At 42.9% G+C, this 56,901-nt stretch overlaps 1 protein-coding gene across 5 annotated transcripts; it reads left to right on the forward strand.

The window, feature by feature from the left end:
• The first annotated feature begins 881 nt into the window (after positions 1–881).
• On the forward strand, positions 882–56,263 carry LOC119964328 (afadin- and alpha-actinin-binding protein-like). 5 transcript variants are annotated; one of them, XM_038793640.1, is made up of 14 exons: positions 882–1,425; positions 32,646–32,733; positions 35,235–35,386; positions 38,226–38,426; positions 42,871–42,981; positions 45,239–45,374; positions 46,832–46,907; positions 47,023–47,200; positions 48,861–49,011; positions 49,894–50,030; positions 51,944–52,117; positions 52,763–52,880; positions 54,211–54,382; positions 55,437–56,263. In XM_038793640.1, the coding sequence occupies exons 2-14, from the start codon at positions 32,685–32,687 to the stop codon at positions 55,648–55,650; spliced, it is 1,869 nt and encodes a 622-aa protein (XP_038649568.1). In that variant the 5' UTR covers positions 882–1,425; positions 32,646–32,684; the 3' UTR covers positions 55,651–56,263. The 5 variants fall into 5 exon arrangements, with proteins under 5 accessions (XP_038649568.1, XP_038649569.1, XP_038649566.1 ...); XM_038793641.1 differs by lacking the exon at positions 882–1,425 and adding an exon at positions 1,623–1,641; XM_038793638.1 differs by lacking the exon at positions 882–1,425 and adding an exon at positions 28,982–29,144.
• Positions 56,264–56,901: the final 638 nt, after the last annotated feature.

Genomic DNA, 56,901 nt, shown 5'->3' on the forward strand with positions numbered 1-56,901 from the left:
CTCGTTCGAGGCGTGGCGACCCTCGCCCGAGGTGTGGTGACCCTCGCTTGAGGCGTGGTGACCCTCGCCCGAGGTGTGGTGACCCTCGCCCGAGGCGTGGCAACCCTGGGCCCGAGGCCATGGCGACCCTCGCCCGAGGCGTGGTGACCCTCGCCCGAGGCGTGGCGACCCTCGCCCGAGGCGTGGTGACCCTCGCTCGAGGCGTGGTGACCCTCGCCCGAGGCGTGGTGACCCTCGCCCGAGGCGTGGCGACCCTCGGCCCGAGGCCATGGCGACCCTCGCCCGAGGCGTGGCGACCCTCGCCCGAGGCGTGGCGACCCTCAGGTTAAACTTCAAAGGGGAAAGCAGCCGATGGTCATTTGTTTTTTACTTTGTATTTGATGGCAATGTCCCGGATTGAAGCCACTGCTTGATCAAATGCAAATGAAGGGGCGGGGCCATTAGCGAGGGGGCGCGGCCATTAGGGAGGGCACTTTAGGGACGGGGCGGGTCCATCGTGGAAGAGGTTGGGCCATTAGAGAGGGGGCGGGGCTATTAGGGAGGGGGCGGGGCAATTGAGGACAGGTGCGGGGGCACTTGGATTGAGGGCGGGGCAATCGGGAAGAGGGGCGGGGCTATCGGGAAGAGGGGCGCTGTTGTGGAGAGGGAGGCGGAGTCAATAGGCACATGGGCGTGGCCGCAGAGACCGTAGGCGTGGCCGCAGAGACCGTGGGCGTGGCCGCAGTGGCCGGGGGGTGTGGCTGCCGCAGTCGGGGGTGTGGCCGCAGTGGCCGTGGGCGTGGCCGCAGTGACGGTGGGGGTGTGGCCGCAGTGATCAGGGATGTGGCCAATCGGGTGGACCAATCGGCCGCCGCTTTGCAATTGAGGCGCCGGCATCAACAGCTTCAAATATAAGCAGCCTTCAGCAGGCGGCGGGCCGCTTGCAGTCATGTTTATACCATGGTGGAGGCTAATCAGAGGAATGGTATAAATTGTGGGGTGCAATTGAACGTGGAGGAACGCCGGTGGTGCGAGATGTGGGGGCGATGTGAGAGTGTTAACTGACGGGTTGTCAGTTTGGCTGTCAGGCTCGGCGGGCTGAGGTAGGCCCGGTTGCCATGGTGTCTGATTGAGCGGCGCGCGCAGCCTGTGGCGGCCTCACAGTGCGCATGCGCGTTGCCGGATCGGCTGGCAGCCACTCGGATGTTACTTTAACCAAGTTACATGGTCTTCACCGAGTAGCACTTTATTCTAAGCTGCACCGAGACACGTCTCCCTCTTTTATCTGGTTGCTTTAATCGCTTGACAACCTACAAGTTTTTAAGCCTGGCTGCGGAACCTGTTGCCCTCTTATGATTTGAAGCCGTCTTATGTGGGTTTTTTTAAAACCCCCACCTTTCCGCTAGTGATTTCTTTTTAAATAAACGACTGATTTCTGCGAAAAGGGTAAGGAACTTTTTGTTTTATTCTATGTCTGTTCTGATATTTTACTGATCTGATTCTGTGGAGGCGTGGTTCTCAATACAACAAGTGCAGCTTTCCTACCTAGTTAGTGCACTTGGTGAATATGATGCCATCGTCACGAATATATGCAACAGGGAATGCAGGAGAAATCTCTTTAGCTAGAGAGTGGTGTGTGTCTGGAACTCGCTACGATATCCGGTAATTCTGGTGAATAGCAGGTGCATCCAAAGGCAAGCACAATGCGTGCAAGAAAGAAAATAATACTGTATCCTTATTTAAGGATATACCGATAGGGTGGTAAAATAGGACGGGAGGAGGTTTGAGTGACGCTTAAAACATTGGCATAGACCAATATTACTAAAAAACCGTATACTGTATCTGTGTGGCAGACGTAATGTTTATTTAAAATATTTCTGATGTTGGTGTCACTATATTAGATACGGATCTAGTTGTTGACATGTCACTGGATTTGATTTATTGTCACATGTATTCTGCGTACAGTCCATGCAGATTGTTCCATACATGAAAAACATACGGCATACATAAATACACAATGTAAATACATAGGATAGGCATCGGGTAAGTCATACTGAGTGTATGACTCAGTAGAGACGATGTGTAAAGAGATCCGATCAGTCCATAAGAGGTTCATTCAGGAGTTTGGTAACAGTAGGGAAGAAGCTGTTTTTTTTAACCCATTAGTAATTCGTGTTCTCAGACTTTTCTATCTCTTGCCTGATGAAAGAGGTTGGAAGAGAGATGAGTCAGCGAGGTAATGAATTTATAATTAAAGGTGCTCTGGTTTGAGTTTTATATCAAAACTGTTCTGTGGGCAGCATTTATAAACTTCAAGAAATGGAATGCATGAATTAATGTAGTAAGTTGCCAACAATATGGGTTCAGTTCCTGTACCGGCTGAGTTCCTCATGAATAACGTTCTCAACCTCGTCCCTCGCCTGAGGTATGGTGATCCAACGGTTAAATCACCACCAGCTCTCGTCCTGAAAGGGGAAAGCAGCCTGTGATCATAGAATCATAGAATTTACAGTGCAGAAGGAGGCTATTCGGCCCATTGAGTCTGCACCAGCCTTTGGAAAGAGCACGGCACATAAGCCCACACCTCCACCTTATCCCAGTAACCCAACCTAACCTTTTTGGACACTAAGGGCAATTTAGCATCGCCAATCCACCCAACATGCACATCTTGGGACTGTGGGAGGAAACTGGAGCACCTGGAGGAAACCCATGCAGAACGGGGAGGACGTGCAGACTCCGCACAGACAGTGACCCAAGCTGGGAATCAAACCTGGGAACCTGGAGCTGTGAAGCAACGGTGCTAACCACTGCTACTGGCTGCTCTGTTCATCTGGGACTCTGGTGACTGTACTTTGGGGTGGCACGGTAGCACAGTGGTTAGCACTGTTGCTTCATAGCGCCCAGGTTCGATTCCTGGCTTGGGTCACTGTGCGGAGTCTGCACGTTTTCCCTGTGTCTGCATGAGTTTACTCCGGGCACTCCAGTTTCCTCGCACAAGTCCCAAAAGGTGTGCTTGTTAGGTGAATTTGATGTTTTGAATTCTCCTTCTAGTGTACCAAACAGGCACCATAGTGTGGTGACTAGGGGATATTCACCGTAACTTCATTGCAGTGTTAATGTAAGCCTACTTGTGACACTAATAAAGATTTTTATTATTACTTTGGGTGGTACAGAAAATTTCTAAAATGTTAATTTACTCCCAAATTTTGTTGCCAGCCTTCTAACTCACACCAAACCCTGTTCATCTCTGTGCCCATGGATTGGTAAATCTTCAATTTTAATACCCACTTACTCCTTCCCATCTCTCATCCTGCCCTTTTTCTGTACTCTCTTCTGAGATTGCTGCACTAATACAAATCTGGCCACTTCCCTCATTCCTTTAAGCTGCCTAGACCCCAAGTACTCGAATTACCTCCCTAAACCTTTCTATTTCTTTACCTTTTTAAAAAAAAATACGCTTAAATCTACTCTATGGCTAAAACCTTTGTCCATCAGTCATTGGTAAAGTTTTGTTAATGATCCTTGGAGTTGTATTATTACTAAATGGATGGGTTGTTTTATATCATTCGCATTGCTCCATGTTTTGGTCTGGTCAATGGTTTGGCTTTACATTAGAGTTAAAAACATAGTTTTTCACTAAATGATTTTGGTTTCTTGAACGTTTATGGAATGTGGGCAATGGTTGCTTATCCCTTGTGTCCTTCAAATTAGTAGACCTTGGGGGAATTGCATTCGCCATGTTGGAAATTGAAATTGGAATCCCTGGGTTGTTATAATGAGTATAAGTTTATATTTCAAACAGCTGGTACAATGGGCAGGCATAGATGGAATTTAAGACATAGGAGTGGAAGTAAGGCCATTCGGCCCATCGAGTCCACTCCACTATTAATTTAATGCAACATTTAGTGGTAATACGTTTTACAAGGAATAATGGGAGATGCATTATAGAACAGAGTATAATTCTAAAAGGGGTGCATCGAGCAGAGGAACCTGTAGGGAGTATATGTGCATATGTTAAAGGTGGCAGTGCAGGTTGAGAAAATGGTTAACAAGACACATGGGATCCTGAATGTTATAAATAGAGTCATAGAGATTTTTTTTTAAAAAGGGTGTCACATGATTTGAGCGCAGGATCGGCTGCATTTTTGTGAGCTCTGACTCCACTCGTCTTTGCACTCTTTATTTTATCCTACTGCATATTCCATAATTTTTTTGGGGGGATATATGTCTTGCGCCATATCACTGGATGATCGTGGTCAGTGTTTGATGATGAAGTGCAGAGTTGAATCAGAGCGAATCCGATGGAGGTGGCAGGGATGGGGCCCAGTTTGCAGTGGCGGTTTTGCTGGTGTGCGGGCACGTGCTTTAGCGGTGCTGTGTCAGGATGACGACTGTCTTTGTGAATGATGGTTTGGATGATGATCTCAGCTCAGTGATGCATGTTTTTGGTGTTCGCTTTGATGAACTGCAAAGTATCCTTGAGAGAAAGTTTGCTGGTGTACACTGTATCTGATCTTTGAGGCTGGGGTTGGAAGGAGGCCCCGAGCAATGGTCTTGTGCTGTTCTGTCTGCAGTACTCATTGTGAGGGTATTGAGATGGCTGATCATGCTGAGTCATCTCCCCCCCCCCCCCCCCCCCCCCCCGGCGCGCGTTTCTGGCCATCAGAGTGGTGGCGTAGCGTAAGTGAAGACGCTTTGTTCAGTGGAGCTTCTGAGAGATCCTGAGTGTTGTTTGACGATCCTGTCAAGGCCTTGGCCTTTGCAGGCAACAGAAAGTAAGGATAATGGATGGTAGGCACTCAAATTGTTCCGATGTTACTAGTGGTGTCCCATAGGGATCTGTGTTAGGGCCTCAATTGTTCACATTATTTATTAATGACTTGGACAATGGCATAGCCATTTATCCAAATTTTTTGACGACACAAAGTTAGGTGGCATTGTAGACAGTAGACTAGGTGAATAGTCAAAACTGTGGCAGATGAATTTCAATGTAACCATTTTGGACCAAAAGAATATATAGATCCGGGTACTTTCTGGATGGTATGAAGCTAAATTCACTGGCCGCCCAAAGAGATCCGGGTTTCAGGTGCATCAATCTTTAAAATGAGGCTACGGTGGGGCCTGACCCGACAAAGACTGCTTTCAGTAGGTCTTAAGAGTCATAGAGGTTTACAGCATGAAAACAGGCTGTTCTGCCCAACTTGCTGATGCAGACTCAATGCCTGAACATGGTGGGAGAATGGTCATCAGTGCTGAACCTATTCTATGATTGATTTCTGTTTTGAAGAAGTGCAAGGTAACAAAGAATCCCTATAGTGCTGAAGGAGGCCATTCAGTCCAAAGTGTCTGCACCAACCCTCTGAGCACCCCACCCAGGCCTATATCCTTAAACTATCCCCGTAAGCCAGTAACGCCACCTAACCTTTTGGACACTTAAGGTGCAATTTATCATGGCTAATCCACCTAACCTGCACGTTTTTGGACTGTGGGAGGAAACCGGAGCACCCAGAGGAAACCCACACAGACACTGGGCAACGTGCAGACTCTGCACAGACAGTGACCCAAGCCAGGAATCGAACCTGGGACCCTGGAGATGTGAAGCAATTGTGCTAACCACTATGCTATCGTGCTGCCCCAATAATAACCTTTTATTGTCACAAGTATGAAGTTACTGTGAAAAGTCCCTACTGTCCACACAGCCACCCAAGGCTGGAATTGAACCCAGGTCCCTGGTGATGTGAAGCAGCCGTGCTAACCACTGCCACTGTGGGTTGGCTCAGACGCGATGTGCACTGTAGGGATTCTGCACTGTAGGGATTCTATGATTTTAAAATAGGAATGAGGCTAATATTGTTTTCCTGAGGTTCATGAGTCTTTGGAACTCTCTTCTTCAGAAGATGGAGGGATCAGAGCCTGAATATTTTTAAGGCAGAGGCAAAAGGATTCTTCTTTAACTAGGGGGGGTGAAAGTTTACAAGTTGAGGTTCTTGGATCAGCCATGATCTTATTAAATGGCAGAGCAGACTAGAGGGGCTGAATGGCCTACTCCTACTCTCCTTGTTTGTATCTTTGTCATGTTTTCCTGTAGACTACATGAGAATGTCATACCAAAAAATATTTTTACCAAAATATTATTCAGCTGGAATACTGTGCAATAACTATTTATTTTAATTGTGAAGAGGACTTAGAATTCTCACTGCCAAAGAGTTGGTGGATATCTTGTGAGAAATGGCAAAAGCACCATAAAATATTTTCTGAATAAAGAAACATTGCTATCGAAGCTTGATGCTCAGTTATCAGGACACAAACAACTGGTTTGTTGGTCCATTCTCCATGGCAACACATCAATGAACCAGAGTCCACTTGCCAACCAATCAGCTTCTCTCATGCAGTATAAATTTGTTGTTTCTTTTAAAATGTGGTACTCCAGGAAGCAAATGACATTTAGAACCATAGAATTGCAAGTGTGGAAGGAGGCAATTCAGCCCACAGTCCAAGGATGTGCAGGTTAGGTGGATTGGCTGTGCTAAATTTACGGGGATGGGGTGGGAGGTTGGGCCTAGGTAGAGTGCTCTTTTAGAGGGTTGGTGTAGATTCAGTGGCCGAATGGATTCTATTCTATGATTCAACGGTGTATCGTATTTCCCACTAATATTCTAGTTCTGTACTACCAAGCTACTATTCATAAAATAGTTGTATCCAATTCAGTGAATACTGTAACTACTTTTTCTAAACAGTTAGTATATTTAATAAAACTGAAGGTTGGCATGCAGATACCACAGGTGGCGAGGAAAGCTAATGGCATACTGGCCTTCTTAGCGAGGGGATTTGAGTATAGGAGTAGGGATGTTTTTCTGCAGTTATACAGGGCCTTGGTGAGGCCACACCTTGAGTATTGCGTGCAGTTTAGGTCAGCTAGTTTGAGGAAGAACATTCTTGCTATGAGGGTGTCCAGCGAAGGTTCACCAGACTAATACCCGGGATGGCAGGACTGACATGAAGAAAGACTGGATCGACTGGGCTTGTACTCACTGGAATGAGAGGGGACCTCATAGAAACATATAAAATCCTGATGGGACTGGACAGGCTAGATGCGGGAAGGATGTTCCCGATGTTGGTGACGTCCAGAACTAGGGATCACAGCCTAAGGATAAGGGGTAAGCCATTCAGAACTGAGCTGAGCAAGAACTTCTCAGAGTTGTGAACTTGTGGAATTCTCTACCACAGAAAGTTGTTGGGGCCAGTTCGTTGGATATATTCAAGAGGGAGCTGGACGTGGCCCTTGCGGCTAAAGGGACCAAGAGGTATGGAAAGAAAGTGAGAGTGGGATACTGAATTTGCATGACCAGCCATGATCATATTGAATGTCGGTGCAGGCTCAAAGGGCCAAATGGCCTACTCCTGCACCTATTTTCTATGTTTTTTAACAAGCCCTCACCCACCATCTTAATCATTCATCGCCTCCACTACCAAAACACTGACAGCTGTGTGCACCATCTATAAAATGTACTGCAGCAAACTCATCAAGGCTGCTTCAACAGCACTTTCCAAACCCACACTGAATCTGCCGAGAAGGATAAGGGCTGCAGACACATGGGAACACCACCTGGAGGTTCACTTCTGTGTCACACGCCGTTCTCATTTGGGTCATAATCGGCATTCCTTCTCTGTTGATGGGTCAGATACTTGGAACTCTCTCTTCCTAACAGTGGGTGGTGTCCTGGAACACTCTTCCTAACAGTGGGTGGTGTATCCTTACCCTACAGATTGCCGTGGCTCACCGTCTCCTTCTCAAGGGCATTAGGCAATACATGCTAGCCTTGTCAACAACTCCTCATTCCATGAATGAATAGAAACAAGTTTCTGAAAAGTTTTAAAGCTAGGTTGACAACCCAGCTGACTGATCTTCTGAAATACTAGGTATTCTTGCCTCCTATGATGGGAAGGTCAACCACTTCTAATTATTTCAAACAATTGGTTTGATTTTTTTTTGTTGAAAGCCTCATCTTAATTTTTCAAATTATTTCAGAACATTTTTCAAAATACTGCATGGAGTCCACAGTTCAGCAGATTTGTTAGTCTGCCCAATAGGCACAAGGTCTGATACCGGTACTGTTTTTAAAAAATAAAAAAAATGGTCAAAGCAGAGACAAAGTTTAGAATTTGTATTTTCATTTTCCTCCGCTTGTCGACTTGTCTTGATCAATTATATGTACATAACTGATGCTGTCGCTTAGAAGTTAGAACAAAGGGACTTTGGTAATGTTAATATTAAGTGGATCCATCAAAGGAAAAAATGAAATTTTTATGTTAAATATAACTTTTCATGTTTAACTACAATGTCAGCAATTTTATTGAACGGAGCAGCTGCAGCAACCAAGACCGATGACAGTGTTTTGGAACTGTCGAAGCACTGGGATTTGTTGTTGAGTCAGTTAAAGAATAAATCAAAGTGAAGACTTTGGCCAGCTTTTGCCATTACTGCAATGCATAAGTATTGACGTTGGAAGGCACTTACTAGATTATTACATTAGCAATGCTGTCACTGTTAAAATGGCATTTCAATTTAAAATTGTCATTGGCATTTCTGAAGTTAGCTACTTTGACAGCAGTCTCGAGCAGTTGTTTGGTATGGCATATTGTGCAAAGTTGCTCTTGACAAAGAAACTCATTGTTTTTTTCCTATCAATAGATAAGTAGTATATAGCCAGTGCAACAAAGTGATTGCTGTCAGTGACACATTTTTCTTGCAAGGTAGAAAGAAACACTTGGCATGTTTTCCCATGATGGCATTTTTTCTCCTAGAATTCTGGTTATTGTTTTAACTTGAGAGGCCTTGGGTATTTTTCTCACTCCTTCACCTAGGTAATGGCATGGTGGCAGAATGGTTTGCACTGCTGTCTCACAGCGCCAGGGACCCGGGTTCAATTCTGACCTTTAGGTAACTGTGTGGAGTTTGGCACTTTCTCCCTGTGTCTGCGTGGGTTTCGTCCCACAGTCCAAAGATATGCAGGTTGGCTGGATTGGCCATGATAACATTGTTCCTTAGTGTCCAGGGATGTGCAGGTTAGTTATGGTTACGGGGGTAGGGCGGGGGAGTGGGCCAAGGTAGGGTGCAGATTTGATGGCTTCCTTCTGCACTGCAGAGATTCTATGGTAATATTACTATAAACTTTACTAGAAACGTAAAGCCCTTTTCTATCTTCCCAAGGTTATCAGACCCAGTGCGCTACTTCCTTGAATCTGGCCTATGAGAGTGATGCCAAGCATGGACTGATGCAGCTTTCCTTATCTCTGGTATGAAAATATTTCTCGGTACTGTGGGAGAATGAAGTAACCCTGCAGTAAACCTGTGCAAGATGGAAACAGGAGTAGGCTACTCACCTCTTTGAGCCTGTTTCATATTCAATTGGATAATGCCTCTACTCCTTTTGATCCCTATCCCATGATGCCTTTGCCTCTCCAAATTTTACTGAATATTTTAACTGACCTAGCATTTAGTCTTTTTGCAGGAGGAATTCCAATTTGTATGAAAAACAGCTCATTTGCAATTCTAAATGACTGAGCTCTAATTTTAACGTTTGTACCGTTAATTCCCTCCGAGGATTCTAGATTCCCCCCCCCCCCCCCCCCCCATTCGAGGGAATAGTTTCTCCTTATCTATCCTATAGATATTATTTTAACCTTGATTGTTAAATCCTCCTTCAGCCTCTTCTATGCCAGTTAATACAAATCAAGATTATGCACTTTAATCCTTTAAGGCCTAATGTCATTCTGATGAATCTGCAGTGTGCATATTCCAAGACCAGTGCATCATTCCTGAGTTTTTGTCTTTATTATTTCATGTTCTGGCATCACGGGCAAGGTCACCATTTGATTCCCATCCCTAATTGCCCTTGGACTGAGCTAGGCCACGTCAGAGGGCAGTTTAAAAAAAAACCCAATTCTTTTGTTTTTCCAATTAAGGGGCAATTTAGCGTGGCCAATCTACCTACCTCCACATCTTGGGTTGTGGGGACGAGACCCACGCAAACACGAGGAGAATGTGCAAACTCCACACAGACAGTGACCTAGGCCTGGGATTCGAACCCGGGTCCTCCATGCCATGAGGCAGTAGTGCTAACCACTGCGCCACCATGCCGCCCACAACCACATCACTCTGCATCTCGAATCAAATAGTTCAGACCAGGTAAGTATGGTAGATATCCTTCCTTTTCACAATTGATAGTTTAATGGTCACCATTACAGAGACTAGCTTTCAATTTCAGGTTTTGGTAATTGAATTTAATTTCACTAGCTGCTGTAGTAAGATTTGAACTAGTGAGTTGCACTCCAATAATATTACCATTACACCACCATCTTCCCAGGAGAGGCCCAAAGCTTAATAGAACGTGGGTTGCTGAAGACTCCGTACAGCTGGAAACATCACTTGCCGACTTGGGAATTGCAACTGCCTTTAGTTAAAAAACAACTTTTTGTACCTTGCACTAGATTCTGGTGATTTGTGCACAGAACCCCAAATCACTTTGTCCACCATTCCTAATCTCTCACCATTGAGAAAATATTCTTAGTTTTGTTTTCAGATCCAAAGTGGATGACTTTACATTCTCTGTTTTGACTCCATCCATCCATCTGTGTTACCGGTCACTTTGTTTGTGTGTTCCTTCCAGCTCCCATCTGCACAATTTATTATGCCTACTAACAGCCCTATACCTTCGCCCAAGTTATTAATATATATGGTTGAAAACTGAAGCGAACCCTAATAACATAACTTGTAACACCCTGTCTGTTGGAGAATATGGTAAATGTTCTTGATTCATTACATTTTAAAAAGCTGCCTTGACCTCTACGTTTGTTTCACCTTATTATTGTAGTTCTGTTTGAGGCCACATGAAAGCTCAAACACCTGTTAGACATCTTCCTACACAGGCACATGAATCACCAAACAAAACTTGTGCATGTACATTGCTGTCGAGGCCTTCTGGATCATTGTAATTTCATCACGCTCTTCATTCTTACAGCATTTGCTTCTATATTTACATATATCGAATTATGCCAAGTCTTTCTAATCTATAGCAATGATTTTACTGCTGTATTTGCTTCTATATTTACATATATCAAATTATGCCAAGTCTTTCTAATCTATAGCAATGATTTTATTGCTGTCTGTACTTAATTATGTAATTAATATTAATATTGTTTGAATAATTAAACCTGTAAAATTAAAATAGTCTATTTTAGACTCTATGTAGGCCATTGAAGACGGGATAATAAACAGAATTTAAGGCAAGGTGGGATGTGTGCAACCAAGTTTTGGACACGTTTGAGTTAATGGAGGTGGAAAGAGGTCAGCAAAGGGAGGATTGAATTAATGGTAGGACGTGACTGAAGATTGCAGCTGTGATAGAACAAGAGGCAAATCTGGGGCTGGTTTAGCACAGTGGGCTATACCGCTGGCTTGTAAATGCAGAACAAAGCCAGCAGTATGGGTTCAATTCCTGTACCGGCTTCCCCGAACAGGTGCTGGAATGTGGCGGCTAGGGGATTTTCACAGTAACTTCATTGAAGCCTACTTGTGACAAAAAGTTGTTATTATTATTATTATTATTATTATTATTATTATTATTATTATTATTCCCCCCTTTTTAATGCCGGAAAGGAAGTAGCGTCTGAAACTTAGTTGCATACAATGCCAAGACTGAGCCATTTGGTGGAGCCTCCAAGGGAGGGGAAAGGATGAAATCAATGACATGGATCAGTTTGTGATGGGGAGCTGTAGGCAATCATTTCCATCTTCCTGGTATTAAAGCTGGAAGGAGCTGAGACACATCCAAGATCAAATGTCTGCTGAGCAAATTGACGGAACCTAGACAGTTGCGGGAAGTGGGTAGATTAATATTGATGAAAATTGTTCTAGTTTAACTTTGGAAAGTAACAGTGTGACAATGTGATTTGTTACTCTGGCTGTCACTTTTCTGATGCTGCAAGAGGCAGAACCTGAACTTTCAGGAAGTTGACACAGGTCATGATACGTTTGAGGATTGGGGGAAGAAACGGAGATTAGAGTTGCTGCAGTAATTGGTGACGCTTGAAGAATGAACGTTGTATGTTCATGAATCATAATGGTGCTTGAAGAAAGGCAGCCATTGACATTACCAGTTAGTGTGGTGGCCATGGAGGAGGAGATGAGTAGAAAGGAGTTGAATGCAATAGGGATTTGGGGAGGAATAACTGGATTGTGTAGGTGAAATGAATTTGGAGTGAGTAGGAGATGGAAGCTGTTAATTAGCGGTTTGGGGATCACTTGGGTATGGCTGGATCCTTGAAGCAAAGGATTGGGGAGGGCACTGAGGTATTTGCATTACAAAATCCTCAAGCTCCTCCTTAAGACTTCTGAGCACCCAGTGACGGCTGCATGCTTTCATTTGAACTGTAATGTTAGTTTTGGTCATTATCTTTATTCTCTTTTTAAAGATTGTGAAGCAGTCCAAATGTTGTTTTATAAACAATCTATGCACCAAGCCTTGATTCGTAGCATCAGATGAGTGGTTTGTGTGAGTATTGTGGTTCTGTATTGCAGTACACAGTAGTTTTTAGCCTCGGTAAGACTCTAGAATAAAGCCATTAGGTCATATTTTTAAACTTTTCTTTTAAAGGAGTCAACAGGGCGTAATGGGAGTTGGTGGCTTGGGATAATCAGCAGCTAGTTGGACAGGCACAGCCTGCTTTCCCTTCAGGCTAGTGAATCATGCACTTGATGTCACTTGGTAATTTATATTTGATAAACAAGTTCTGTTTATCTTTTAAAAACCTAACTTCCTTGGTTGGGTTACCGTCTTTTAACTGACACTAGATATTCATTTTTTGTACGAGCAACTTCTTGTCATTTTTCTTGGGAAGGAGGGAAGATTTGAGTGTCATCCTGTGTGTGGGTGGTGTGTTTACATGGGTGGGTGTGGTGTGTGAGAGGGAGAAGAAGAGAGAGACTTTTATTTATGTTTGGTTAATGATTAAAATATCCCTCACCCTTTTCTGGTTATTTGCCTTGCCCTGATTTTGTATGTACATTGCCATATTTGGCTCCACAAAGATATTTCAAATAACATGGGGAATATATAGGAAGAAGCATAGAATAATGTATGTTGCAAAGTAATATACTTGTATTTTGCAGTTGGCATAAAGCTCAAGGATATTCTGCAGTCTCATCTGCAAAATCAAATGCTATTACCTTGTACTGAGATTTATGCATGTATCATGTGATTGGCAAGAGTCATAAAATTCTGTACCAGTGCTAATTGTTTTAGCATGCATTGTAACGACTGGGGGAGGTGAGGATTTGATGTAGCTTTTCTTTTGAGGAGTTTTGGAGGCATTTTCTTGGAATAAGTAAACTGCTTTGGTCTCAGTCAAGTTAATAAATGTTTGAGAAACATATTTTAAATTTATGAGCTTTCATTGAACAGGCAAGTGTTTGCAATGTGAGTAGTTTATTATTTAGAATCATAATCTCTGCAAAGAGGGGGAGCTGATTGCTGTTGGATAGATTCCAAGGGATAGCAGTAATGACAAATGGATTGAGATACAGGGAACATTGGACACTGGCGTAGAAAAGGTTTAAGGGTGGATTTAATAGCGGTTATTAAAATTATCATGCGTCTGAATGATGAAAAAGGACTGTTTTCTTTGATCACAGACATGGGGACCATCAATTTTAAAATTACCAAATGAAGAGAAATGTTTGAACTTGTATGTTGTCATAGAAAATGTTTGAGGCAGAGACCACTACATCTTTGATGGGAAAACTGGAAAATATTTACACAGAAAAAGACATCTTCTGGAGAAATATATGGGTTAGTTCAGAATGTTTGAACAAAGAGCCGGCAGTTACGATGGGCTAAATGGCCACCTTCGGTGTTGTTGCGCCTCATAATTACTGTTGCCTTTTGTAACTTGTCTTTCATTGACATGGAGCTGGATGGCCCAGAATATCTTCTCCTGAGATTTGTCAAGCCTCCTTCGACAGCATCTTCCAGACTGTAGAAGGAAGGGCAGTGGATGTAAGGGAACATGAACTGCAAGTTCCCCTCCAGACTGCACACCACCCTGACTTCACAGAATTGTTACAATGCAGAAGGAGACCATTCAGCCCATGTCTGCACCAGCTCTCCAAATGAGCTTTATGACTTGGCGCCATTCCCATAACCATACACATTGTTTCGATTCAAACAATCATCTAATTTCCCTTTTTTTTGTATAAAAATATATATAATGGCTCATTGGAACCTGCCTCCACCACACTTCCAGGCAGTGCATTCCAGACCAGAACCACCCTCTGTGTGAAAATCCTTTTTCTCACATTGCATTTACTCCTTTTGCAAATGACTTTAAATACGTGCCCCCTCATTCTCAATTCTTTTTGAGTGGGATGTTACTCCTTATCTACCCTGTTTAGCCCCCTCATTATTTTGAACACCTTATTAAATCTCCTCTTTGCCATCGCCTCTCCAAAGAGACTAGTCCAAAACTGTGCAATCTATCCTCATGACTGAAGTTTCTCATCCCTGGAACTATTCTTGTCAACCTCCTCTACACCCTCTCCAGTGTGTTCACATCCTTCCTGAAGTGTGGTGCCCAGACCTTTTCACTACACTCCAGCTAGTGTCTTGTGTAAGTTCAATGTAATCTCCTTGTACTTGGATTCTACGCCCATATTATTAAAGCTTAGGATACTGAATGCTTGGGCAGCACGGTGGCGCAGTGGGTTTGCCCTGTAGCCTCACGGCGACGAGACCCCAGGTTCGATCCCGGCTCTGGGTCACTGTCCGTGTGGAGTTTGCACATTCTCCCCGTGCTTGCGTGGGTTTCGCCCCCACAACCCAAAGATGTGCAGGCTAGGTGGATTGGCCACACTAAATTGCCCCTTGGAAAAAATGAATTGGGTACTCCTAAATTTATTAAAAAATAAATTAAAAAAGGATACTGAATGCTTTAAACTACTCTCCACCTGTCCTGCCACCTTTAATGACCTATGCACCTATACATCCAGGTCCCTCCGTACCTGCACCCTCTTTAGAGTTGTGCCTCTCATTTTATATTGCCTCTCCAATGCTGGAAAAGTGTGCGGTAGAAAGAACATGTGAAGTTCATCTGCCACCTATCTGCCCACTCCACTAATTTGTATGTGTCCTTCAAGTTCTACAATGTCTTTCTCACGGTGTACAAAGTTTTATATCATCCACAAACTTTGAAATTTCCCCCTATGGACCAAGATCTAGATCTTTAATGTATATTAGGAAAAGCAAGGGTACCAATACTGACCCCTGGGAACTCCACTACAAACCTTCCTCCAGCCCAAAAAACACCCATTAACCATTACTCGCTGTTTCCTATTATCCAGTCAATTTTATATCCCATGAGCACGTTAGCATTGTGGATAGCACAATCGCTTAACAGCTCCAGGGTCCCAGGTTCGATTCCGGCTTGGATCACTGTCTGTGCGGAGTCTGCGCATCCTCCCCGTGTGTGCGTGGGTTTCCTCCGGGTGCTCCGGTTTCCTCCCATAGTCCAAAGATGTGCAGATTAGGTGGATTGGCCATGATAAATTGCCCTTAGTGTCCAAAATTGCCCTTAGTGTTGGGTGGGGTTACTGGGTTATGGGGATAGGGTGGAGGTGTTAACCTTGGGTAGGGTGCTCTTTCTAGGAGCCGGTGCAGACTCGATGGGCCGAATGACCTCCTTCTGCACTGTAAATTCTATGCTGTCTATGAGCTGTAACGTTTCTCTCAAGTATGTTGTGCGGCACTGTATTGAATGATTTTTGGAAATGCATGTACACCACATGAACAGCATTATTGACCCTTTCTGTTATCTATTCAAAAAGCTCCAGACAGTTAGTTGAACATGATGTTCCCTTTAGAAATCCATACTGGCTCTTCCTAATCACTCACACATTTCCATGTGACTATTTAATTTTATCCCGAATAATTGTTTCTAGAACTTTCCCACCTTTTGATATTAAACTGACTGGACTGTAATTACTCGGTTATCCTTTGTGATGAATGTCGGACTTTCAGATATGTTTTGTATGTATTTGGTGCAGTAAGGGTTAAAAGGCTGGGTTAGTCTGGGCGGCACGGTAGCACAGTGGTTAGCACTGTTGCTTCACAACGCCAGGGCCCCAAGATCGATTCCTGGCTTGGGTCACTGTCTGTGCTGAGTCTGCACATTCTCCCCGTGTCTGCGTGGATTTCCTCCGGGTGATCCGATTTCTTCCCACAAGTCCGAAAAGACGTGCTTGTTAAGTGAATTGGACATTCTGAATTCTCCATCGGTGTAACAAGTGTGGCGACTAGGGGATTTTCACAGTAACTCCTGTCCGTTGTATGCCTATGACTCCGGCAGTCCTGTTTTTAAACAATTGTGGATTGAAAGTGTTGCCTTTTTCTTCTCTTACTCTTTTACTGTGTCCTTTCTGTAGCTCTGTTTCAATTATGGCAGTCAGTGAATTTGCCCTTCTTTAAATGTTATCTATATTCTAATGCTTAGAGTCGCCATGTATCAAATTATATCACAAAGTTCAACTGGCTATCGATCAAAGAGCCAAAAACCTGTTAGTTCAAGATCAAGGGTACTTTATTTACAAACAATTAGTCATACAACATAAACACTACCAGTTAACTACACCTATCGACTAAAACAACCTGTACTTGACTTTGGGTACCTGGCTTAGGTCAGAGGAACAGTGGCTGCTGTTTGATTCTGGATCTCTCTGTTTCGAAGGAGTAACTGCTGCTCAGCTGGGCTCATCCGTCTGGTAGCGAGCGTTGAACTTGGACTTGCTTTTGGTGTTGCTACAATTGGAGATGACCGTGACCGGGGTACCATGTCCAAGAGAGAATGAACATGTGGCAAACTCTTCTTATACTTGGGGTTTTCGTGCTCTTTTGGGTGGTCCTTCAGTTTGGGCCCCACTAATTGGGTGATCCCTGATCACTCCATTTGATTCCTAACCAATAGGTCAGTGTGGATCTGGATGGCTGGGCGTGTCCCAAGTGGTCACTGACCCCATTGTTTGCGTTTCCCTTGAACAGGGAGTGGCGCCGAAATGTCTGGGACTGTACGAGTCGCTCGAGTACCAGTCCTTTGTTTTGGTGAAGATGGGCCATCAAATGCTAATTGGCCCCATTTAAAATGCTAATTAGTCGGAGTTTCGATACCATCTGGACTTTTTGCTTGCAAATATACATTTCAGGCTCTGAGCCTGCCTGAGTCTTGGCTTCTCCATTTTACCCACTAGCCTTTGTGAGTTTCTCTGTACCTAATTGTAAGTGGCCATCCCAGATGGTTACAAAAGGTTCTGGGAGCCAGAAGTGCAATTAAGGCATCCTAAAAGCTTGGGCTATTAGAGTTTTGTTTGGATTAAGGTGGTTCCCTATGGAGTTAGTTAGTTAGATTGTGTTTTCATAGTTAGATTATGTTTCAGCTTGGTAAAATGGAATTAATGGGAGGAACTAAGTGTACCAGGCATTTTACAGAAAAGCAGTTTAGTTGAGTTTTAGATTGGAATGTGAGTAGAAGTCAAAGCATCTGCTGTCAGTTCAATTAAAGATATTTCTGCAGATAGGTTAGCAATTTCTTTCCAAGCGGTTCAGATTTGACTGAGAAGCTGAGCTGAAAGAGGCTGAGAAGCCGCTTCTGAAGAAGTACAGCTGGATTATCTGCATTGTCTGACAAGGTTTAAATAAAAAAAATAATCTTTTTTGTCACAAGTAGGCTTACATTAACATGGCAATGAAGTTACTGTGAAAAGTCCCTAAGTCTGTCTCTTACAAGAGATGTCTGTACAACAGGTATTCTTGTGTTTCACTTCCACCGATGCTGCCAGACCTGCTAAGTTTATCCAGCATTTTCTGTTCTTATTAATATTTAGAATTGGCTGGGAGAAACTACAGGGTTTACAGCCAAGACTGCTTGTCTCAGAGTATATGAGACGGTAAATAGAAATTAGTGACTTTTATTGCTGACTCAGAATATTGGGAGAGGGTGCAGTGACCCAGTGGAGCAGATTGCCAATCTTATTGTAGAATCGGTGCCAGTTTCGTTCTGTTGAATTCTGCTCTATTTGCTGAGTTTAGCACTTATCCCCATTGTGCTCTGCACTGCTTACCTAGTGAAGCAGAAGCTATTTGTTGAATTTGGCTGAGGTAGGGGGGAGGGGACTGGCGATTGTCACTAGTGGTCAGTTGTGTGGTATAATAACTGAAAGTTGCCATCGTCCCTGGGGACCGTAGGCTGCTCTCCCATTTGTGTGTGAGAGAGCTGACTGCTGGTGATTTAACCTGAGGATCACCACAGTTCGGGCGAGGGGCAAGGTTGAGAAAGCAGGGCCTTCATGAATAACCTCAGCCGATGTGGGAATTTAACGCGTGCTGTTGGCATCACTCTGCATCACAAACCAGCCGTCCAGCCAACTGAGCTAACCAACCTCCTGAAATAATAACAAGCATCAGGTGGTTTCTGTTATAAACCTGTCTCCACAACAAAACTGTCACTCTTTTTTCAATTTAGGGGAGTCCAAAACTAGGGGCCATGAATATGAGATGATCACTAATAGATTTAATGAGCAATCCAGGAGAAAATGTTTACCCAGAGAGGAGCGAATGTGAAACTTTCTAACGCGTGCAATGGTTGAGGCAAGTAGTAGAGATGCATTTAAGGGGAAACTAGATAAATGCATGAGGAAAAAGGGCTAGTAGGTTATGCTGTGAGGGTTAGATAAGAAGATGAAATGGGAGGAGGCCACTGGTTTAGGCCCTGTTGGGCTGTGGTATGTTTCTGTGCTGTCATTTCAAGACACTGAAGGGATACGGTCTCATGTACGCGATGCCTTTGTCAATTGATGCTTGCTTTGATATTGTAGTGGCAGGCAATTTAATAAATATCTAAATGTATTTATTTTTATGACCCTCGGCAACACCGTCCTGTATTTAAAATTGTTTGTCAACTAACCTTCACAGTAAAATTGAGAACTTTTCTCATGATTTTGGTGTTTCCCAAGGTTTAGTACTGTGCACTTTGTGCTACTTTCTCATCTCTCCACCATCACAAAGTGTCACAAGTGACATCATTATAATTCTACCTGTTAAACAAAAGTCAGCTGCTGGTCCTTCATCCACTGCTCATTCTCCTTGTTCTTCCAATTTGGACTAAATCTTTTAAACAAGTAGTTGACGATAAAAGCAGATTACCGTAGTTTCCGGACTATAAGCCGCTACTTATTTCACACGTTTTGAACCTCGCGGCTTATACAACGACGCGGCTTATTTATGGATTTTTCCCGCTTTCTTTTCACTAAACCAATGAAATTGCGTAACGGGTCAAGGTAAAACAATGTAACTTTTTAGTTTACTGTTTAGATTAAATCGAGCGCGCTCAGACATCCCATCATTCTGATTACGGTAGTCATTTTGTCACCCTCATCATGGCAAAGACACGGAGAAATGCATATGATGCAGCTTTCAAGTTGAAGGCGATCGATCTGGCTGTTGGAAAAGGAAATAGAGCTGCTGCACTAGAGCTTGGTCTTAATGAGTCGATGATAAGACGTTGGAAACAGCAGCGTGAGGAATTGACTCAGTGCAAAAAGACAACTAAAGCTTTCAGAGGGAAGAAAAGCAGATGGCCCGAACTAGAAAATGAGCTCGATGACTGGGTCAACATGCAGAGAGCAGACGGCCGAGGTGTTTCAACTGTACAGATCCGACTGAAAGCCAAAACAATCGCCACCGCAATGAAGTTTGAGAATTTTAGAGGTGGACCATCGTGGTGTCTCAGATTTATGAGACGTAAAGGCCTGTCCATCAGGGTACGGACGAGTTTGTGTCAGCAGCTCCCTCCCGACTACGAGGAAAAAATTTCAAACTTCCGCAAATTCATTGATGCAAAGATAGCAGAGCATTCCATTGGCCCGCACAATATCATAAATATGGATGAGGTTCCTCTGACATTTGACCTGCCTCTCACTCGGACTGTCAACAGGAAAGGTGAATCATCCGTCATGCTGAAAACAACTGGGCATGAAAAAACGCACTTCACCTGTGTTCTGAGTTGCACGGCATCGGGAGAAAAGCTTCCACCGATGGTGATTTTTAAACGCACGACGATACCAAAAGAAAAATTCCCTACAGGAATTGTTGTGAAAGTCAACAAGAAAGGATGGATGACGGAAAGCCTAATGCATGAATGGCATACGGAGTGCTACGGCAAGCGACCGGGAGGATTCTTTCACAGGAACAAGGCATTGCTCGTTTTGGACAGCATGAGGGCCCACATAACAGATTCTGTGAAAGAAGCCATCAAGAGGACAAACTCAATTCCAGCTGTGATTCCTGGGGGCACAACAAAGTATTTACAGCCACTCGACATCAGTTTAAATCGTGCATTTAAGGTGGCGCTTCGTGTTCAGTGGGAGGCTTGGATGACAAGTGGGGAGAAATCCTTCACTAAAACGGGCCGCATGCGAAGAGCAACTTATGGTCAAGTCTGCCAGTGGGTCCTGACAGCGTGGAGCATTGTTAAAAAATCCACTATCATCAACGGGTTTCGAAAAGCTGGATTGCTGCGTGTTGAAGAGGGCAGCATGAGCTCAGCGGGAAATTTGCCTCCGGATGAAAGTGACGAGAGCGACAATGAAAACAATCCAACATCGGATGAAGCAATTCTGAGGCTATTCAACTCTGACACTGAAGGAGATGACTTCAGTGGTTTCAGTGCACAAGAGGAGGATAGTGACTCTGATCACCTGGGTTGGTGATATCTTGATTACGATCAGTAATAAATACTTCTTTTTACACATGATTTATTTATTTTTAATGTTTCAAACTGATGATTCTATGTTAATCTTAAGAGCTTAATCGGATTGATTTCGCTCCACAGTGACCAATGACTTTCTTGGTAGGCTATTCTTTACCGCTAATTTTTTATTTTTGTTACAAGCCGTATTTCGTTAAAGCCTGTGTAAAGCTCATTTGTTTCAATGTACCGGTAAGCACCTGCGGCTTATATACGTGTGCGGCTTATTTATGTTCAAAATAATTTTTTTTCCAAAATCAGTGGGTGCGGCTTATAGTCAGGTGCGCTTTATAGTCCGGAAATTACGGTATATAGATTTTATACCGAGATATTAAAATATATAACCAGTAAACTGCTGAAGACAACTCTAAAAGCAGAGCAGCTTATAGTTTGTGCTGGAATAGCTTCTGGTTATTATCCCAGTTTATACCTCTGGACAAGCTAGATCCCAGGTGGAACTTGGCTTGATAGATGTGAATTTTTACTTTCTTGTTTATAAATTTGGATGGCTATTGAACAGAGAGGCTGCTGATGTTTTATTGTTTTGTTAAAAGTACACTTATTAAATAAGAAAAGATGAACTAAAATACTTCTTCAACCACAACTGTCCTTTACAGATTTATACAGCTTCGTAAGGATAACCGTTACAAAATCTATCTTGTAGTCTAATATTCATGGTACAGCCCATGTAAACCAATAGGCAAACTGTGGTCAGGCACACCATGCTCTGAAGTCAAGTGACCGATGCCTCACAGAATAAATGCTATAGATCCGCTTGTCACACTGAGTCAACTGGTCTCATTGAAACTCTGTCTTTCATACGAGGGTTTCCTCCAATCTCTACTCTTGAAAAACATGCCTTGGAATCTGCTCCCAAATTACGCTTTCTTTTGGATGTCTTCATCAAGGATTCACCTCGAGGGTTCAACCTCTTTCCAGTGTTCCTCTACTCTGGAGCACCATGTGCTTTCAAGCTTCACTTTCTGCACAAGCTTTCAGATACCCAACTATGGCAACAGAACGCTGCTTCACAGGCCAATAGTAAGGAGTCACCAGCCTTTTGTGATCTCCACTGAACACTTGGCTCTTGCAAGCCCATGTTATACGAGGTCTGCAGCCCCTGTCTTTTAACTTGGAGCCTATGTCTATCTCTCTCGCACGCGCTCTTGTAGGATCCCTTTGCACTGTTCTGGCAGTTTCTGTGGAATGCTGCTTGCTTCTGAACTAAAACTGTTTTGCTGTCTCTGTGGGGCCTTGTGTTACTGGGCAACACACAGTTTTCTGACTTTAAACTAAATTAAAACGCAGGCATCTTTTAAAGTGGAACTAAGCTCCTCAGTGGGGTGGCACAATGGTTAGCACTGCTGCCTCAAAGCACCAGGGTCCCGAGTGCAATTCTGACCTTAGTGACTGTGTGTATTTTGCACGTTCTCCCAGTGTCTGCGTGGGTTTCCTCCCACAGTCCAAAGGGCAACATGGTAACACAACCGTTAGCACTGTTTCACAGTTCTGATTTTAGTCCCAATTATGATCAACTAAAAACCTTGGTGCAGGTTAACTATATGAAGAGCCTAATTTATGGGATAGAGTGGAAGAAAGTGCCATGATTGTTGGGATCAGTAACAAGCAAGTAACTTTTTGTCACCAATAAAATATGATGTCCATGGACGTGGCGAGAGAGCTGAACAGCCCAGTGTGTCATTACACTGACTGTTGCCCATGCTGAACTTTCTTGGTTATATCTTCCTGCTAAAACCAATAAATTATTTGAGAAGGCAAACTGAAACTGGTTATGCAGAATTCCCACAGCACCACACTAAATCCGGTTTGATAAATTGTAGCCAAAATTATGAAGGTGAACAGGAAATTTAAAAACTCTACCTGTACACAAATATTACAGCATAGACAAATAATTGTGTAGAATTTTTAAAAATTGGATGAGGAATTTGCCTTCCAGATTTATTCAAAAATGAAATTTTGCTGTTAACCTCCCATTCTTTCCATTACCAATCCAATAACATGACCACTTCACAACCATAGGCTATTAAATCGTTTGCATCCAACCTGGAGGTTTTAATGTGTTTCCTTGGTATCCAGCTCAAAGCATTGGGACTCTGCAAATGTAGGTCAATGAAGAGTGTTTAGATGTCGAGAGATAATTAGCAGTGATTTGTATAAATGCACATGTCATTAGGAAGGCACTGAATTCTTGATTCTGGGTAATACAATGTTTAGGTTTTGGTGTGTCATGTTTTGCACAATGGTGAAAACTGAAGTTGTGAATTTTACTTCAGGTGTTCCTTGAATGTGAAGACTCTTCTATGGTTATATTTGATAAATCTTTCCATCCAGATCGAGTTGTAGTGATGCCAATGTCTCCCAGTTTCATTCTGGTGGGTGGCGAGAGCACTATAATTCTGACGATTTGTATTAAGCTTTCTATCTGGACACCCTTTGCAAAGACACAACTATTCTTTGAATCCTACAATATTCCGGCAGATCCATTTGGTGAACAACCCGGTTTGCATAAGAGACTTGAATGAACAGCAGAAAGTTGGTTTACTTTCCATCTTGATGCTTTGTTTATATTTTTTCTTTGTCTTCAGGGAAAATGCAATGCTTGTATAAACTTTTCTCCTCTGATTAAAGGAATCTCCATTATTTTGTAGTTCGAATTCCCCAAGAGAGAGAAAGGAGCTATCTCCAGCCATTGTCTAATTTTGATGACGCAGGGTTCGTGTCATGGCAACTCTCAGTTTAAGCTACACCTGGCTGGTTTAGCTCACTGGGCTAAATCACTGGCTTTTAAAGCAGACCAAGCAGGCCAGCAGCATGGTTCGATTCCCGTACCAGCCTCCCTGGACAGGCACCGGAATGTGGCGACTAGGGACTTTTCACAGTAACTTCATTGAAGCCTACTCGTGACAATAAGCGATTTTAATTTTCACCCTACACCCTGTGTGCTTCATCCGATGCCAGTGCTTATGTAGTTACATTGTATATCTTGTGTTGCCCTATTATATAATTTATTTTATTCCCTTTTTCTTCCCATGTACTTAATGATCTGTTGAGCTGCTCGCAGAAAAATACTTTTCACTGTACCTTGGTACACGTGACAATAAACAAATCCTATCCAATACAATCCAAGCTGTTACTTAACTCATTCTTTGTCAAAAGACTCATCATTAAAATAGTCATTGAAAAATAACTCCCATTTTCAAAGAGAATTGTGCGTATATAGCAGGGCTGTGGGGAAAGAGCTGGGAAGTGGGACTAATTGGGTGGGTGCCTCAAAACTGGTACACTCGGCCAAGAGTCTTGCAGGATTCTGTCATATGAGTATTGGATATTAGCATTTTTGTATTTCCGAACCCCTCTAATCTCCTCTCGCCCTACAACCCTCTCAGATGTCCACATGCTGTCGTCTCGAGTATCCCATAATTTCGTCACTATTGGTTGTCATACTTTCAGCTCCTAGGCCCCAAGCTTTGGAATTCTCCTCCTACACCTCTTCACCTTGCTTTCCTCTTGCCCCGAAACCTCTTAAAGCCTACATATTTAACCAGGCTTTTGGTTATTTTGTCCTAATTTTCCCTCCTGTGGCTTGGTGTCATATTTTGTTCATCGCATCTCAGTTAATTTCTTTGGGCTGCTTTTATTATGTTAAAGGCCCGATATAAATACAAGTTCTTCTGTGTTGGTACTTGAAACAAAATTATGGCTTTTAAGAACAGTCTTCTCCTGCTTGGGCAGTCCCTGTAGATTGAATATGACTTTCTTCCCACTCCAGTTCATTGGGTTTTGAGATCGATAGATAGAATTTACAGTGCAGAAGGAGGCCATCCGACCCATCGAGTCTGCACCTGCCCTTGGAAAGAGCACCCTACTTATGCCCATACCTCCACACTATCCCCATAACCCAGTAACCCCACCTAACATTTCTTGGGCACCAAGGACAATTTAGCACGACCAATTTGCCTACCCTGCACATCTTTGGATTGTGGAAGGAAACCGAAGCTCCCGGAGGAAACCCACGCAGACACTGGGAGAACGTGCAGACTCCGCACATTCAGTGACCCAAGCAGGGAATTGAACCTGGAACCCTGGAGCTGTTAAGCAACAGTGCTTACCACTGAGCTACCGTGTCGCCCATGTGCCGCCAGATGGCTGTTAAATGTGAGATCTGTAGGTATTGCTATATGCGGGACAGGTAGTGATTGAAGGGTTGGTGTGGTGGGTTCTCTGGAAGCTTTTGCACACTCTCCTCATCTAGACTTTACTCCTGCTTATTCTCAACTTAGTCTGTGTTCAATGCCTTTCTGAATCAATGAGCTTTATCCACTTTGGTCAACACAAGCCAGGGACTTCCACGAGTCAATGGGGATGTTTAACTGAGTGTTTCTGGTGTCCAACTGGGAGTCTCCAGTGCAACCGAGTTCAGAGTAGAGCACTTCAAGAGTCTGGTATCAGGCATGCAAATGACCCCACCCAATGGAGCTAGTAGTGAGTGACCAGTGCCTCCAGGCTAGGTAAGTTGGCTTGGGAGTGGACTTGGCTCTTGGAATGCCTTTCTTGGCACCGGGTTTGGAGGATCCTGCAAAGGTATCGCTGGTGGTATTTCCCTAGTGCTTTTAGGATGCCTGTTGTAGGTTGTCCAAACTCTGAAATATATTGGAGGATGGGGATCACTGCTGCACAGAAAACCATGATGTTAGTCTCTGGTTTGAGATCTTGGTCCTCAAATATTATTTTTCTCACACAATCACAGAAAATGCTGGAAAATCTCAGCAGGTCGGACAGAATCTGTGGGGAGAAAACCGAGCTAATGTTTATATTCTGGACGACTCTTCATCCGAGCTAAAGAGAACTGGAACCCCATATGTTTTGAATCACCCAAGATTACAGGTATCTCCTGGACATACAATGTTCTTAGGATGTGGAGAGAATGGGAATCCAGAGATCCACATTCTGTGCCATGCGCTGCCATATGCATACACTCTTTATCTCCAGCACTGCCGACTCGCCCTGTTTCAAAGCTGTCCTTGTCCCCAGTTTCGTTTCATTCTTTGTTTCATCCGACACCTTAACAAGAAACCTTTTATCTCTTCCAACGACACATTGTTACCAATGCCCTCCGACTCTTCCCTTCCCTTGAATCCCATCTCTTCTAACCCCAGCCCATGCCGTGTATTCACCCTCTGACCTACCTTTTCTGATCGACTTGAGTGGGTTTGTGTACCTTTGCTGAGGTTGAAATGTGCTGTACTCAGCAAAGGACTCCGCTTCATGCCCCTACGCCTCATGCCCCAAGCCCCCATCTCAATGAATTTCGGGCTCGATGCGATGCTGATTTCCTCCTCTACTGCCGCCTTCATCTCCGTGGTAATTTTTCGGGCACAAGTCCTCCCCACCCCCTACCCCCATTCTACAAATCTTTTCACCCACATCCAGTATTCTCCCTCCACATGGATACTTCCCTCCGCTCGCTTACTTGCTCTTCATTGTACATTGTTGGTGTGACATTGACCATCTCAATTTCTCTGCTTCTCTCACCCACTTTGGCCTGTCTCCTTCTGCACTCCACTCTTAGGTCCAACACTGACTTTGTCATCAAACCCATTGACAGGGGTAGGACTACTGTTGGCTGGTGTACTGACTATCTCACAGAGGCTGAGCGCTGACTCTTGGACACATCCTCCTACCTCCCCCTGGACCATGATCCCATCATCAAGCATCAAACCATTGTTTCCAGGACTGTCACTGACCTCATCTCCTCTGGAGATCTTTCATCCTCAGTCTCCCAACTCTGGATGCCCCTCTTCTACCTCCTCACAGAATCCACAACTGGACTTTCCTGCTAGGCCCATCATGTCAGCCTGTTCCTGCCCCACTGAACCCAATTCTTCCAATCTTGACTCCATCTTCTCTCCCCTTGTCCAGTCCCTTTCCAACTATATTTACAATTCCTCTGATGCCCTATGTCATATCAACAACATCCAGTTCCCTGCCCTAGCGACTTTTTCCTTACCAGGATGGTCTGAGAGCTCCCCTCTTCTTCCTTGAACATAGATCTCAATGATCCCCATCCACCACAATGCTCCGTCTGGCTGAACTTGTCCTTCCTCACTGAACAATTTTTCCTTTAACTTGTTTCACTTCTTTAAAACAAAAGGTGTGACAAATGGGTCCAAGTTTTGCCTATCACTTTATCTGGTATGTGACGCATTCCTTGTTCCAGTCCTACTCTGGGCCCCTCCCACACGTCTTTTAACGGTACATCGACAACTGTTTCGGTGTCACTTCATGGAAAAATTTATCAATTTCACTTCCAATTTCCATCCCTCTATCACCTTCACATGGTCCATCTCCGGAAACACTTCCCTTCCTTCATCTCTCTCACTCCAGTTCTGGGGGTAAACTGTCCATTTGTAACCATTACAAGTCCACTGATTTACCAGTTACCTCAACTACAGCTCTTCACACTCCATATCCTGTAAGGACTCTCCATTCTTTCAGTCTCTTCGCATCTGTTCCGATGATACCACTTTCCAATGGTGCTGCTCACATGTCTTCCTTAATTGTGGTGTCCCACCCACTGTGGTTGACCGGGCTCTCAACTGTGACTGCCCCATCTACTACACCTCTTCTCTCACCCCTTCCTCTCCCTCCTAGAACCAGGATAGAGTCCACTGAAGGTTCACTAGAGTAATTCCAGAGATGAGCAGTTTGTGTTCTGAAGGGAGATTGAGCAATTTAGCCCTATACACTCTCTCTCGTTTAGAAGAATGAGGAGATTTAATTGAGGTATGTAAGATAATAAAAGGATTGACAAAGTACACTTGGAGTGGATGCTTCCTCTTTTGGGGGCAATAATGAGGTCATTTTAGGAAAGGGGATAGCAGTTGAGAAGAAATTACTTCTCTCAAACAATTGTGAATCTTTGGAATTCACTACCCCAGAGTTCGGAGGATGCCGGGACATTGAATAAATTTAAGGAGGAACTAGATTTTTAATTAGTAACGGGTTGATGGGTTATGGAAAACAGGCAGGAAAATGGAGTTGAGGCTGAGGAGATCAGCCATGATTGTATTGAATGGCGGAGCAGGCTTGAGGGGTTGAATTGCCTACACCTGCTCCTAGTTATGTTTTTCCCCTCCACCCCACCCCCCACCAACTGCAGTATAGATCTCATCCTATTTCCAGTTCTCTCTAGCTCTAACTAAATCATCCAGACTCCACGTTCGCTCTGTTCTCTTTCCAAATGCTGTCGGACCTGCTGAAACTTTCTGTTTTTGTTTCTGATTCCAGCATCTTCAGTAATTTACTTTTTATTTTTTTGCCTCGGACGGCCAAAGGCTGAGCTGGCACATGAGCGGCACTGAGACGCTCCATATCCTGTCCTGTCATAGCACTATCTTCAGCAATATGAGTTCTTTTCAAGTAGACTAAAGTAATTTAAAACTTCAACTGATGTAACAAAACAATATAGACCCTCGTAATCCGTTGTGCCTGTTGTCCCGGAATAAAATTTAAACCAATGGAAAATTATAGTTTACCAGGGTCAAATGAAATACTATGATATGTGCATCTATTCTGGGCAGCTTCACTCATATTGTGGTTTGGGAGATGAGATTAGCAAAATATTATGTAGAATGGGGCATGAGATGAAGTCTTTTACAAGTATAATCTAGTTCAGTTTTCCACATCTGATCTGTTTTTAAGATCCACTTGTGTTTTTCATTTCTCGGACAAACTAAATGTCTTTACCCATATTTAACGAGTGCTAAATGAACTAAAGAAAAGAAAAACATTGAATAAACATTAAAGAAGCATCTCCTGTCCCACCCTCAAAAGGCTGCATAATTTCTTGGAATGTTATCAATGTAGGTCACAGGTCTTTGATTAAAACATAGTCCACCTTCTTGCAACAGAACTCTGTAACTTAATGTATACAGCTAATGCTGGGATTAATATAAGTAAATAGCTTTGGAAAACTCTATAATACAATTTATGTACTTGTGGGTCATAACAATTCTGTTTGGAATGGGTGAAAGTAAAGTACGATTCTGTATTTGCGCTTTGACCTGTGAATTTGGAGCCACTCCTTACCGGCTTGTTCCAGGCAGTTGTGTTCTTGCATTGATAGACCGGCCATCTGTGCAGAGGATTACTAAACCAAAGACGTATGTCAATGCTGTAAGCAGATTTCAAGCATTTGTGTCAGAGCTTCGTTATTCAAATAGAAAATTTAGCTGCAGGGTATAGTTTTAGCAGTGGAGCGACAGTGAAACCAGTGCCTGCAGAGGAATATTACAGTATGTATTTTTTTTCTTTTACTAACATATCACATCTTGTGTAGAAGAGTTATTGAGTACGGGTTGGAAATGTTGTCGAGGCTGGATCATTGCAATGCAAGTGTTGTTATAATTTCTGAGTAACTGCTCTGATTGAATATCTCTTTTTGCTACTGGATGCCGAGTGGTATTGCTGAGTTTGAAATTCTTTGGACAATTCCTACCAATAAGCTCAAAAAGTACTGAAGTGTGGAAGTTCTTATTGACCCTGATTGATTTCAGAAACTTCTGTATTGTCAGATATATTTTCACTTGTGTAATTGAGCAGCCAGTAGGTAAGAGACTTATCTAAAATGCTTGCACAAATGCAAGGACAAAGGTTAATCCAACAGACTTGGAGAGCTATAAAAAGAAACAGAGGGACACAAGAAAAGTAATGGTGAAGAAAATCTTTCAATGGATATGAAGGCTTACAGCAGACGTTTTTATAAATATTGGTGAATATAATAAATGGGAAGTCAACTGAGAGGGATTACAGTTGGTTATATGAAAATAGACCAGTTAAAAGGCTACCTTATATACGGTCTCACAGTTGAGGAAGACAAAATGCCAGAGTACAAGAGACTCCAAAATAAATCAAGGAGAAACTTGATAACTTATTTTGTTTTTTTAAATAATGGAGAAAATAATGGGACTAAACGAACAAGTTTCCATGGACTTGATCGTTCTTACCCCAAGGTATTGAAATGAATGGGTTAGGCACAGGTTGGGGGGGGGGGGGGAGAAACGGATAGCACAGTGGTTAGCACTGCTGCTTCGTAACGCCAGGGACCTGGGTTTGCTTCCCAGCCTGGGTCACTGTCTCTGTGGAGTCTGCACGTTCTTCCCTTGTCTGCGTGGGTTTCCTCCAGGCGCTTCGATTTCTTCCCACAGGTCCTGAAAGACGTGCTATTAGGTGAATTTGTCATTCTGAATTCTCCCTCGGTGTACCCGAACAGGTGCCGGAATGTGACGGCTAGGAGATTTTCCATGTCACACTAATAAAGATTATTATTAAAGCAATTGTAGGTGCTTTAAGTAATTTTTCAAAGCTCTCTAGTTTCTAGATTTTGTAAGTAAGAAAATTGCATTTGTCAATCCATAATTGAAGAGGGGAGGGGAGTAGTTTGTAATCCCGCCAAATTTCAGTTAGTTCTTCACAATTGTTTTAAGCGATTGGAGTGCATAGTCATATCTAACTAATCTGATTGAATTTTTGTGGAGGCTTGAGGAGGCTGCAAGCATGGTGACTAGGACGATGCTTGTGGATGTTGTCTCAGTGGACTGCCATAATTAATTGGTTAAGGTTCTGGGCAATAGATTATTTGCAAAATAAAAGTGCATGGAATTGGGAGGTAACTTTGCAATATTGGTCAATAATTGCTTGTAGGAAACAGCAAGTCAGGATAAGAGTTCATTTCCCGCTTTGGTAAGGTGTGACAAGTGATCGGAGGCCTCCAATTTTCACCTGCATTATTGACTTTGATTAAAGTTGAGATTAATAAAGTGAGATAAATACACTAAAGGGTGCAGTAATTTGTGCCCCAGAAGTAGCTGTGACCTTGGCAAGCTGTTCCAGTACAGTTACTACACCAGTGTGGAAAATTCTAGTGATATGCCCTGTGGTGAGCTAGCATCTAATACTGCCAATTATTGCCCTTCGTATACTCAGTCAGTAAAGTGATGGAAGATGTGGTTGACACCACTATTGGGCAGTACTTGCTCAACAGCAGGTTGCTCACAGATATTATCTATGGCCGGCCTTAACATCAGGACAACATTTGATTGAGTGAACCCTAGCAATATTGGGGAGGGGTGGAACTGCCCATTATTTGGAGTCATGACTAGCGCAGAGAAAGATGGCTGTGCTTGTTAGCGGTCAATCATCTCCGCCCCAGTATATCACTGAAGGAGTTCCTCCGGGTAAGGGCAATGATCTTCAGCAATGACCTTCCCTCCAACATGTTTGCTGATTATTGCAAACTGCTTAGTTCCATTTGTAGCTCCTAAGATATTGATGCAGTCTCTGCCCACATTCAGCAAGACATGGTAACCTCCATCAAGAGAATCAAGCCATCTCTTGACATTCAATGGCATTGACGTTACTGAATTCCTTACTACCAACATCCTTGTGGGTGGGGGGAGTGGACACAAGTGACCAATAACTATTTAAAAGAAATTGAACAAATTAATTGCAAATTATACCCATAACTGGAGCAATACAAGTTGCTGTTAATAGAAACTGAACTGGATCAGCAATTCAACACTCTAGCACAAAAGCAGGTCAGAGGTTGGGAATCCTGTGGAAAGTAACTCTCCTGACTCCCAAAGCCTGACCACCATCTTTAGGAAGAGAAAGGCCCAGGGAGCTCGCAAGGGAGGCACTCTCTTGCCCAATGAGCCCATGCAACTAAATCGGCTGGACCTCCATGATGTGTGTTTCCCTCTGGCAGGTGTAAAATGCTGGCAACGGCAGAATGAGCCATAGTGGCCATCAAACAGCCACTAATAAGGGAGGCAGTGGCGTAGTGGTATTGTTATTAGACTAGAATGCTCTGGGGTCCCGGGGTAGAATCCCACCACGGCAGATGATAAAATTTTAATTCAATAAAAATCTGGAATTAAAAGTCTAATGATGACCATGAAACCATTGTCATTTAAAAACCCATCTGGTTCATTAATATCCCTCAGGGAAGGAAATCTGCCTACCTTACCGGTCTGGCCTACATGTGGCTCCAGACCCACACAGCAATGTCGTTGACTCTTAACTGCCCCCTCTGAAATGGCCTAGCAAGCCATTCCGTTCAAGGGCAATTAGGGATGGGTGACAAGTGCTGACCCAGCCAGTGATGCCCACATCCCAAGAACAAATGAGGAAAAAACACTTGAGCACTTTAATAGGACTACGGGTGAATGGGCTGCCCTAGTCTGGTCAAATTTCAGCCATGTCAGGGGGACTAGGCAAAAGGAAAGCCACTCGCTGGAATTTATGAACCCTCCTGCCACCTTCAAATCTGTCAATGGGGAGCTTAAAATCCAGCCCTCCAAGAACTTGTAGATTGGACGACGGTCATGTACAACAGCACCTGACTCAGTGTTTATAATCCTCAAGGGTTTGGCTTGCCTTATTCCAAGAAAACGGCTCATTTCTATCCCCACCCCAAATGAATGAAACTGAAAATTACAAACCCTGATTTTCTGTGACTAAATGATGAGGACAACACCCACTTTCTTGCTCTGCCACACCCAAAAAGTACCTAAGATGTTTTATGCAAACCCCTCAAACTATAGTGCCATGACTACTGTATTTATTTGGCAATCATTCCCAGCTTAAAAAAAAATCAATAAATGTGTCCCAAAGTCGATGAGTTTAATCTTGATAATGACATTGCGTCATTGGTGTAATTCATTTAAAAAAAAACATTAATTTTAAGATGTTGCCTGCATTGTGACATTTAAATCATTGAGTTGCTTGTGTTACAGCTGAAGTGGTTGTGCAGTTAATCAGACTGCGTACTTGCTATGGGAGATTGGACAGCTGTAATCATGCCAGAACAAGAGCCATCGCCAGGTATGTGTGCAAGTGTTAAATTGGTTACCAAAATAGCCAAAGCAATAGTGTTTTGTGGTTTGACTATTCTCAATGCCGGTGTACTTTTGTTTGTTTTTTTAATTTGAGGATGGATGTGTCTTGCGTTTCTTGTGACTTGTGCACTTTCAGTAAATCACTGCTGTTAATAACACTCATTTCACATGATCTGGAAAGACCACTAAATATCTGCGATGTATTGTGTTTTGAAACTTGTGTGCATCTAACTATTCATTTACCGTATCATTTTTCATAATGAAAAAATAAATTGACAATGAAGTAAAAGATAGTGGAGATGGTGAGTTGTTTTCATACAGCTGTCTGCCTCCTATCACCTTCTTCTTGTATGTCTTTTCACCCCCCCCCCACCCCACACACCATTCCAATTGGCCGGGGTGGGGGGGATTATTTGGTCAGCTGAACTGCTTCCTGTTCCAATGTTCACTTCCCTGTGATTGAAGTCAACTGAAATGCTGTGATGAATTTGACGTCATGGGATGTGTGTTGCACTTTGCATCCTTAAGAGGAGAAAAACCATCCTCTATTATGCTTGCACATTTTTGATGCAACTTCAGGTAGGACAAGTCTGTACCAGAGGAGGTATTAACTACCAAACTTCCACCTCATTTATGTTGATCTCTACTTGAGTATATGGGCAGGTTCATTATGCTTGGCTCTATTATAAAGGTGTTTGATATACATGCAGATGCTTTAGGAAAATTTCTCCTCCCTGCATGAAGACAGCTTGGAGTCAGTCTGCCTTACCACATAGTATCCCTCCAATGCCGAAGGAGGCCATTCAGTCCATTGAGTCTGCACCAACCCCTCGCTTCAGAAACCAGTCCAATATTTGTGGAGCCTGCTTAAATTAAACTCTTCAGTGGAATTCCATGATTACCTGTTCCACGGGTTATCATCGGGTTTTTAAAATCAAGTTAGATCAAGTTAAATCAATTACGTTTTATGAAACTGCTCAAAATTCAGTTTTTTCTCTATTTTAGTATTGACTGAGTTTTTGGAGAGCTGATGAGTTCCCTTTGATGAAAAATGAAGCTTGTTCAAATAAACAAATACCTGTGAAAATTCCTAGTGTTACAATGACTTCAGTGAAGGCCTTGGCGAATATGCAGGAAAGATTTACAAGGATGGTTCCACAGATGAGTGGCTTCAATTGTGTGGATAGATTGGAGAAGCTGAAGCTGTTTGTTCAAGGACCAAGTGTACAAAGGAGGAAATATTCAAAATCACAAAGGGTCTCGACCAAGTAGTTGGAAAGAATTGTTGAGAAACTCTATCAAATGCTGCTGTCATGTCAAGGGCAGTCACCGTCTCCTCCCCTCTGGAGTAGAGCATTTTGTCCATGTTTGAACCAAGGTTGTAATGAGGTCAGGAGCTGAGTTGCTCTGGCGGAACGCAAACTTAGTGCTCGTGATCAGGTGAACCAAGTGTTGCTGATGGTGCTGCTGATGACCCCTTGAATTGATGGGGCGGTAATTGGCCAGGTTGGATTTGCCCTGCTCTTCGTGTGCAGGACATATCTTGGCAACTTTTCACCTTGCTGGGTAGATGCAGGTGTTGCAACTGTTACTGGAACAGCTTGAGGGGCGCAGCAAACTCGAGGGTGCAAATCTTTCGGAATGACTGCTGAAATGCTGTCAGGGCCCATAGCCTTTTCAGTATTCAGCCTTCAGTCACTGCTTCATGTCATGTTCAGTGAATCGAATTGGCTGAAGACTGCCATCTTTGATGCTTAGGACCTCTGGAGGAGTCTTATTGCGAATGCTTCAACCTTATCTTTTGCATGTTCCTCTTGTAGTTCTTTCCCATATTTTATCATAGAATCATAGAATTTACAGTGCAGAAGAAGGCCATTCGACCCATTGAGTCTGCACCGGCCTTTCGAAAGAGTACCCCATTTAAACCCACGCTTCCAACCTATCGTCATAATCCAGTAATCCCACCTAACCTTTTTGGACACTAAGGAAAATTTATCATGGCCAATCCACCTGACCTGCACATCTTTGGACTGCCGAAGGAAACCGGAGCACCTGGAGGAAACCCACACAAACACTAGGAGAACGTGCAGACTCCGTACAGGCAGTGACCCAAGCCGGGTATCAAACCTGGGATCCTGGTGCTGTGAAGCCATAGTGCTACTGTGCTACTGTGCTGACCTCATCAATATGTCAATTTTATCAATATGTCAGTGATAAATATCATCTGTCTTTTTGAATGCTTGAACAATGTAGTTTGGTTCAGAATAGGTAAGCTTGGATGAGACAATTTTGGAAGTAATGTGATAATAAATGTTCAAGCTGCCATTTTCTCTTTGCAGCATCTTCGATCATTAATTCCTGAAAGCGTTCTAATTTTAAAAACTTGACTTAAAACAAAGGATATTTTAAAATGGTATTAATTAGTTTTGAAATTAGTCACTGAGTGTCGGTTAGCTCGTTTTAATTTTCTGTTTCTTTTTCTGACAGACAGCAAAGAATTTATCTATCGTTACACATCCAGATCACAAATGTCTCCCAACAACAGCTTCATTGAAACATTGCCTTTATTTACCAGTCATAATTTAAGTTTGTTTTGCACAAAGGAGAATGTCGATCAATGCATAGCATACCTCAATCAGGCAAGTTATTTTTAATATGATTACGTTTGATTTTGTGATGCGTAATTCCATTAAAGAATATGTCAAATGTTGGGTTTTTTCTTGTTTGTTGTGTGGTTGCAATCACTTTTGATCCTGAAGCAGTTTTTCATCTCTGCATAAAATGAAAATATTGAAACATTGGCTATGCCTTTTTCGCTTTTTCTGTGGAGGGTTATTTTTAAATCAATTGTGATTTTGTTTTACCAAGGGTGGCAGGGAATAATTTGTGTTCAATCACTACATAATGTCAGCGTGCAACCTAGCAAAAATTATAATGCAAATCATAACTGGGTTGGCTGACTGAGTAAAGGATGTACTTTTGCCAACAGTATGAAAAGGCTTCATTAACAGGACTGACTGTCTGCCTCACAAGGCAGCATATGAAAAGTACTTTAATTGGCGGTCACAAACTGCTTGTATTGTGTGCTATTTGTCTTTTAGGAGTACTGACAAAGTAAAGAGGCATCACTAACTGCTCAGGGCTTTCAATTTTTAAAACAATCGTTCAAAGGATGCAGGAAAAGACTACATTTCTTTCCCTTGAGGCGACCTGCTTTCTTGAAAATAACTGTTCCAGCCAGCTGGCTGCTCAGGTGGTGGTTTGGTGGCTTGGTGGCAGCATGTGAGCAGTCTGTTACACTTTGAGCCTGCAGAAAGCCAGCAATGGCTGTGAATCCCATTGCCCTCTCCACCTGGCTGCCCACTTCTGTCCTGAATCTTCTGAATTCTTGTACAGTGCATTTGTCACTTCCTTGATCCAGCAGTGAGTGGCTCCTTGGTGTCACTTGAGAAGAACCATCACTTAAGAGTTACAGGAACATAGAACATAGAACAGTACAGCACAGAACAGGCCTTTCGGCCCTCGATGTTGTGCCGAGCAATGATCACCCTACTCAAACCCACGTATCCACCCTATACCCGTAACCCAACAACCCCCTAACCTTACTTTTTAGGACACTACGGGCAATTTAGCATGGCCAATCCACCTAACCCGCACATCTTTGGACTGTGGGAGGAAACCGGAGCACCCGGAGGAAACCCACGCACACACTGGGAGGACATGCAGACTCCGCACAGACAGTGACCCAGCCGGGAATCGAACCTGGGACCCTGGAGCTGTGAAGCATTTATGCTAACCACCATGCTACCGTGCTGCCCTTGAATACCACTGAGATAGGGTGCCACAACATCCCCATGGACACAGGCCATCCGACATTATGGCTATAGTTTTGCAATGGTTTCCTAGGAGAGTTGTAGTCTCTTCAGGCACTGTCTCTCCAATATTTGTAGGTCCCATAAACTCTTGGGTGCACCAGGGGCCTGCATCTGTCTTGCTGCCTGGCCTGGTGATACTCTGCTCCCTCTTGTTCCTGTGCAATGCTGATCTGCCTCCAGTGTTCAAGGATGAAGGATTGCAGGAAGAATAATTCCTCTCTTTCCAGGCAGACTCTAGAAAGTGCCCTCCCCTTGGACTCCGATATGTAATGCCACTTGTTCCTCTGTCCCAAGGCTATGTGCTGCCTTTTTAATTTTCGGAGCCAACAGTTTAGGCTCAGTCGCTTTTTACCACAGACTCAGGCCCAAGAGTGTCAGATTATCAAAGTCTAATACTGGGGAAAACCTCCAAAACCCATGCAGCTTCCCGTGACTCACTCTTCTAAAAGTCAAAGGAACTCTAGTTGGATAAACAACATTTAAATTGCCGATGTTCAATGGTTGTGTATTTGAAGGCACAAAAGAGAGGCCTGAATTTAATGGGGATGGCTGCATTAATCCTGGAAAACTGCATTGCATGCAGGTAGTTTAATTTTGGTTTTTGAATGTTTCGGGTTCGTGCCAACAACAGACAAGCTTCTTGCTTACTTTTCTCCCGCCACAGACCCAATTAGGAACAGTTTTCCCACCACTGAAGTTCTGGCGCGTGGCTTCCCACCCACCATCTTTCCTGCTCAGGCAGGCTCCGCAATCCCATTATCACTGAGACAGAATTGTACCTGGTGATTTTTCTTTCACCTTTCAATAAGGGAGCCTGTGGCAGAGAATTTCTGGGAGGTCTGAAAACCCATAGGGAGGTGTATTGAAATGTGAAAACAAAGTCTCTTATGATTCTAAATCAGAGAACAGTTATCTCTGAGATGAGCAAGAGGTTTTGTTTTATTTAGTTGTTTTTTTTTCTAATAGTTTATTACTATAGGCTAGCGAACAACTTGTTTTTATTTTGAAGTTGAGAATTTTTGTGGAGGTTGGTGCATTTTGTAGACTTTTCTGGAATATGATTAATTTTACTAAACTCTGCATTTTCTGTTTAACTTGACCTGCAACGTTTCTTTCCTGTCTTAGAGGTATATATGGGGCTGGATCTTGCACCAGTTAGTAGCTGGTGGTGGGAGAAAGAGAATCCAGAGGGTGGTCTTCCTGCTGCCGACCTGACTTTGGACTGGCCACCACCTGCCCTCTGGGTCTGCTGAGACCCTTAAGTGCAAAATCTCACCTGCCCCCACGATCTTTTACCTGTGGCGAGGGAGGCACATGCCATTCGGGAAGCCTGGTGTCTTTAGCTACATAGGCTGATGGGACCTCCTTTTAAAGGACTCCTTCAACCCCGTGTAAGCACCTGCCCTTTCACGGTCATCTTCTCTCCTTTAAAACAATTAATGCTTCTGGGGCAGTAGTTGCGAGCCTCCAACCCCCTCACACACACACGCACAGTTTTAAGCCAGGATGCTGGGGACCATGGCGCCCTGTAAAATCCAGCCCATAGTCTTAAAACTCTTCCTAAATTTACTGCACCGATTTTAATATCTTTTCAATATTTTAGGAACTCACTACATTGGGTTTTCCATCCCTTTACACTGAAGAGGCTGAGAGAGAGCTGAACCTGGAGACCATTCTAAATTGCATGTATGATCTGCTACAACTTCATCGCAAAGGCCTTCGTATGCTAGAAGATATGGAAACGCAAAAACTTAAATCCAGTAGTGATATGGACCATTTATACCACAGCCAAGTTAAACTAAAGGTAAAGAGCAAAACACAAGTAACCTACCTTGACCTTCATTTTTATGCTGCGACAGTCATTTTATAGGCTGCAGGAAAATGAATGAGTTCAACTTAAAATGCTTGCTCGAGTCTACTCCTTGTTGAGCCAACTTACAGCATCCTTTCATGTTAGGCACATTATCTGCCTTTTTTAATTTAGGCACTCTACCACGCTGGCTGTCTCTCCCACCCAATTTCATCAGTGACTGAACCGTCATTCCATAATGTTTAATACTTTTCCTGAGTCTCACCTATTTTGCTAGGTCAGCATCAATTGCCCATCCCTAATTGCCCTTGAAAATGTGGTGGCGAGCTACCATCTTGAATCTCTGCTGTTAGGGAGGTCCAGGATTTTGATCCAGCAACAGTGAAGGAAAGTTGGTATAATTCCAAGTCAGAATTGTGTGTGACTTGAAGGGGATCTTGCAGATGGAAGCATCTGCTGTCCTTGTCCTTCTAGATGATGGTGTTCTCGGGCTTGGGAGGTGCTGTTAAAGGAGGCTTGGTGAGTTGCTTGTATATGGTACACGCTGCTGCCACAATGCATCAGAATGTGATGGATGGGGTGCCACTCACACAGGCTGCTTTGTCCTGGATGGTGTTGAGCTTCTTGAGTGTTATTGGACCTGCTCTCATGTAGACAAGTGCGAGAATATTCCGTCACTCTCCTCAATGGTGCTATGTCGATGGTGCAAAGGCTTTGGGGGTCAGAAGGTGAGGTTACTCATCACCGGATTCGCAATCTCTGACCTGCTCTTGTAGTCATAATATTTGTGGCTGGTCCAGTTTCTGTTACTGATACCCAGGATGTTAAGAGGGGGATTCGGCCATGGTGATGCCATTGAATGTCACAGCAAGATGATTAAATTCTCTTGTTGGGATGGTCACTGCCTGGTACTTGTGTAACACATGCTATTTGTCACTTATCAGCCCAAGCGTGAACACTGTCCAGAGGGATCACAAAAGATGCTGAATATTGTGTAACCATTAACAAACATTCCCACCTCTGACCTTGTGGAAAGACATGATGTGGAGATGCCGGCGTTGGACTGGGGTGAGCACAGTAAGAAGTCTTACAACACCAGGTTAAAGTCCAACAGGTTTGTTTCAAACACGAGCTTTCGGAGCACGGCTCCTTTGAAGAAGGAGCCGTGCTCCGAAAGCTCGTGTTTGAAACAAACCTGTTGGACTTTAACCTGGTGTTGTAAGACTTCTTACTTGTGGAAAGAAGGTAATTGAAGTAATTGAATATGGCTGGAGCGCAGACAATTATTTCATATTTTCTTCACAAAGCCTAATTATTAAACATGCTTTTATACAATTTACCATTTCACCATGTGAAGCCTTACTACTTTAAAGGACTTTTGGATTCATATTACTTCTTCGGTTGCATGATGACTGACATAGCATTTACAACGTAGCAAAATGCCCTAGGATGCTTCACGGAAGCGTTCTACAAAACCTTACACTGAGCCAAATACAGATACTAATAGAGAAGGGAGTTTCAAATCTGGATGGCTCTTTTTGTCAAAGAGATGCTATGAAAGTGACCAAAAGCTTGACCAGTCGGTTGTAAGAAGTGTCACGGAGCAGGGCGGGAGGAGAGAGACGGAAAGATTGAGGAAGCTAATTCAAACGTTTGGGTCTTGTATCGCCGATGGCATTTCCATAAATATTGGGGTGAATATGTATCATAGCAGGGAATATTGAAGGTGTCTTTTAATTCTGAAGGATATTCATCCTGTAATTATTATTTTGCCCCCATTAAAATTTGATTTCTGCAACATGGCTTTCCTGTATTAACATTTAGTTGTCTCTGTATTCCATTTGGAGCTTGGATGTGCGGAGACTAGTTCTTATATACTGCACTTTTAATGCTATTAATGAGGAAGACTTGCCTTTCTGTGGAACGTTGACCAAGTGTCCCCGCCCCCCCCCCAAAAAGCACAAAGGAATTCTATTTAATAATTATCTTTATTGTCACAAGTAGTCTTAAATTAACACCGCAATGATGTTACTGTGAAAAACCCCTAGTCGCCACACTCCGGCGCCTGCTCGGGTACACGTGCTGCCCTCTTTGGAGGAAGAGCCCTTAGAAAACGGGTAACAGGAATCTAATTACAGTGGAACTATTTGTCTTTTAAACTTTGCCTCTTCCTGCAAGAATAGAATAGAATAGAATAGAACACTACAGCGCAGTACGGGCCCTTCGGCCCTCGATGTTGCGCCGACCTGTGAAACCATCTGAAGTCTATCTGACCTACACTATTCCATTTTCATCCATATGTCTATCCAGTGACCACTTAAATGCCCTTAAAGTTGGCGAGTCTACTACTGTTGCAGGCAGGGCGTTCCACACCCCTACTACTCTCTGAGTAAAGAAACTGCCTCTGACATCTGTCCTATATCTATCACCCCTCAATTTAAAGCTATGTCCCCTTGTGTTGGTCATCACCATCCGAGGAAAAAGACTCTCATTGTCCACCCTATCTAACCCTCTGACTATCTTATATGTCTCTATTAAGTCACCTCTCAGCCTTCTCCTCTCTAACGAAAACAACCTCAATTCCCTGAGCCTTTCCTCGTAAGACCTTCCCTCCATACCAGGCAACATCCTAGTAAATCTCCTCTGAACCCTTTCCAAAGCTTCCACATCCTTCCTATAATGTGGTGACCAGAACTGCACGCAGTACTCCAGGTGTGGCTGCACCAGAGTTATGTACAGCTGCAGCATGACCCTGTGGTTCCGAAACTCAATCCCCCTGCTTATAAAGGCTAGCACACCATATGCCTTCTTAACAGCCCTATTAACCTGGGTGGCAACTTTCAAGGATTTATGTACCTGGATGCCGAGATCTCTCTGTTCATCTACACTACCAAAAATCTTGCCATTAGCCCAGTACTCTGCATTCCTGTTACTCCTTCCAAAGTGAACCACCTCACACTTTTCCGCATTAAACTCCATTTGCCACCTCTCAGCCCAGCTCTGCAGCTTATCTATGTCCCTCTGTATCCTATAACATCCTTCAGCACTATCCACAACTCCACCGACCTTCGTGTCATCTGCAAATTTACTAACCCATCCTTCTACACCCTCTTCCAGGTCATTTATAAAAATGACAAACAGCAGTGGCCCCAAAACAGATCCTTGCGGTACACCACTAGTAACTGAACTCCAGGATGAACATTTGCCATCAACCACCACCCTCTGTCTTCTTTCAGCTAGCCAATTACTGATCCAAACCGCTAAATCACCTTCAATTCCATACTTCCTTATTTTCTGCAATAGCCTACCGTGGGGAACCTTATCAAACGCCTTACTGAAATCCATATACACCACATCAACAGCTTTACCCTGATCCACCTGTTTGGTCACCTTCTCAAAAAACTCAATAAGGTTTGTGAGACATGACCTACCCTTCACAAAACCGTGTTGAGTATCGCTAATCAACTTGTTCTTTTCTAGATGATTATAAACCCTATCTCTTATAACCTTTTCCAACATTTTACCCACAACCGAAGTAAGGCTCACAGGTCTATAATTACCAGGGTTGTCTCTACTCCCGTTCTTGAACAAGGGGACAACATTTGCTATCCTCCAGTCTTCCGGCACTATTCCTGTCGACAAAGACGACATAAATATCAAGGACAAAGGCTCTGCAATCTCCTCCCTGGCTTCCCAGAGAATCCTAGGATAATCCTAATAATCCTAGGAAGCACTTGACCAGGACTTGGCAACTGTCCCTAGTCACATGAGTGAAATTGGGAACTTGCATAATGGAGAATTTGCAGTGCAGCCCTCTAATTGTGACCCTGAGGGAACTTTCCTGTGAGGGAATCACAACTGCTAATGTAATTGTTGCATTGCGTTCAAACTTCTTAATAAGCCCTAGAAAGCTGTAAAGCTGCAGATGGCATGTACAACACTGCTATCCTCAACTGCTCAAAAGGAATGGTCATAGTGTATAAATTTAGTAATCTGCTTTCACTGCTCAAATCCAATTTGTAAACATTTGCATGGACGTGTACGCATTAGTGTATGTACATTATACTGCAATTTGATTTGAATAGCTTGACGGCTCTCTGTCCAGCCACCTTTTACACCCACATCTTCAAAATACATTTTTTCTAATCTTCAGGCAACTTTTCCCTTGCAGGACCTTGGACCAGTTGGCTTGTAAAATCTAGATGACCTTTCCTCGACTTGATTGTTACTTTCTGCCTCTTTAGGGAGGAATTACTTGCCCTCCAATTGAGCAGGTTAACATTGGAAAGTACTGAGTGGATGTTTCCGACTGTCAGAACCATGAACTATCAATTTGTGGTGCATACATGGTTAGAGCATCAACATGCAAAGCCATCAGTGTGACGTTTTAAACAGCGGGAGTTAATGGTCTTTGAGTAATCTGATTGAATCTTTTTAGGATCAACTAGAGTTGTCTCGTAGAGAAGTTATATCCTTTCAAGAGAAGGACAGGCAGCTACAACTGAAGAACCGAACGTTACACAATTTACTCAAAAATGAAAAGGAAGAGGTAAACGCTTTGCAGTATCCGTACCAAGTGCATTCATTCCCTGATCATTTTGTTCCTGCGTCATGTTTTTACTTCTGTTATTCTGCCATGAATTGATACGATCAGTTAAGCCACAAAAGGTAAAAATTCCTCTGTTCAAGGTGGCAGGGTTGCACAGTGGTTAGCACTGCTGCCTCACCACTCCAGGGACCCAGGTTCGATTCCCAGCTTGGGTCACTATCAGAGCGGAGCCTACACGTTCTCCCCGTGTCCGCGTGGGTTTCCTCCGGGTGCTTTAGTTTCCTCCCACAGTCCAAAGATGTGCAAGTTGGGTGGATTGGCCACACCATATTGTCCTTGGTGTCCAAATAAAAAGTTAGGCGGGGTGACTGGGTTACGGGGATAGGATGGAGGTGTGGCTTAAATAGGGTGCTCATTCTAAGGGCCGGTGCAGATTCGATGGGTCAAATGGCCTCCTTCTGCACTATAAATTCTATTTTATTTTAAATCACCATTTTTAACAGAGATTCTACAATTTGGCTTGGAGTTGGGTAAAATGGAATGCCTCGTGCATATGAACACTGCTATGAAATTGTGGCAAGTTGATTTTTGACCTGGTCCCACAACGTTTAAACAAAAAAAAAATGATTTGCCTGTTTTTAATAGTTTAGATTTCCTTGATTTGCTGGGCACTGTACTGCAGTACTGAGTAAGCACTGTAAAGTTTGAGGTGAGATGATAAATCTGCCTATTCAAGTGGATGTCCTATGTCACTATTGGAACTTGGAATTGTCCCAGTTTCCTTTTATAAGACAGATTGCCTGTCTGGTCAGTTGTGGAGTCTTGCTGGGCACAAACGAGTTGCTGTGTTCTTGCATTTATAGCAGTAATTGCACTATAAAATAAACAATCCATTGGCTCAGAATTGTGTTGGAGCATCCTGAAAACCCTTAACTTCCTGGCTGTCCAGTGTCGAGTTTGAAGCGGGTCCCTCTGAGGTTCCCAGGTAAGGATTTCCCGGCAATCGTCCAGAAGTGCAAAGCAATTTAACTTGTTTACTTCGGATCATTCAGCTGTAATTTCACTAATTGTTGTTCTGAAGGAGTTAGAAATAGTAGCCCTTCAGCATAACTTTGAGAAATCCAGGCCGAACCCTGCACAGGCACACCCCCCCCCCCCCCCCCAAACTCTCTCCAACTAAGCACTCTACCTCCCCTGTCTCCTCTGCAAGTACTTCTAAATACAAAGGTGTTAAAATCCTACTGCTGTCGGGTGTTTCTTGTTTTTGATGTCTAACTTTAGCCTAGAAAATAAATGTGAATGTAAGACAAAAACTGCATTACACTTTTTCCAAATTGTGAACGGGTTTTGATCACCATTCTTTTTTGAAGCCCTCCCATACCATACACAGTGCAATTCTTTTAAGACTCAATCAGCTGGATTTGAAACTTCACCTTGGTTACAAATATTTCACTGTTTCATTGGATTTAGATTTATTGTCACCTGTACCAAGGTACAGTGAAACGTATTGTTCTGCGTACAGTCGAGGCAGATCATTCCATACATGAAAAACATAGGCCATATGGTAGACACACCATGTAAATACATAGACATTGAGTGAAGCATACGTAGTGTAGTAGTACTCGGTACAGAAGATGCGTAGAGAGATCAGTTCAGTCCAAAATTCCATGGAGAATATGGAATGAATTTCATGGAAGTGTCAGGGTCCCAGGTTCAATTCCCAGCTTGGGTCACTGTCTGTGCAGAGTCTGCACGTTCTCCCCGTGTGTGCGTGGGTTTCCTCCGGGTGCTCCGGTTTCCTCCCACAGTCCAAAGATGTACGGGTTAGGTGGATTGGCCATGCTAAATTGCCCTTGGTGTCCAAAATTGCCCTTAGTGTTGGGCGGGGTTACTGGGATATGGGGATAGGGTGGAGGTGTGGGATTGGCAATTGAATGAAATCAGGTGCTCTTTCCAAGAGCCGGTGCAGACTCGATGGGCTGAACGGCCTCCTTCTGCACTGTAAATTCTATTCTATGAATTCACGTACCAGCCTCTCCGAACAGGCGCCGGAATGTGGCGACTAGGGGCTTTTCACAGTAACTTCATTTGAAGCCTACTCGTGACAATAAGAGATTTTCATTTCATTTTCACCTCTAACTCCTGTCAATTATTTTGAATCTGTGCCCTCCAGTACTTGGTCCCCAGAATTAATTTTCAGAAAATGACAGTAAATCTGGTCTCAATTTTAAATTGCTCTGACTTTGCACTTTTTTAGATACAGAAGTTGCAGAATATAATAGCGAGCCGCGCTACTCAGTACAACCATGACCTGAAGAGAAAGGAGCGGGAGTACAATAAACTGAAAGAGCGCTTACACCAACTTGTAATGGATAAGAAAGATAAAAAACTATGTAAGTATTCTTCTGATCATGGAGGCTTTAAAGGGGAGTGAAACCCGTTTGCATCCACTTAGCGGGCCGGGCACCAGGTTTTCTGTTCTTGCATGATTCTCCTCCACTCCCCTAGGCCTGGAATCAACTGTGCTACCGTGCTGCCCTACTGTACTGGGTTATGTGGATAGGACGGGGAAGTGGCCTGGGTAGGGTGCTCTTTCAGAGGATTGTTACAGACTCGATGGGCTGAATGGCCTCCTTCTGCACTGTAGGAATTCCAGGATTACTGCTCTGCTTTTATTGGTGCAATTCAAGTATTTCTAATCTAATTTATCACTTACTGCCACCTACTGGCAATTCCAAGTTAATGCAGGCAGAAGAAGTGAATCCAACAGGACTAGTTTAATTTAAAGCTATAGTGTAAAAATAAAATATTGTCACAAATAGGCTTACATTATATCTATTGTCACAAGTAGGCTTGCATTAACACTGCAGTGAAGTTACTATGAAAAGCCCCTAGTCGCCACATATCGGCACCTGTTTGGGTAACAGGGAGAATTCAGAATTCTCAGCTGGTACAGGAATTGAACCCGCACTGCTGGCCTTGTCTGCATCTCAAACCGGCTGTCTAGGCCACTGAGCTAAATCGGGCCATATAGGATTACCCAGCCCATAATACTACCAATGCCACTGTTACCAGGTGAGGAAGGTGCTATCCATGGTCAGAGCACCAGCCCTCCTCGAGGCTATTTATTGATTGGTGTAAACTGGTATTTCATTCATTTAAAGTAAGGAAGGGGCTGTTTTCCTATAATTTGTCAGAGTATCTGACTGTGACTGAAAACCGGTGTGAAGATCTCCAGATCCACAGCCTCGTTTTGAGACCAGAATTTCTGGCATTTAGTGCAAAATAATTCTGGGGACCTGGTTTATGCCGTCGCTCTGCGGAGCGCGGTCTGACCAGAGCGTCATCTCTAAAGGGCTCCCCTATCTGCTAATCTCTTATCTCTGTGTCACTAACAGTATCTCAGGCACTCTCCCCTCACATTCAAGTCCCTCTTCTCCTTGCACCCCACCCTGGGGCTATGATCACCGTGGCACCTCCAATGCAATTCTCTCCACTGCATCCCATTCTTATAAACCTCGCTGACATGACATCACATCAAAGAGTTAAGAATATTCAGTGCGTGGGAGAGAAAATCACATTGTGGGGAGGCCAATGAATAATGAAATGTAGTTTAAACGAGGTTCCCGCTGTTTGTGGCATGGGGGACCTCATTGCAGAACCATAAAATTCGGCAACGCAAATCTCTTCTGGACTTTTACAGGATTTTGCGCCTGTGTCACCATTTATGTTTGTGGGGGGCATGGACTCAAAATCCCGCACATTTTTCCGTGGGGGGGGTGCGAAATCAGCCATATTTTCACATTCTGCATTCAAACCACTTCCTGATTTAAAAAAATATTTTAAACAGGTATTGACATCCTGAATTATGTGGGACGGTCTGATGGGCGACGGAGTGCATGGAGGACTGGCAAAACGGAAGCCAGGTATTGTAAAGTTATGGCGCAAAGATCTTCTGCATCTTTCTGTGTTGTGTATCTCCATAATTTCTCTGTGCAAAGTCATCGGACAATAATTTTCCCGCTTCTCCCCGCTCTGCAGGAATGAAGGGGAAATGTACAAATCTCTTATGAACAACTATGAAAGGCACCATAAAGAACTAATGGTGGAAAATATTGAACTGAAGCAAGTTCTACAGCAGATGAAAAAAGATATGATGTCTATACTTAATCGTAGAAAGCAGAGACCAAAGGAACACGTGGAAGATTGCAGTGGTATAGTGAGTTTCCCAATATTCTTTCTGTTGTGCATTTAAGGTTTTATTATGAAACCATTTCCTTTCAATACGTTGTGCAATGATCCTTACAGAATAGTGTGATATCAAAAATTGTATCTGGATATTTTGCCGCATTCAGTAGATTTGCCTCTCATCCCCCACATGAAATTGTTCATGGATTCTTCTTCATAAAATGCAAGATTTGGTAATGGGTCAGCTGTTTATTGTTTGCATAAGTCTGTTTAAACTTTTACTTTTCCACAACGTACTTCTATGATATGAAACCACGACAAGAGGCAGCAGTTCATCTCGTTAATTTACTGTAGCAACAACTCACCATTGTTGAGCGTCTCTGCTTGTATTTGATTTGGTTCACAGAAATGCAAGTACTGACAGTTTCCTTGTAATAAGGAAAACAATATGTAACTTTCAGCCCAAGCAGCGTCACAACATATCATTATTTGCTCTTTTCCTTAAATTCACTCTTCTCTTTCATGGTTGCAAAACTCTATCAACCAGTGCAGTGAAGCGATTTTCAAATTGTTTTTCTAATTGAGTAACTTTTTGTTGGTACTTGGTGCAGGAAAATTGAGAATATTTAAATATCCAGCAAATAGCTAGTTCTCCTGTTTTTTGTTACAATTTTAAAATATTACAGCAATTCAGTTTTGTAGCTAGCCTAACAAAAAGAGATGTTCTAGTTAGTTTCAAGATGCACAACAGATACGATTTTGGCACAGGTGGCAGGCTTGCTATGATGGGTTGGCATTTGGGCTGCTATCAATAAGAAACGTGATTTAACCCCTCGCATGAACAGGATGAACTAATTGCCAAGGTGCTGTAGCACTGAAGGCATTGTGTCACACTCCAGAAAGAAGATGCAACAGATTCTCAGTTTGGAATCAGCAGAACCAAATATTGCAGATAATGCAAAAAAAACCTTCAGAAACCTTTTTTGTATTCCGAGCTCAATCTCCCAGGTGATGCATCTTTTCCCATGCTGGAAAATTAGGCCCTATTGTCATTGGAGCAAGTGTTCAATCTGACATTTGGCCCAGGCCACCCATACTGACATCCCAGCTATTAAACAGGACCGATTTGTGTTCTTCATTGCTGACTAGGCTAATCACTGGAGCGTTCGGCAATTGCCCGAGTCACGACGTTTATCATTACAAAATGGGAATAGTTTTAGTTTGATGCAAATGATGTGTTTTTTGACCCTTTTTATTGTATGAAATAACTGAAGTCCCAAAGTTGTCCCAGATGTACCCTCTCTCTGCCGTGCATCCAAAGAATGGCTGGGTAAGATTACATCTACTGTGCACGAACATACAACTGATTTCCCCTCATCTGGAGGTGAAGTCGCTTGCGAATCTCTCTCTGGCAATGATTGTTTGACTATAAGAGGAAATTGGAAGGGCTTACCACACAGTGGTGACCGTTTAATAAAACCTCTCGAGGGTTATGAATGCCAGATTGTTTTGTGTCTCATTTTCTTTTGGGGTCTTTTTGCAAAATGTCAAAGATTCTCCATTTTTGTTGGGAAAGTTGATTTTCATGTTGAGGGGCGCAATTTTATTTTAAATGAAGCCGGCTGGGGGTTCTCAACACTTTTATTTATCTCTCTCTCGGAGAAGTTTTACGTCCTTTTTTGATTTCACAGGCAGGCTCGGATAATGAAGAGGATTCTCGCGAATCAAACAAAGAAAATAGTTTGGAGCTTTCTTGTGATGCAGTCAGAGAGCAGCTCACCAACAGTATTCGGCAACAGTGGAGAATCCTGAAAAACCATGTTGAGAAACTGGACTCTCAAGGTATGATTGGTTTGTTTGTGATTGAATAGTTCAGAGCAACAGTGTTCAATCTTTGTTTTTTGAGGGTCACTTGGGGTGAATATCGTGGAATTTTGAGGCCTGTAAAGCTGATAACAGCTGGTTCCAAACCAACAACTTCAAATTGAACAAATAAAGTACAAGCAATAGAAATGCAAAGGGAACTGTTTCTGATTTCCTGTGCCTGTAGTCTATATGGAATATTGTTTGGACATCCTCTGGTTTAAGTAATTGTATTGAGCTATATGCTGTTTTGTTTTGTTTAGTCTGAGTATGGTAAAATAGATTTAAATAACTGGAAAATGTTTAAAGCCTAATGCTGGCAAAGTTGTTTATTAATCCCTCTAGTGTATCTAACCATTTACTCTGCTATTGCCAAACTATTTCCTTGGGCAACAAAAGGTTAAAGGAAAGGTTGTTCTACATTGCAATTATTTGTGCTATCATTTCTCCAAAGGAAATTTAGCCCTTCAAATTGACATTCAAAAATCCCTACGAGCTTGTACCCTACCCTTTTTTGGGTCTTTTTTTTTAAGAAAGGACAGTTGTGAGAAAGCCCTTCCGAATGAGCAGCAAACTCCTCACCTGGTAAGTTTAAGCCTGTGGTTTTCTAAGGCTGGAAGGTGAGCTGTCTGTTTTGGGTTGGTTCACTTCATGAAGTCACTGCACATTTTACTCGCACTCGTTACTGTGCCTTGTGTAATTTATGGATAGAGCTTTGCTGAAGTGTCAAAGATAAAGTAAGACTTCTTCCATGTAGGTGAAAAAGGCCCAGCCTTACTGATTTTAAGAAAACATACATGGTGTATGGTTTGTTGTAAATCTCTCCAGCAGCGCTGATAGGCTGAGTTTCATTTATTGCAGCATCCTTGGTGAAGCCTGGTTTTCATAACGATGATGAAGTTATCAGCATAGCTGATCATGATCAGGAAATTGAGAAGCTACAGGGAGAAATTCAGCAATGCAGGGACGTGATCAAAGCCCAACAACAGCTATTACAGGTATGGTTTAAATTTTAAAGTAAATGTGGTCCAATCTGTGGAGGCATCGTTACTTTTAGTAGCTGTAAACTGCTGGAGCTGCACAGGGCTTTATGTTGGACTGTGTGTGTACAGTTTACGCCTTCTTACTAGGCTGATTAGTAGTGGGATGAAGAGATTGTCTTGGTAAAGATTGAGCAGGTTGGGCATATATTCATTGGAGTTTTATCAGAATGAAGGGTAATCCTACTGAAACCTATGGAATCTGAGGGTAGATGCTAAGAGGATGTTTTCACTTGTGGGGAAGGCCAGAACAAGGGGGCACAGTTTAAAAATAAGACGTCTCTCATTTAAGACTGGGATGTGGATGCATTTTTCCTCAAGAGGGCCGTGGAATTCTCTTCCCCAAAAAGCAGTGGAGGCTGGGTCAATGAATATATTCACGGCTGAGAGAGGGAGATTTTTATCGGCAAAGAAGTCTAGGGTTATGGGGGCAGACAGGAAAGTGGAATTAAAATCAGAGCAGCCATGACCTAACCGAGTGGTGAAGTCGGCTTGGGAGGCTGAATAGCTTACTCCTGCACTTAATTCTTGTGGTCAGCGAGATCCATAGAATCCCTACAGTGCAGAAGGAGGCCATTCGGCCCATCGAGTCTGCACCAACCCCCCCTGAATAAACACTCTACCTAGACCCATAGCCCCGCACATGGATCATGGCCAATCCACCTAACCTGCACATCTTTGGACTGCGGGAGGAAACTGAAGCACCCGGAGGAAACCCACGCACACACTAAGAACGTGCAAACTCCACACAGTCACCCAAGGCGGGATTGAACCCGGGCCCTTGGTGCTGTGAGGCAGCAGTGCTAACCATTGTGCCACCGTGGCAAAGATGTTTGTGACTTTATTTGTAACCGGAAACTAATTCTACTTGCTTCCCCTCTTTTGCTGCCATCCCTGCATTTCACACGTTCTAGGGTAAAATTCATTCTACATTTCAAAAATAATAATTTAGTATCTTACTTTGGACACCCTGGCAACAATCAAAGTGCAATGTGGATGTAAGTTCTTTCCTTGTGGTTGGAAGATCTGATACAACACAGACCTGCAACTAGGCTGGACATATATACCTTTTTTTAAAGTTCATTTCTTATTTCGAAGTCTGAATGTTTTGAAAGTCTAACCTAATGAGGGAGTCGTGGATTATGGGGAACAGGCAAGAAAGTGGAGTTTAGACCAAGATCAATACCGCCTTGATATTGAATGATGGAGCAGGTTCAGTGTGCTGAATCACCTACTCCTCCTCTTTCCTTTTGATCTTTAGAAGTTAAATGGAATGGGGCTTGAGGGGCGAGTGGCGAGCTTTCACCTGATGTTCTGAGCAACAGTGGTTTTGGTAGTACTTGTGCCCATCAGTGAAAGAGGCAATATTTTGTACACTGATGCATATGAAAAACGTTTCTACTTCTGATTTATCACCAAACAGTTGCAATGGAGCACGAGTGGCTGTGACAGCAACTTTTGTTTTTATTTCCTTTGCTGCTGCTAAGATTGACACTGACTCCATTAGCATTTATGCTTGCAGTAACTTCATTTAACATAGTAAAACATCCCCAAGGCACTTCATGAGAGCATTATGAAATTAAACCTGACACTGAGCCACGTGAAGAGGTATTAAGGCAGATGAACATCACGGAATGGGCCATTTGGCCATACCTCACTATGTTGTTCATGTTCCATGTGTGCTCTGTGGTTGGAACTCCGTTACCACAGTAATTCTGTTATAGATCCATTACATACAGACAGGGATTGCAAATATAGCTGATCTATTTTTAAAAGGTAGCAAATTTTATTTTTTTTGGAAAAAAAATGTCTACTTGTACCAGTCGTCTTTTTCCAAATGGGACGGTTATTCTTGCGTCTTCTTTCCAAAGCAACAGCTGAATGCACAGTATGATGATGAAACGGCTGCATTAGTGCGAGACTGCTACTTACTCGAGGAAAAAGAACGATTGAAAGAAGAGTGGAGACTATTTAATGATCAGAAGAAAAACTTTGAAAGAGAGAGAAGGAACTTTACAGAAGCAGCTATTAGACTGGGGCATGAGGTAGCCCTTGGTTATTTTACTGTCCTTCGTCTCCGCATAGAATGGCGTTAATCCAGACATTTTATAGACTTGTAGTGGATTCTGTCCCTTAACATGGATCGGAATTGCTGTGAAAACTGCATTTTTGTTGCTAAAAGGTTATTTTTTTTGTAGTTGATTGCAAAAGAAGTTATCATGAAATGCTCAGCATTTACTTTGAACATTTCTGTTCCAGAAAGATTTTATGTAGAAAGTTTCATACTATCAGCACCCAATACAATGAGATTTGTGGCTTGCAGAAATATTTTGTAGATTCTTGAATTCCTTAATCTGCAATCACATCTAATATGATTTCCAGCCATCATGAAATGGCAGATATGAAAATTATAAATTGCAACTGCGTACGTTTCTGCAATTTGCGGTTCAAACCGGGCAGAGTTCACAAGCTCGGATATTCTAGAATTCTTCCACTTGGAAGCCAATGCATGATATATAATTGGCATGAGCATTTTCTTTTCTAGTTCTGGGAGTACATTGCTTTATCGTTCTATATCCTGTAGAATAGTTTGTCAAACTGTTGTATGTTCTGATCTAGCAGTTGTGGGAGGAATACTTTAATAAATCCAGAGGGGATAATTTGTAAGTTATTTCCATTTATGTCTGCAGAGGAAGGGTTTTGAGGAAGAACGAGCAACATGGTTGAAGCAGCAGTTTTTGAACATGGCTCCTTTTGTGGAGAGTAAAAGGCCAAAAATAAGGAAGCCACAAAGTGCCTTGTCTATCAGTAAGTTATTTCATGACCATGTGCAAACATTTAAGCATTAATGGAAAGTGATACCTCATCCACCGTGCTTCTTCCTCTAATGCCCTTGAATACGCTAATGCTTGGATTCCGTTTTATTCCTCGAGCCTTTTCTTGTTGGATTTTATTTCCCTACAGTGCGCTGACTGGGACTGATTTTTGTTTTTCTCTCCGCTTCACAGTTTTCCTGATCAACCTTGAGTTAATTCTCCATAATTTATAAATACCAACAGTCCAAGCACGCCTGCCCACCTATTTCCATGAGCGACATAGCCCAGATGGCTGGAAATCCAAAAGGAAAATAGGAAATACGCAGCAGGTCTGACGGTATCTGTGAAGCGAAACAGAGTTAAAGTTTCAGATCCTTGACCTTGCATCAGAGGTGTTCTGAAACATCAAATCTGTTCCCACAATGTATGTCCGTCCAGATTTAAGTACCTTGAGCACAGTGGAAAGGTTAAAATCACTCTGGTCTCCCGCTTCCCATCCATTGGGCCTAACCATTCACTGGCTGAGATTATGATGCCAACATTCACACATTTACAAAAGAGCTTCTAATATTCCAGTAAGGGGGGCCGGTTTAGCTCACTTGGTTAGACAGCTGGTTTGTGATGCAGAGCGAGGCCAGCAGCGTGGCTTCCATTCCTGTACCGGCTGAGGTTATTCATGACGGCCACACCTTCTCCACCTTGCTCGTCGCCCGAGGTGCGGTGATCCTAAGGTTAAATCACCAACGTCAGCTCTCCCCCCTCAAAAGGGAAAGTCATCTGGCACTATGACAACTTTACTTTTTTAATTTGCTCATGTGATGTGGGCGTCTCTGACTGTGCCAGCATTTATTGCCCATTCATAATTGCCTTGAGGGAGCACTTAAAAGTCAATCACATGAAGGCCAAACCAGGTAAGGCATTAGTGAACCAGATGGGAACCAATGTTTTCACGACAATCTACAATGGTTTAATGGTCATCGCTAGACTTTTCCAGATTTTTAAAAAATTGAATTCAAATCTCACCATCTGCAGTGGTGGGATTTGGACATGGGTCCCCAGATCATTACTCTGGTCTCTGGTTTACTAGTCCAGTGACAATACCACTATGCCACTCCCTCCCGTATTCAAGTGAATATGAGGAAGTAAATGCTTAAAACATTATACATTTTAAGTTTTGCTTTTATTCAAATTATTAAGTGATCAAGTTATGAATGACAAACCATGCTGTGATTATTCATGACACCTGTAATTACTATGGTTAATATTTGATTTTTTTATATGTATATAATATTTATGGTCCTAAAAGTAAGGTTCTCTTCTAGGTGCTGAGCAGGAGCACAAGATACAATCACAGCCAAATATGTCTGCTTACCTCCGACCTAATACAGCTCCAGTAGCTGCACCTGAACTGTCAACCAATACCAAATTTCCTCCAATATGTAGTGCCGCATCCACAGAAACGGGTCGAACAGTTCCCCTCACTCCAGAAACTAGGTGTGTAATAAACCTCTCTATTCTTCATTTTTATACGTCTAGTCTTCAATAGACCTGTTGATGGTAGGAACAGGAGATGAGAATTAAGGAGGAATCGAAGTTCACTTATATTAAATCACAAAGCTTCAATACTTTAGCCGGGCCAGTATCCTGTTAGAACATTTCTATTTTCGTATCTGTGACTTCTTGGGTGGGAGAGCTGGTTTTGTGAAGTGAGGTTGGGGTCCAGGTACGAAGAACTTTGTAGGTCAGGATCTAAATATAAAATGCTGTCCCTTGCCTGCTGCTTGATTGAAATGTACAAAGAACAATACATCATAAGAACAGGCCCTTTAGCCCTCCAAGCCTGTACCGGTCATGATACCAACCTTTGCCAAAATCCTCAGCACTTCCTTGTGCCGTATCCCTCTTTACCCACCCTGTCCATGTGTTTGTCAAGATGTCTTTGGTATCTGTTTCCACAACCTCCCTGGCAACGCATTCCAGGCACTCACCACCCTCTATGTTTAAAAAAAAACCTTGCCTCGCACATCTCCTCTAAACTTTGACCCCGGACCTTAAACTTATGCCACCTGGTGACTGACCCCTCTACCCTGGGAAACAATGCCTGCCCATCCACTCAATCCATGTCCCTCATAATCTTGTAGACCTCTATCAGGTCATCCCTCAACCTCCGTCATCTTAATAAAAACAGTCTGCGTCTATTCAGCTTCTCCATATATAGTTAACCCCCTGCAGACCAGGCAACATCCTGGTAAACCTCCTCTGAACCCTCTCCAAAGCCTCCACATCCTTCTGGTAGTGTGGCGACCAGAATTGTGCGCAATATTCCAAGTCGTAGTTCAAATAGACTGCCACTACCTTTTCAAAAGCAGTTGGGGATGGGCAAACAACTGCTGCCCTTGTCAGCGACGCTCACAATCTGTGAATGAAGAAGTCTATTGAATTAGAATGATCTGATTCAGTTGTGTTGTTTTTAAACCAGATCACAAACCTTTGGTCTAAAATTAGGTGAATGCAAATGTACCTTTTGTTCATTTTCTTTTAATGGCAGCTCAAAACTTGTACCAAAAAGAGGGAACGTGGGCACTTATGATGTAAAGAAAAACAGTGGGGGAGCAGCTCACGAGAAGTGCAGGAGCACTTCAAAGCCCAGCTCTGATCACCGGTATTCTAACGGGTGTTCTTCACTTTGGAACCATTCGCAGGAGGACAACTATTTGGATGAAAATTCTTTACAGTCTGCAAATGAGTCTAATCTCAAATGACTTGTGCAGAAACGATGGACTCCAGATTCTGTAAATCTATCTCTGGATATTCTTGGAATGTAGTATTCAACTTAAATAATGCACTTGCATTGATATGTGTCATGGTGACATTTGAACTGAAGATAGCTTCAAGCAGCACTTTGTACGTTGAGTGGAAACCGTTGAGAGTTGTGACTAGAAAGCCTGTTTGACTTTTTATTTTCTGTAGGGGCACTGTTTACATCTAAGTGGGTCGGAAGAATATCATTATTAAATAAATGGGTTTTAATTCTTTCTTTCACTATCAATTTTATTTAAAGACTAGGTTCCAACTTTTTAAGATTTTAAATTTTTTGATTTTTAAATCTGTTTATATAGGATATATGAAACATTAGTGCAGCTGAAAAAAATGTTGTTCAAAACCTTTTTGGACATTAATGGCGATGCTCAAAATTACTTGCACATGTCAAATCATCTCTACCAACAACAGTTGCTCGACTTAAATTAAGTCCTTGTGAAGTGTTCTGATAGTTTTAATTTGATTTTTTTTAAAGAAGTTAGGTGCTGCTTTAAATGTAACACATCATTTTGTTGTCTCTGAAAGACGGGATCTTAATAAAATGTGTGTTCACAAGTGCTCTGCTATCATAACTTATTCAAGGTTTTGAAATTGTGAAGATCTTGTTTGAATTTGATCACTGCTTAATAGTTTTACTGGCTCGGAGTACATTTGTACGGTTAACATTTTTTGCTTGGAACTTTATGCTGAATCATTGAAGGAGGCCTTTCATTCCATCATGTTTGCACTGGCTCTCCAAATGTGCATTTCACCGAGTGCCCACTGTTTCTTTTCAAATAATCATATAATTCCTTGATTGAACCTAACCCTACCCCGCACACTTGAGCAGTGCATTCCAGACCCTAACCACTCGCTGTGTGGAAAAGCATTTTCTCATCGCCTTTTGCTGCTTTTATCCATGTTACGGACGGGAGAGAGGGGAAGAATTGAATTACTTTATCCTCTTGCCAACTGTCCGTAGGCAGAGGTCTTTGTTTTAAAAATAGACCGTGGTGCTTATTCAGTTTTGTGATCAATTTTTAGAATCAAACACTCTTAAATCAGAAGTTGAATTTATTCTCACATGCATGCTGGGTGGGAGGAAGAAAAGATAGCAACTTCTCACACTCCCACTCACTCTTGTGCATGCATATATGCAGCAGTAAGAGAATAGGAAAGAGGGTTTTTGCAACTATGAAAAAAACCCACAAAAA

Source organism: Scyliorhinus canicula, chromosome 4 (genome assembly GCF_902713615.1).
Source record: "Scyliorhinus canicula chromosome 4, sScyCan1.1, whole genome shotgun sequence".
NCBI lineage: Eukaryota > Metazoa > Chordata > Chondrichthyes > Carcharhiniformes > Scyliorhinidae > Scyliorhinus > Scyliorhinus canicula.

Excerpts from the sequence above, each read along its gene's own strand:
- LOC119964328 (XM_038793640.1), top strand. The coding sequence starts at position 32,685 with ATGGGAGATTGGACAGCTGTAATCATGCCAGAACAAGAGCCATCGCCA. Across the intron at positions 46,908-47,022 it reads ACTGGCAAAACGGAAGCCAG|GAATGAAGGGGAAATGTACA; the intron begins GTATTGTAAAGT and ends CCCGCTCTGCAG. Across the intron at positions 49,012-49,893 it reads TGAGAAACTGGACTCTCAAG|CATCCTTGGTGAAGCCTGGT; the intron begins GTATGATTGGTT and ends CATTTATTGCAG.